This window comes from Pecten maximus, chromosome 5, assembly GCF_902652985.1.
Source record: "Pecten maximus chromosome 5, xPecMax1.1, whole genome shotgun sequence".
In the NCBI taxonomy this organism is placed as follows: Eukaryota; Metazoa; Mollusca; class Bivalvia; order Pectinida; family Pectinidae; genus Pecten; species Pecten maximus.
Window position 1 is genome coordinate 13,124,724 of NC_047019.1, and position 59,686 is coordinate 13,184,409.

Here is a 59,686-nt window from a genome sequence, read left to right on the forward strand (position 1 = left end):
AGAAGCATAAAATGTAAATCAAAGTCTGCACGAAATCGAACGCACCGAAACTCCTCGGTGTGCCTCTTGAGGATTCCTCGACGTAAGCTTTAGACATCTTTCTCTGGTTTGTTTCAAAAGAAATCCCCCGATACAGAACTTTCACTTGTGTTATTTTCCGCGCTTATGCGGAGCAATATTCTGTTCGTTTAAAGTGAAGAATATACACTGATAAGTCAAAATGTCTGGTTGTATTGTAGGCAAGGACTGGTTTTGGTGAAAGCCGTAAGTAAAGGCGATATGAATCCCATAAGACCAAAACCATAAACCGTTTTACATACAATCCAAATCAACAATGACCATTTTTGAGTGAAGGTGTGTTCGGATTAAAAACATTTTGTGATAGGATCTGTTAAGCGAAGTGTCCTATATTATATATTTCGATAATGGTAAATGAGTATGAATATATTTCTTTAATAGAGAAAACAAGATCAGCATTAAAATACTTTTCCTACCACCATTTAATGTAATACCAAATAATAGATATTATGTTATCCATATAGAACCAATATAAGTGTCAAGCCTTCCTTTGGTCGGTTCCAAGACGTGCCTTTCGTCGTTATGTTACTATTGACGCCAGGTTTTTAGCATTTTTAATTGTTTGATCTTGTGTTTCTCCTTCCAATAACAAAACTGCTATTTATTTTAGATATGTACCGTATGCATGTAGCTGGTTATTTTTGCGGGTGCAAATTTTTTTTATGAATTTGCCATTTTATTTTTTCCGGATAAGCTTTACTACATCGTATCAGTTTAACTTAAAAAATGACCACAAATGATTTGTTTGATATTGATTCTGCAAAAGTGTATAGGACCAATAAGTAAATTAACAACAGTAATGGACTAATTGCAGGGCGCGTGTTAATGAGTGATATAAAACAAGTAACAATGACAGTGACAAAGAATCATAATATCCAGGTAATAAGATCCTTTTCTCATGACACAAATAAGAAACATACAATTTTAACCAAAGAAATAAATCAGATTTATGATAGATTTCGGACATAATTATCGCGATGTTAATAAAAAAAAATGTGTCAGACATATGTAACACTACCAAAACACTAGAAATTTACATTTTCCTAATTATTTGGGGAGTGAAAGTTTATTTTCCAACTCGACGATAGTTCATCTGCCAGACAATGATCGTAGATAGATGAAATCCAGGCTGACTTCTTTGCGAAAGTTTTTTGTTTTGTCTTGTTTTTTTCTTTCTTTTTAATAATTTATATAATTAGGAATTCATTATTGAAAACTGTTTCTAAACACACCAAACTATCTATTAGTTTTAGCTTAACATTTGCTTAGATTGCTTTGTTGAGAAATCCTTCAACAAATTCTGACGTCCGTCAGTTCGTTCGTCCGGCCGTTCGTCAATTAACAATTATTGTTACATATATTTCCTAGAAATCACTATATCGCGTCCGTTGTCTGTGGTCCGTACGTTAACAATCCTTTTTATCATTATTACATGAACAATTTGGGAGAGATAATCATCAAAGAGGTATTGCGCATATTGGCCTGTTTCGACATAACGGTGACCGTTTTCAAAATAAAAAAAAAATGTTTAAAACTTAGTTTTTGAATACAAACCTTAAAACTATAACATATACAAATTATTATTTGCGAAAAACTTATTTGTTTATTGCAATGGATATTTCATTAAATGACGGTAAAGTTACATTATCGGGCTATTTGGAACTTTCGAGGGGGGTTTTCCCGCATTCATATCATTTTTTGACATAGAGCGCATCGGAAGACCAACTTTTACAATGTCTTATTTTATTCTATGTACCAAAAGACAACTAAAATCCTATTCTTAAAAAGTTCTTAAAGATGCGCTGGTATCGAAAAATTGAAAAACCGTAGTTGATAAAATATTTTAATTTTAGCATTAACTAGACTGACTATAACTGTTAACATAAACTTCACATTGCCGTAAGTCCGCATAGCTCATATGTTAGAACCATTGCTTAGCAACACGAAGGTTCTGAGTTTGAATCACCAAAATGTATCATATTCATATTTTATTATGTTTCTAAAAATAATACCTTTTTTTTATCGTATTTGAAAGATATTTTCAGCAAAAAATGCATATTTGAAAAAGAACATTTAGTATAAAGATGATAGAAACGTTGAAATAAAAAAAAAATCACTTGAATAAAAAAAGCCTGAGTGAAATCATAGTCGATTTACTCGGTATCATTCAAAGTAAAATGTAAATGAACTGCAGCATCGACAACAGGCATTATGACATTGATGAGTAGTGTAAAATTCATATTTAACATGTCAATTTAACTTTATTTCATATGGTATTGATTGACTACATACATGTTGAATCCGTTCACAACACACAGCGCGCCAATGGACCATGGCGATCTATTTTGGAACTATGGGAATCACTTGGGTCACGTGATATTTTTACCTGTATTTTTAGCCCAGAATATCGCTGTACGTGGCCTAGGTCAGGATAGGCGGAAAACGACCATATCTCTTTCATGTGTAGCTTCCCCTTGATCCAACGTTGTGCAAATTTAATTTAGATTTTTGGTCAGAAAAACAAAATGGCCCACAGGTGGTCATTTTGGATTTTAAAAATTGAAGTTTGTACTCTCAAAACTGTTCGACAAATGTACTAAGACAGTTCTTAAACGCTAAATGGTCATTCTTGACCTGAAGAACTGTTTTTCACAGGAGATGCCTTCAATTGTTTATACTCACATCATAGCAGTCAAGCATGAAATTCTACACTTGATTAGATTTCAGTAATCATAAGAGAAGGATAAGGTCAAATGCCACACCAGACTAATATAAAAAAAAAAACTGGTACATTGCAGTTGTACATAATCGATATCTCATGAATCCCTGGGCAAAACTATTTTGTTGGATTGATAGTATACCCGTATGAGCCCATTCCTGAAAGGATTGGTGGTATACCGCATCTGTGAGAGCCCATTGTGAAGAGGTTTCGCGTAAATGTAAGCCCATTGCTGAAGAGGTTTGGGTATATGTGTGTGAGGTCATTGGTAAAGAGGTTAGTGGTATATCTGTGTAAGCCCATTGCTGAGGAGGTTGGGGTTATATATGTGTGAACCCATTAGTAAAGGGGTTGGTAGTATATCTGTGTAAGAAATTTGTTGAAGAGGCAAAGGGTATATCTGTGTGAGCCAACTGGTATATCTGTGAGCCCATTGTGACAGTGTTGGTGGTATATCTGTATGAGCTCAATGCAAAAGGGGTTGGTGGTATATCTTTGAGCCCGCTGATAAAGGGGATGGTGGTATATCTGTGTGAGCCCATTGACAAATGGGTTGGGGTATACTGTGATACCTTTGATAGAGTTTGGTTATATATAACTGTGAGCCCATTGTGAATGAATTTAAAGTAAATATAAGCCCATTAGATTGGGGAATACCTGTGTCAGATCTATGGCAATTGGTTTGGTGGAATATCTTTGTGAGCGAAATTTCTCGTCTATACGTCACTCAACAGGTAATCATGAATAAACATCTTTGCCTTACACGTAATGTGATTTTGGTGAGCTTGTCAATTAAGCAGGGTTAACAATAAGGCAACAGAAAAGTACTTTATTCTGCAGGTTTTATTTTATCATTCATTTAACTGTCTCTACTAACATTTGTTAGCACGAGTCCTAAACATTAAATTCATGTTATTGTGAATTATACACTAGACCAATATATTGATGACCTAAATCTTGATCGAATTATGAAATAGGCGTAATTTGTAAAATCAAAAGCGAAAATAGATATCCAGGGTATTTCCTATGAGTCATCAAGTAACGTCCTTCTCAAGACACTCTGTGCAGCATTTATTACTACTTGAATGAGCCAATCAATGCACAAAATACACAGTGTGAGAGGTTGCTTGTGAGCGGTATACCGCTATGGGTATACGGGTGTGTATACTGTGTTGATTGTAGTCTGTATTGTGGTACATGCTAATTTATTAGATCTATATTATTCTTAATTAGAATTGTGCTGTGTACATTTGTATACGTATCTACATCAGAAAAAAAGTCGTCCTGTTAGACAACGCCCTATTGGGTTTCTTATGAATATATAAATGTATGCATAGTCAGCTAATATTAGATCCGAGTAACGCTGACGTCAAGCCTAGCAATGGGTGGAGTCATGTGTAGGCAGTACACCAATGATATACTTAACTTATTAGATCCGAGCAGGATTTCACATTAGAGTTTGTAAATATTCACAGGGTCTTGGTTCGATTGCTCTTCAGCAAAAGATTTGAGTAACATATGACATTAGTTTACAACCAGGACAGCACTATAAATTCAGTATCCATATGCATTTTGAAACCTTTTATAAATTGGGGCTATCGATGCTAAACAAACACTGATTTTTATAAGGTTTCAAAATATAAATAAATACTGAATTTTTAGTGTTGTGGTTGTTAACTGATGTCGTTTGTTACTCAAAATTTCTGCTAAATAGCCCCTACCCTTCAGTCTTCCTCTGGATATTCCGTACCCTTCTATCACCCTTCCACCTCGTTATTTTATATCCTTCTGTCATCCTCTTCCCCTTGATAGCTACTATGCTGTCACCCCTCCCCCTGGATAGCGCCCTACCCTTCAGTTACCTCTTCCCGTTCGATAGCCACTGTCTCTTTACCCCCTACCTCTCGATAGCCCCTACAAGTTTGCCATCCCTCCCCACTCAATAGTCACTATCCATTTGTCACCTCTCTCCTCAGTAGCCCCTACCCCTCTGCCACACCCTCCTTTTCCAAAGCCTCTTTTCCATGTCACCCTTCTCAATAAATAGTCATATCTCTATCACCGCTCCAATCTATAGCCCCTATCCCTCTGTCTACCCTCCATTTCATAACCCTTATACCTCTGTCAACACTCCACTCCATATCCCCTACACCATTGTTATGCACTCTTATTTCATAACCACTTTTTATTCCGGGGTCCCTTCTCCGTATGTGTGTAATCGACGGATTTCACAAAGACCAACTTAAATGCTATGTCATTTGAATTATGTATACCAAACTATCCAATTGTGTAACTTTGAATGACAATACAACTTGTATCAAGGAAACTCTGTGTGATTACTAGTTAGCTGTCTGTTGAGCTCTATTGCGTTATTGTAGTATTATGTTACATGGTACGGTGGTTTGGGTTGTAAAATACAAAAGACGATATATATAACCACAATATTTTAGTGACGTGTCAGAAAGGTATGTCAGGTGACTTATTAGCAAAAAACTATTGGTTGTTGTAGGAGGGTACGTCACTGGAAAGTCCACCATGTCTCAATAACACCAGTGATTACAGCACTAACACTAGGACGTGTTGGATGATATACCTATACGTACCTGTGTATACAGACATCGCCATGGGACTTTTGTCTTAAATATAAATAATGACTTGATTTAACTGTGCGTGCATATTGACATTTTGGAGTTATGCCTTAAAGTGTCAGCAACTAGACTTCAATGAACTATGTAAAAAGAATCCAGCTGCAAAGTTAACCTGTTTTGGGTAGGTATAACACAGTTTATCAGTTTAATTATTAAAGTGAAAACATGTTTGTGGCCGGAATATTCAAAACAAAAATCATGGATAACACTGATATAGTATGTATCATCACTGCACTCCGGTCAAAGTTAAATGTCAAAGGTCACACTTGACAACCCATTGTGAAGGTGTTTGGAGTAAATGTAAGCCCATTGCTGAAGAGGTTGGTGGAATATCTGTGTAAGCCCATTGCTGAAGAGGTAGGGGTATATCTGTGAGTCCATTGGTTATGAGGCTGGCGGTATATCTGTTTGAGCAAATTGTGACGGGGGTTAAAGTTAAATATAAGCCCATTGGTGAATATGATTAGGGTATATCTGTGTGTATTCACTGGTAAAGAGGTTGGTGGTATATCTGTGTGAAGGGGTAACATTTTGGTGGTATATCTGTTGGAGCCTCCGCTCACTTTGCTTTCATGTGTTATCGAAAGAGTTAACTAAATAAATAAACAAACACATATCCCTTTCCGACAGTTATTGTTATTGTGAATTCTACACTAGAGCAATATATTGATGACCTAAATCTTGATCGAATTATAAAATAGGCGTAATTTGTAAAATCAAAAGCGAAAATAGATATCCAGGGTATTTCCTATGAGTCATCAAGTAACGTCCTTCTCAAGACACTCTGTGTGGCATTTATTATTTCTTGAGTGAGCAGATCAATGCGCAAAATACACAGTGGGAGAGGTTGCTTGTGAGAGATATACCGTTATGAGTATACGGGTGTGTATACTGTGTGGATTGTAGTCTGTATTGTGGTATATTTATGCCAATTTATTAGATCTATATTATTCTTAATTAGAATTGTGCTGTGTACATTCGTATACGTATCAACATCAGAAAAAAAGTCGTCCTGTTAGACAACGCCCTATTGGGTTTCTTAGGAATATATAAATGTATGCATAGTCAGCTAATATTAGATCCGAGTAACGCTGACGTCAAGCCTAGAAATGGGCGGAGTCGTGTGTAGGCAGTAAACCAATGATATACTTAACTAACTAGATCCGAGCAGGATTTCACATTAGAGTTTGTAAATATTCACAGGGGCTTGGTTCGATTGCTATTAAGCAAAAGTTTAGAGTAACATATGACATCAGTTAACAACCAGGACATCACTATAAATTCAGTATCCATATGTATTTTGAAACCTTTTATAAATTGGGGCTATCGATGCTAAAAAAACACTGATTTTATAAGGTTTTAAGATATAAATAAATACTGATTTTTTTAGTGTTGTGGTTTTTAACTGATGTCATATGTTACTCAAAACTTCTGCTAAATAGCCCCTACCCTTCAGTCTTCCTCTGAATATTCTGTACCCTTCTATCACCCTTCCACCTCGATATTTTATATCCTTCTGTCATCTTCTTCCCCTGGATAGCTACTATTCTGTCACCCCTCCCCCTGGATAGCGCCCTACCCTTCAGTTACGTCTTCCCGTTCGATAGCCACTGTTTCTTTACCCCTACCTCTCGATAACCCCTACACGTTTGCCATCCCTCCCCACTCAATAGTCACTATCCATTTGTCAGCTCTCTCCTCAGTAGCCCCTACCCCTCTGTCACACACTCCTTCTCCAAAGCCTCTTTTCCATGTCACCCTTCTCAATAAATAGTCCCTATCTCTATCACCGCTCCAATCTATAGCCCTTATCCCTGTCTACCCTCCATTTCATAACCCTTGTCCTTCTGTCACCTCTCCATTCCATAGCCCCTACCCCATTGTTATGCCCTCTTATTTCATAACCATTTTTTATTCAGGGCTCCCTTCTCCGTATTTGTGTTGTCGACGGATTTCACAAAGACCAATTTAAATGCTATGTCATTTGAATTATGTATATCGAAATATCCAATTGTGTAACTTTGAATGACAATACAACTTGTATAAAGAAAACTCTGTGTGATTACTAGTTAGCTGTCTGTTGAGCTCTATTGCGTTATTGCAGTATTATGTTACATGTTACGGTGGTTTGGGTTCTAAAATACAAAAGACGAGATATATAACCTCAATATTTTAGTGACGTGTCAGAAAGGTATGTCAGGTGACTTATTAGCAATAACTATTGGTTGTTGTAGGAGGGTAAGTCACTGGAAAGTCCACCGTGGCTCCATAACACCAGTGTTTACAGCACTAACACTAGGACGTGTTGGATGATATACCTATACGTACCTGTGTATAAAGACATCGCCAAGGGACTTTTGTCTGGAATATAAATGATGACTTGATTTAACTGTTTGTGCATATTGACATTTTGGAGTTCTGCCTTAAAGTGTCAGCAACTAGACTTCAATGAACTGTGTAAAAAGAATCCATCTGCAAAGTTAACCTGTTTTGGGTAGGTATAACACAGTCTATCAGTTTAATTATTAAAGTGAAAACATGTTTGTGGCCGGAATATTCAAATAAAAAATCATGGGTAACACTGATAAAGAGGTTGGTAGTATATCCCGTGTAGCGCATTGCTGAAGAGGTTGTTGGAATATTTGCGTAAGGCCATTAGTAAAGAGGTTGCTGGTATATCCAGTGTAAGCCCATTGCTGAAGAGGTTGGGGGTATATCTGTGAGCCAACTGGTAAAAAGGCGGGTGGTATATCTGTGTGAAGGGGTAATATTTTTGTGGTAAAGCTGTGGGAGTCCCTGCTCACTTTGCTTTCATGTGGTATCAAAAGAGTTAACTAAAGAAATAAACAAACACATGTCCCTTTCCGACAGTAGCCATTCTCTATCAACTCCTCCCCCACGATGGCCACCTCATCCATATTGATAACCCCTACTCTTCTGTCCCCTCACTCTAGATAGCCAATACCCTTCGGTCACAACTTCCCTTGAATAGCCCTACCCTTAAGTCTCCGTCTCGATAGTCCGTACTATTCTGTCATATTCAAAACCAAACTCATGGGTAACACTGATATATTATGTATTATCACTGCACGCCGGTCAAAGGTCACACTTGACTACTTTAAATTGAACTTGTGTGTAAGGATATCTCAAACTCCTAGGAAAATTAAGCTCGTATTCACAACATCGAGTTCTACATTTGTATAGATTTTGGTGGTCATTATAACCCTAGAAGCAAAGTTGTGGAGGAGGGGTACACTGTAATAAATCTAAATCTATGAACTGATTTGAATGAAACTAAGCAGACTATTTAGGGAACATGTGTGGATATGTATTTAACTTTTTTTTCAGATATTGTGGTTGCCATCGTAACCAGGTAACTATAAACAGGTTTTGTGTAATGGCCAATAGTTCAGCAGTCCTTAGATCATTATTAATCAAGGTGTAACTAATAAATGCCTATAATATGACCTATCAAATGCTTTCGATGCCTCTACCATGGTAACATAATAGAGACTATTAATGGCTAAAATGGAGATAAGAAAATTGGTACGCAAGTTTGATTGTATTCAACAATCTTACAAAACAATATATGTCGTAGCGTTGCTGTGGTTACAGATGTTGGGTAGTAGGGATACAAATTAGGCATTAGCTCACAGTCCTAATTGGTCAAAGATAAAAGTCAAATATCAATTCAGAACTCTTTTGAAATTAAACATCATTTTGGTCAAGAACTGTTAGACAAATGTATTAAAACAGTTCTTAAACGCAAAATGGCCATTCTTGATCTGAAGAACTGTATTTCGCAGGAGATGCCTTGAACACTGCTTATACCCACATCATAGCAGTCAAGCATGATTTCAACACTTGATTAGATCTCAGTAATCATAAGAGAAGCCTAAGGTCAAATGCCACACCTGACTAATAAAAAACTGATACATAACAGTTGTACATAATCGATAGCCTGGGCAAAAATGTATTGTTGGAATGATGGTATACCTGTATGAGCCCATTCCTGAAAGGATTGGTGGTGAACCGCATCTGTGAGAGCCCATTGTGAAGAGGTTTCGTGTAAATGTAAGCCCATTGCTGAAGAGGTTCGGATATATGTGTGTGAGCCCATTGGTTAAGAGGTTAGAGGTATTTATGTGTAAGCCCATTGCTGAGGAGGTTGGGGGTATATATGTGAGCCAATTGTGAAAGTGTTGGTGGTATATCTTTGAGCCCGTGAGTAAACGGGATGCTGGTATATCTGTGTGAGCCGTTTGTGAAGGGATTTGAAGTAATTATAAGCCCATTGGTGAAGAGGATTGGGGGAATACCTGTATAAGATCTATGGCAATTGGTTTGGTTGAATATCTGTGTGAACGAAATTTCTCGTCTATACGTCAGACTCAACAGGTAATCATGAATTAACATCCTTGCCTTACAAGTAATGTGATTTTTGTGAGCTTGTCATTTAAGCAGGGTTAACAATAAGGCGACAGAAAAAGTTCATATTTTTTAAATTTTATCATTCATTTAAGTGTGTCTGCCAACATTTGTTAGCACGAGTCTTAGACACTAAATTCATGTTATTGTGAATTCTACATTAGAACAATATATCGATGACATAGATCTTGATCAATTTATGAAAAAGGAGTAATTTGTAACATCAGAAGCGAAAATAGACATCCAGGGTATTTCCTATGAGTCATCAAGTAACGTCTTCTCAAGATACTCTGTGTACCATTTATTATTACTTTAGTGAGCTAATCAATGTACAAAATACACAAAGGGAGAGATTGCTTGTGAGCGATATACGGTTATGGGTATAAGGGTGTGTATACTGTGTTGATAGTAATCTGTTTTGTGGTACATGCTAATTTATTAGATCTATATTATTCTTGATTAGAATTGTGCTGTGTACATTTGTATACGTAGCTACATCAGAAAAAAAGTCGTCCTGTTAGACAACGCCCTATTGGGTTTCTTATGAATATATAAATATATGCAAGCAGCTAATATTAGATCCGAGTAACGCTGACGTCAAGCCTAGCAATGGGTGGAGTCATGTGTAGGCAGTAAACCAATGATATACTTAACTAAGTAGATCTGAGCAGGATTTCACATTAGAGTTTATAAATATTCACAGGGGCATGGTTCGATTGCTAGTCAGCAAAAGTTTTGAGTAGCATATGACATCAGTTAACAACCAGGATAGCACTATAAATTCAGTATTCATATGCATTTTGAAACCTTATATAAATTGGGGCTATCGATGCTAAAAAAAACCCACTGATTTTGATAATGTTTCAGAATGTAAATAAATGTATTGAATTTTTAGTGCTTGTGGTTTTTAACTGATGTCATATGTTACTCAAAACTTCTGCTGAATAGGCCCCTACTCTTCAGTCTCCCTCTGGATATTTCGTACCTTCTATCACCCTTCCCCCTCGATATCTTACATCCTTCTGTCATCCTCTCCCCCTGGATAGCTACTATTCTGTCACCCCTTCCCCTGGATAGCCCCCCTACCCTTCAGTTACCTCTTCAACTGTCTTTGTACCCCCTCCCTCTCGATAGCCTTAAAGGACTGTCATCCCTCCACACTCAATAATCACAATCACTTTGTCACCTCTCTCCTCAGTAGCCCCTATCCCTCTGTCACGGCCTCCTTCTCAAAAGCCTCTTCCCCATGTCACACTTCTCAATTAATGGTCCCTACCTCTATCACCGCTCCAATCTATAGCCCCTATCCCTCTGTCTACCCTCCATTTCATAACCCTTATCCCTCTGTCACCTCTCCATTCCATAGCCCCTAACTCATTGTCATGCCCTCTTATTTCATAACCCCTTTTTATTCAGGGCTACCTTCTCCGTATGTGTGTAATCGGTGGAGTTCACAAAAACCAATTCAAAAACTTTGTCATTTGAATTATGTATATCCCGCTATCCAATTGTTAACTTTAAATGACAACTTGTATAAAGAAAAGCCTGTGTGATTACTACTTTTCGGTCAGTTGAGCTTTATTGCCTTAGTGTTGTATTATTTCACATGTTACGGTGGTTTGGGTTCCGAAATACAGAAGACAATATATAATCTCAATGTTTAAATGACTTGTCAAAAAGGTATAACAGGTGACTAATTAGCGATAACTATTATTGTTTTAGGACGGTACGTCACTGGAAAGTCCACTATGTCTCCATAACACCAGTGTTTACAGCCAGGACGTGTTGTTGGAAGAGAAACCTATGACTACCTGTGAATAAAGACAATGCCATTGAACGTATGTCTTAAATATTTTCCAGAAGTCTGGCTGCCATCGCAACCAGGTAACTATAAATTTGATTTATGTAATGGTCAATAGCTCAGCAGTCCTTAGATCATTATCATTAAGACTTTGTCAATAAGTGTAACTTATCAATGCCTGTAATTTGACATATCAAAGTCATTACATGCGGAAACATAATGTATATATGGGATTAAGTTGAAAATTGATATGTAAAAGTTAAATGTAAAAGATAACAATACAATGCTACTATGTTTCAAAACAATAGATGTCATATGGTTGATGTGATCACAAATGATGGTTAGTTGGAAAAAAACTAGTAATTAGCTCACAGTTCTAATTGGTCAAATATCCCTTCTGACAAAATCCCTTTTGTGATCAAGAAATGTTCGAGAAGTGTACTTAAACAGTTATTAAACGTTAAAAAATCATTCTTGATCTCAAGAACTGTATTTCAAAGAAGATGCCACTGAACTGTTGGATGAATTTAGTTTATACTCACATCAAAGCAGTCAAGCATGAAATTCTACATAAGATGTAGTGGTAAATCTGATTTAACCAATTATGAAGGGGTTTGTTGCATATCTGTGTGAGCCCATCGGTGAATTGGTTGGGGGTATGTCTGTGAGCCCACTGATATAGGGTTTGATGGTTATATCAGTGTGAACCGATTGTGAAGGGGTTTGAAGTGAAATATAAGCCCATAGAAGAATAGGATTGGGGTATATCTGAGTAAGCCCGTTGGTAAAGGGTAATATTTTGGTGGTATATATGTAGGAGTCTCCGCTCACTTTGCTTTCATTTGTTGTCAACCCTTAAATTTCATAGCTTTCTAACTTGTTTTTTCCCTCTCATATCTTCCTTACCCTCTGTTATCATTTCATTACTCCTACCCTCTATCAACCCTTTACCTCCATTTCCCTACTCATCTGTTACCCGTTCCATCTCAGTAACCCCTTCCCCTCTGTCACCCTTCTTCCATAGTCCTTATCTCTCTGTCACAATCCCTTCCATAAAACCTTCCTCTATCACATATTCCCCTCCATAGCCCACATCCCAATTTCACACCTTCCTCTTCATAGCCCCTACCCATAAGTCACACCCGTCTACCATGACCCATTTCTATTCAGGACTGACTTCCCAATATGTGGTGTGTAATCAGTGGATTTCATCAAAGACCAATTCAATGAATTGTATCTGGTGCTTTCCAGTTGTGTAACTCTGAATGCCAATTAAGCTTGTATAAATAAACCCCTGTAATATTACTAGTTAGCTGCCAGTTGATCTTTTGTGATTGTAGTATTACGTGACTTGTTATGGTGGTTTAGGTTTTAAAATACATACAGGCATTATTTATAACTTGGTATTCCTCAGGGTATGTTAAGGCGTCTAATTCACCAATAAGTTTATTTAGGAACATTATAGAACAAGGTCACATCTTGACTATTGTGTATAGAGATATCGCCATAGGACTTATTCCTAACTTTAAAATCGTTGACTTATTTCAAATATTTGCTGTGTATTATGACTTCGGAATTGTATTGTATACATCTTAACTACCTGTGCATGATGTCATTGTGGAGTTCTGTTTTGTAGAATATACAATTAGACCTCAAATACCTTTGTAAAAAGAATTTGTCTTCAAGGTCATAGTTTATTGTCCACCACTCCCCTTCCATAGCCCTTCCCCTTTCTCAAACTCTCTCCCTCCGTAGCCCTTAGCTATTCATCTCTCAACCCTTTCCTTTCTATAGTCCCTACCCTTCTCTTAACCCCTTCCCTTTCATACCCCTAGCTACTCCTATGTCAATCCCTGCCCCTCTATACCCAATACCCTTCTTTTAAACCCTCCCCCTCTTCTTGATAATATATTTTTCAATCCCAGTCTAGCTACAGTATCTTACTCTCTCAGTCCCTTCCTCTACATAGTTCCTTCCTCTCCCAAACCTCATCTTCACCGGAGGTATTGGAACAAAAAATTAATAATTATGAGGATAGGCCGTACTCCTCCATGGTTTTTTCGCTCGATAGCTCTTACTCCTCCATGGTTTTCTCCCTTGATATCCTTTAATACTCCATGGGTTTCTCCCTCGAAAGCCTATACTCCTCCATGGTTTTCTCCCTTGGTAGCCTTTACTCCTCCATGGTTTTCTCCCTTGGTAGCATTTACTCCTCCATGGTTTTCTCCCTTGGTAGCCCTTACTCCTCCGTGTTTTTTTCGCTCAATAGCTCTTACTCCTCCATGGTTTTCTCCTTTGATAGCCCTTACTCCTCCATGGTTTTCTCCTTTGATAGCCCTTACTCCTCCATGGTTTTCTCCTTTGATAGCCCTTACTCCTCCATGGTTTTCTCCCTTGGTAACCTTTACTCCTCCATGGTTTTCTCCCTCGATAGCCTTTACTCCTCCATGGGTTTCTCCCTCGATAGCCTTTACTCCTCCATGGGTTTCTCCCTCGATAGCCTTTACTTCTCCATGGTTTTCTCCCTTGATAGCCTTTACTCCTCCATGGTTTTCTCCCTTGGTAGCCTTTACTCCTCCATGGTTTTCTCCCTTGATAGCCTTTACTCCTCCATGGGTTTCTCCCTCGATAGCCTTTACTCCTCCATGGGTTTCTCCCTCGATAGCCTTTACTCCTCCATGGCTTTCTCCCTTGGTAGCCTTTACTCCTCCATGGTTTTCTCCCTCGATAGCCTTTACTCCTCCATGGCTTTCTCCCTCAATAGCCCCTACTCATTCTCGGTTTTCTCCCTCATTAGCCTTTCACTTTTCCTAGTTTTCTCCTTTGATAGCCGTTACTTATTCTGGGTTTCCTCCCTCGATAACGCCTGTCTTTAAAATGCTCACTTTTGCAATAGCGATAGCTCTTTATCGTCCTGGCTCATTTCCTCAATAACCCTTACCCTTCCTGGATTTCCTTTCGCAATTGCCCATTTTCATCCAGGGTTCCCTCCCTCGATAGACCTAAGAGCCCTCCCTGCTCCCTCCCTCTTTGCATAGCCCTTACTCCTCTAGGGTTCCCTCTCCATAGCCATTACGGCGTATCTTGTAACCATGAATAACTGAACAGTGAAATACATAATTCATGAATTCTTAATTTGAATCTGAATTTGTAAAGACACAAACTGTGGCAACAAGTGAACCACCCCCCCCCCCCCCCCCCAAAAAAAAAAACCCACCAAAAAACAACAACAACAAAACAAACAAACACACGATTAAATCCTAGTATATTCTAATGAAATGAGGGACAGCAATACGACTAAATGTTAAGCTCTGTGTGAAAACCTTTCTATGCATGTTTTCTGAATAGCCTGTTTTCAACTAATGGTGCCGGCCGTTGCACTCAGCAATATCCCATAATCAGGGTAAAAATAAGGCGACAGTAAAAGATCATAATTCTGGTTTCTATTTTATCATAGATTTAACTGTGTCTGCTAGAATTTGTTAGCACGAGTCCTGGGCATGTTTATCATGTTAATCTGAATTCTACATTATAACAATGTATCGATGGCATAAATTTTGATCGATTTATGACATCAGTGTCATTTTTCCGAAATCAGAAGCGAAAGTAGACAGAAATGGTATTTCCGATGAGTCATTACTTCCTTCCCAACACACCCTGCGCAACATTTATAATTACTTGAATGAGCCAATTACTGCACATAATACACTCAGGGAGAGATTGCGTGTGAGCGATATATCTATGTATACATAAGATCATTATCAGAAATTGCCCTTATTTTGAACTGATTACTAATTGGTTGTAAAATGTTTTTCAAAGATATAGTTAAAAACTTTACTTAGACTTTACTAAAAATTAACAAAATTATTAATGTTTAAAAATATGTTTCTTATCATTCATAAATGAAGTTGTCATTTATAGATAGATTTATAGATATACTCTTCATTTTTACCCTTGTCATTTATAAACGTGTTATTAATAGACTTGTCATTGATAAATATTATGTAAGTTAAAAATAGACATGAATTTATAGATAGACATGTCATTTATAAAATTTATAGACAGACTTGTAGATACATTTGTCATTTATAGATAGACATGTGCGAGAGATATTGATGAACAAAGCAAATGCAACCATCAACGATATATAGCGTGTAAAAATTGGACAAGATTGTGTTATACTGGAATCGAACCAACGAACCTTTCTATCACGCAATGTATTCCAATACACTTTCATAATTTAAATTTGTTATCATTTATTATACATTATTTTAAATAAGGACTTATATCTCGAGCTGGCTTATCTACATGCATCCACAAGAAATATGTCACCTTGCTAAATGCTCTATTAAACTTAAATCACTGGGAACCATTAAATAAAAAAAGAGACAGACCATGTGTTCAGGAATGATAAGCGTCATCTGCTAGTGATCACATTTATTTTAAAGATCAGTGGTCAAATTGTGTTATTACTAATTAAAACATACAAAGGGTTGTTTATACAGTATGTTTTGTATAGCTTAACGTCACATCAACAGCTTTGGTCATATAAGATATGTTATTATACGAGGATTAACTGTATATTAAATGTTAATGTATGTAATTTTAAGAATACTCTTTATGATGGAAATATTGTATTCATAATACGTACAAAACTGTATACAACTCGCTTGTTTACATTTCAACGACCAGATCTGTTATTATATATATAGTTTTCCCCCCATTTTATCTATTTGCATAGGCGTTTTGACTGGGACTATGCTTAGTAAACTAAATATTATTGTATAATACAACAGTCATATATTGCGATTTTTTAAAGTCCAAATCGTTTGTATGTAACACAACAGCCAGTTACACAACAAAGTGTACATGTATACGTTATGTACTTGATGCACCGAAGCATATATATATCTACGTAAAACCGGGATCGCCTACATTGAGTATCCGACTAAAAAGTTAACGCGACAGGTTGGTAGAGGCGGAACACGATAACATGTTTTCGTGATGCAATTTATTATTTTTCCCACGTTAAATTAAAAATATACTATTAGAAACTCAAACTTAAGAGGGTGTAATAGCTTCCAGGGTTTAACTTTGGATATTGTACTAAAGTATACAATTACCTATTACAATTACAAACTTAAGCACATTTAATTCAATAAATAAGTATTTCTTATTTCATTTTCCTTAAAAAAACATTAGTGTTCCGATTTTTGAATGAATTTAATGAGATGTAGTTGCACATAGTAAGCCCATATTGACAAGTGATATCATTACTAATACTACACCTATGTACCAGGAATACCCTTTCACGAAGTAGGCCCAAGTACCGCTTTTGGTCGTCAATATAAATTGGTGGTTTATTTTAACATATCCATTCCGTGTTATCGTGTAATTAGAGCTACCTGGCTATATATCAATGAGGCACCTATCACCCGATCTAAACAGTCCGACCACTGCTGTCGTCTGGAACACGCCGTCCTTTATACCTTGGTCTCCATGTGTCACGAGTTTTGGGTTAAATAAAGATTACAAAGTCGATTGAATTGTATCTCCACACCATGTATGTGTGTTATTATAGAGCGACATGTTCTTTTTTTTTACACATGTTTCTTGTGTCTGGCGCAATCGATCGGCTCTTTAAATTGACAGTAAAACTTATGCCCCATATTTACATATTCAATTTGTCATTCATTACTATTGATAACGTGGTAATATGATTTGATTGTCAAGAGCTTCGTTTGTTAATTTGGAGACTTTTTAAAGCTTATATATTAGAATCTTTTGTGAAATGCTTCCTGTTTTGGCATGACGGCGGAGAGCACAAGCTTTTAAATGTCTCATTGATACACCAGTAGGTAATTATGGAACGATATCGAACTGGTTCTCAAACTAAAACTGGCTTCCTCTTGAGGAATAAATTTAAAATAGTTTTATTAAAGAAACAATGTAGGAATTCACAGTATTCAAAATTACATTGTATTTAAAACATATTTTCTCAGTTTATAAAGATTAAGATTTTGGGAAAAGTTCCAGGATAAATAAAGACATTTTTGCTGCTCTGGCTGGCATTTTATCAAAGGATAAAGGAGAAACATATACAAATACAATGTAAATGAATAAATAACATCAAATATAAATTAATAAATAATAAATAGGTATATACCATTGTGCACATTATGATTAAATCAGTCTACTGGATGAGCATATCTTGTCAAGATATCATATTTAATGAGAACCTCAATCCATCTTCCGCTATCTTGTTCTTGGAACGAAAACACCCAATCAACATCATGGGATGGTTTGATTGGTTTACAAACGAGTTTTCAAGCAGCAAATTGAAAGTGCTTCAGGATCAGATGATAGGCTTTTCAAATTTGTTTTCGGTACTGGTCTGCGTCTCGTCAGAAAACAATCATTGTTATCACTTTTTCTTGTGAAGTACTGTAACGTAAAATTTCAAGATAGGTTACATTTGGTCACTAAAAGAGGTGCCGATTCATTGTTTGTGTCAGATCGGGAAGTCAGAATGGTTTTGACAATTGAAGGCGGCCTTCGTTGATTATGAAAATTGAAGTTTATTGTCGCCATTTCTTGGAAATGAGATAAAGTACGGTAATATGACTCAAATTTTGTGTAGAGGTTCCCCTTGGTCTTTAGTTGTGCCAATTAATTTTGGGACAGATTAGAGATTCAAAATGGCCGATAGATAGCCATCTTAGGTTTTTTGGCATATAAAGACTGTAATTGCTATTTCTTTCTAGAGAGGACATTTTTCAAATTTCTTTTGTACGCTTCCCTTAGTTGTCCCTTGTTGTGCCTTTTCAATTTTGAGTCAGAGATGGAAATCGGAAAGGCCAGCAAGTGGTCAAATTTGATTTTGACATTTGAAATTTAGTATCGAAATTTCGAACGCTTTTCTATAGCGTCAAATATAGGTTTTCCTTATAATCCAATGATAAAGAAGAAGAGGAGAAAAGAGAGAAGGTATAGACAAAGTCTTTTCTGACGACAAATAAAGATTGGTTGATGGTTTGTGACAATATCCTTTTGGGAGTTTGCTTTAATTGAAATGTTTTAAGTGAACATGTGGAGTACTTTTAATGAGGATGGAATAAAGGGAGATTGGCATCATTACTTGGACATTATTAAGCAAGCAATATTTACGTTAGGTATTTATGCTGTTTTCTGGTTAAGATATCGACAACACATATCGCAAAATTTGTTGGATGAAGGATACCAGTAAATAATGCTATTACTGTTTTGATGATTAGGTTTTGGCTGTAGCGAGATCGACTGACAGGTCCTATGATATCCTGTATGCTGATTCCTATGTACACAAGCAATATTCCTTCACGTGAAATCCGCGTGATTTTTTTTCAAGTGAAATTAACGTGAAATTCAAATGAAATAAATATGAATTTCAAGTGATTTTTTTCATGTGAAATTCACGTGATTTTTTTCATGTGAAATTCAGATGATTTTCTACACATGATTAGATTTCAGTAATCATAAGAGAAGCCTAAGGTCAAATGCCACACCTGACTAATAAAAAACTGATACATTACAGTTGTACATAATCGATATCTCATGAACCCCTGGGCAAAAATATATTGTTGGAATGATGGTATACATGTATGAGCCCATTCCTGAAAGGATTGGTGGTGAACCGCATCTGTGAGAGCCCATTGGGAGAGGTTTCGCGTAAATGTAAGCCCATTGCTGAAGAGGTTCGGATATATGTGTGTGAGCTCATTGGTTAAGAGGTTAGTGGTATATCTGTGTAAGCCCATTGCTGAGGAGGTTGGGAATATATCTGTGTGAACCCATTAGTAAAGGGGTTGGTAGTATATCTGTGTAAGCAATTGGTTGAAGAGGCAAGGGGTATATCTGTGTGGGCCCACTGGTATATCTGTGAGCCCATTATGACAGTGTTGGTGGTATATCTGTATGAGCTCAATGCAAAAGGGGTTGGTGGTATATCTGTGTGAGCCCATTGACAAATGGGTAGGGGTATACTGTGAGCCCTTTGATAGAGTTTGGTGATATATCACTGTGAGAGCCCATTGTGAAGGGATTTAAAGTAAATATAAGCCCATTGGTGAAGAGGATTGGGGAATACCTGTGTAAGATCTATGGCAATTGGTTTGGTTGAATATCTGTGTGAACGAAATTTCTCGTCTATACGTCAGACTCAACAGGTAATAATAAATTAACATCCTTGCCTCACAAGTAATGTGATTTTGGTGATATGCTCTCGACAGAGACATACTTCCATATCAATAGGGGGGCCGCAGTGACCGAGTTGTTAAGGTGTCCCGACACTTTATCACTAGCCCTCCACCTCTGGGTTGCGAGTTCGAAACCTACATTGGGCAGTTGCCAGGTACTGACCGTAGGCCGGTGGTTTTTCTCCGGGTACTCCGGCTTTCCTCCACCTCCAAAACCTGGCACGTCCTTAAATGACCCTGGCTGTTAATAGGACGTTAAAAAAACCCAAACTATGGCAATTGGTTTGGTGAAATATCTGTGTGAACGAAATTTCTCGTCTATACGTCAGACTCAACAGGTAATAATAAATTAACATCCTTGCCTTACACGTAATGTGATTTTGGTGAGCTTGTCAATTAGGCAGGGTATACAACAAGGCGACAGAAAAAGTACATAATTCTGCAGGTTTTATTTTATCATTCATTTAACTGTGTCTACTAACATTTGTTAGCACGAGCCCTAAACATTAAATTCATGTTATTGTGAATTATACACTAGACCAATATATTGATGACCTAAATCTTGATCGATTTATGAAATAGGCGTAATTTGTAAAATCAAAAGCGAAAATAGATATCCAGGGTATTTCCTATGAGTCATCAAGTAACGTCCTTCTCAAGACACTCTGTGTGTCATTTATTATTACTTGAGTGAGCAGATCAATGCGCAAAATACACAGTGGAAGAGGTTGCTTGTGAGAGATATACCGCTACGAGTATACGGGTGTGTATACTGTGTTGATTGTAGTCTGTATTGTGGTATATTGATGCTAATTTATTAGATCTATATTATTCTTAATTAAAATTGTGCTGTGTACATTTGTATACGTATCTACATCAGAAAAAAGTCGTCCTGTTAGACAACGACCTATTGGGTTTCTTATGAATATATAAATGTATGCATAGTCAGCTAATATTAGATCCGAGTAACGCTGACGTCAAGCAAAAGTTTTGAGTAACATATGACATCAGCAACCAGGACAGCACTATAAATTCAGTATCCATATGCATTCTGAAACCTTATATAAATTGGGGCTATCGATGCTAAAAAACACTGATTTTATAAGGTTTCAAAATATAAATAAATACTGATTTTTTTAGTGTTGTGGTTTTCAACTGATGTCACATGTTACTCAAAACTTCTGCTAAATAGCCCCTACCCTTCAGTCTTCCTCTGGATATTCTGTACCCTTCTAATACTCTTCCACCTCGATATTTTATATCCTTCTGTCATCCTCTTCCCCGTGATAGCTACTATTCTGTCACTCCTCCCCCTTGATAGCGCCCTACCCTTCAGTTACCTCTTCCCGTTCGATAGCCACTGTCTTTTTACCCCCTCCCTCTCGATAGCCCCTACACGTTTGCCATCCCTTCCCACTCAATAGTCACTATCCATTTGTTACCTCTCTCCTCAGTAGCCCCTACCCCCTGTCACACCCTCCTTCTCGAAAGCCTCTTTTCCATGTCACCCTTCTCAATAAATAGTCCCTATCTCTATCACCGCTCCAATCTATAGCCCCTATCCCTCTGTCTACCCTCCATTTCATAACCCTTATCCTTCTGTCACCTCTCCATTCCATAGCCCCTACCCCATTGTTATGCCCTCTTATTTCATAACCATTTTTTATTCAGGGCTCCCTTCTCCGTATGTGTGTAATCGACGGTTTTCACAAAGACTAATTTAAATGCTATGTAATTTAAATTATGTATATCAAACTATCCAATTGTTTAACTTTGAATGACAATACAACTTGTTTAAAGAATACTCTGTGTGATTACTAGTTAGCTGTCTGTTGAGCTCTATTGCGTTATTGTAGTATTATGTTACATGTTACGGTGGTTTGGGTTCTAAAATACAAAAGACGATATATATATAACCTCAATATTTTAGTGACGTGTCAGAAAGGTATGTCAGATGACTTATTAGCAATAACTAATGGTTGTTGTAAGAGGGTACGTCACTGGAAAGTCCATTATGTCTCCATAACACCAGTGTTTACAGCCAGGACGTGTTGTTGGATGAAATACCTATGCCTACCTGTGAATAAAGACATCGCCATTACATTTATGTCTTAGATAGAAATGTTGACTTAATTCAACTGTGCGTGCATATCAACATTGTGGAGTTCTGTCTTAAAGTGTCAGCGACTAGACTTCAACGTCCTGTGTTAAAACGAATTCATCTGCAAAGTAAACATGTTTTAGGTAGGTATTACATAGTTTGTCAGTTTAATGATTGAAATGAACATGCTTGTGGCCGAGATATTCAAAACAAAACTCATGGGTAACACTAGTATAGTATGTATCATCACTGCACGCCGGTTGAAGTTAAAGGCCAAAGGTTACACTTGACCACATTAAAATGAAAGTTTGTGTGGAAGGATATTTCATAAATTCCTCGGCAAATTTAGCCCAAATTCACAACATCGAGTTCCACATTTGTATAGATTTTGGTGTCATTATAACCTTCGAAGCAAAGTTGTTGACGAGGGGTACACTGTAATAAATATAAATCTATAAACTGATTTCAATGAAACTACACAAAAATATTAGGGATCATGTGTGGATATGTATTTTCTCTCCAAGAAATTTTGGTTGCTATGGTAACGAGGTCACTATAAACATGTTTTATGTTATAATCAATAGTTTCTGTCTTTCAATCAATATTATTAAAACTTTGTCGATTGATAGTATGAAGTTAAAGTAAGTGGTTGAGGGATATAGCAAGTTTCTGGTGTCCTGAGACCATGTCTATTTCCCAAGGCGAAGACTGACAACTGTAATCTCCCTTGCCTCAAAATAATGCACGAACACTGCCACAACGGCCTTCACTGTTTTCATAGTGCTTTTAGAATCTTTTTCTTGAAGTAGGGACTTCTCATCACTTTCATCTAGATCCGAAAATCTTGACAGCGCCATTTAAGTTGACCGGTTGTCTGCAAGTAGGCGACCCATTCAGTAGCAAGCTCCGCCCACTTGGCTACGCTAGTTACTAACGTCATCTTCGGAAACAAGTTCCGCTAACCTCACGTCTGATTGGCTCGGCGGAAATACCTGAAGATGCAGGTGTGTGTTAGCACAGGGATGCGCTAGTTCTCAAGACAAACGCACTTGACTAGCGCACAGAAAGCGAGGTTAAACAAAAAGGAGGGAAGTAGTCTATTCAACAAGTTAACTTTTATATAAATTAAATAAAGTAGTGGTATGATACAATTAAGAAATGCCTATAACATGACCTATTCCGTGCTTTCTAGAGCCATTACTACTAAAAAATATATCAGAGACTTTAACTGGCTACTAGGGGTGGGACGGTTCCGGATTGGTTTGGTCGGTTCAGTTCGGTTTTTTCTGTTTCGGTTTTGGGTTTTTCCGGTTCGTTTCCATATACACAATGTATTGTTTGTTCACAAGTAATTTTACACTATTTGTTTGTTTAGAATCTAGTTTAATGTACAACAGGTTTAGTAAAGCTTTTTAGTAAGTAGAAATATATTTTTTTGCAATACCATATCATTACACAGTACTACTTGTAAGGCAGAGATAATAATAAACCAACATAATACTTTCAAAAATATTTATTGAAGAATAACACATCTATTCTTGAGGTATCAGTAAATTAACAACAAAAAATGTGACCATAAAATCAATTCAAAGCACTGTACCTCGCTAACATCACTGAAGTACGATTTAAATGTCTGTCAGTCTTTCGCCTATCAAATAAAAGCTACAGCTTAAATTTTCATTGTTTGTTAGAGTAAAATGTTCTTTTTTTATTTTTTTTGTTGAAGTAAATGCCTCTGTGTTCAAGCAGCTGGCCAACCTGACTTAGATCTTTTTTCTTTATAACATCGACGTTGGGTTTGGACGTATCTCCTGGCTACATGTACTCGCATATTTCCGCTTATACACTGTCGATTTCTCAGTTTTGCCATCGGGTTCTGGTTTTAATTGGAAATAATCCAAAACCTTTTCATACGTGGGCAGACAGCAAGCATCTCGTTGACCGAGAATATAATTTTGCAATAATTAGCATTGAGTAATTTTAGAAGCGAGCCGAACTGAAACAAATGTAGCATTGACATAATCACTGGCCCCTGACCCCAAAAAGCTAAATGTAATCCTTCACGAAAAGAGCTCGGAAAGAGATTAAATAAATCTGGAAAAGGCGCTACACAAGGCTGAGGAGATCTACATACCTAAATACAGGAAGTGCATCACTATAAGAAAGGTAAGGAAAGCAATCATCAATGAGGACATAGCCAAAGCCATAAACGAATACAAAATACCACACGCAAAACGAAGAATATTTAAACACGGGGTGGAAGCCTTGGCGTTTCGTCAAAAAGCCGAGGCGCTAAAAAGAAGAGTAAGAGCACTTCAACGGAAAGCCGATGCATCACAACGTGACCAACACCATCGTAACATCATGAAATCCTCACAGAGGGCATCAAGCTTTTTTTACAAACTGGTTAGCAATCAGAGATCGTCAAGCTCCACAAACACTAAATAAATCAACGTCAGCAACATTATCTACCCTTTGGAAATCCTGGAACAATGACACAAATATTTTCAATAATAAGCTACACCGCCGGGGGTTATTAGCTACGACTTGAAAAGAAAACATTTATAAAATATACAACATGGGGCAATTATGGTAATTGAACTGTAGAGGCACTACGATCAAGTCTATATCGGCAAAAAAGAAGTGGAGATAGACATAAATAGTCTCAACTACGGAAAGCCATGAGCGCAAATCGCTAATCCTGAATCTCAGGCAAAATCGACTATAGAGAGTTAAGAGACACAACCACTGAGGCTGCCCAGATGGTGTCCGAGGCAATTATAAATGCAAAAAGAAATTTTAAAAAATATGATTCTGGTAACAGTGGATGCACATAAAGACATTGTGAACCATGAAATACTCTTCAACAAAACTTGATAACCATGCAGGAGTCACAAAAATCCTTTAAAAAATGGCGATGGGAAATAATGCTGAAATCGGTAACAAATGAACACTGGAAAGAAACATGCAAAGGCAATCAAGAAAGACAATCCTCACTGCGCTATCTTTAGATACAAGACCAACCTCTATACCAAGCTCGTAATATATGGGCTAGTGTAGGGTCATGTGTTAGAGATGTCAATACAGCAGAAATCAAAGTACGTCTAGCTACCAGCATCTATAATCTCAAATCTAGAGAGGTCAAATTCAGCAAAAACAACCACGATCAGACGTGCCTGTTATGTAATGAAGAGGATGGATATATTTTACACTTCCTAACCCAATGTACTAGTCTCGAAACAACGAGAGAGAAAAATAGAAAACCTACTCACAAAAATCGGGGGTATAAACGCTGTAAAATGACATATAAAGTAAAAATCTTTGTGCAGCTTCTTCTGGACCCAAATTCAAAAGCCAAAAAGGAGCCCAAACGGACATGTTTGTGATTTTACTCCATTTTGCAATTATGGGAATACTGATTTACCAAAATGGCTTGTAAGTAAACTAAAGATTATTTAGGGATTCACCTGGACGGCTTCGGAATGGAATGGGGAGAAAAACAAGACAAGAACCGAAATCCGGAATTTGCTTCCCGAAAACCGAACCGACAATGTTGAACCGCTGTTCATTGATTTTTAACAGAACAGTTGCACCCCTAATGACTACAAACAGGAACAGTTTGATGGATAACTACGGTGCTATCTTTCAAAACAATAGATGGCATATGGTCACAAAAGATAGGTGGTAGGGATAAAAAATTTTGTAGCCTTATGTGTGTGGGCAAACATCACACGGACAACTTGTATAGTTTCAGGTTTAATTAGAAGGCCAGGGACGGATGACTGGTACATTGTAACATGTTGTCATGCTGAGTGCCGTGTCTGGAATGATGTAAAAGTGTGCTGGTGCAGGGTATTGACAGGTGTTTAGCATGCGCACACACTCACCTGCTCACTACAATGACCAATCAGGACAACTTCCACACATACCTTACATTCCAATGCATGACGCAGTATGAGGCGCGGGAACTTACCTGTTGGTCAGTCAACCCTGACCTTTGTTATTATATAACACTTATCTTATATATATATATCCAACTGGCTACATACTCTCCCTCCCTGATTAGATGGCTCCTGGCATCTCAATTAATACCACGTACGATCAGACATAAAGTTGTCCTGAAACGGATACATGGCATGCTGAGCTAGCAATTGCTCTAGAAACAACCGCAATTAAAACTAGGGTCCACAATTTACTGTTATATTGGGATTTACCCACTAGCCTTAATATAACCAGGGCTGGTAACACCATGGTGCTACATATACTACAGTAAAACAAACCGGTATAACACTGTAGAATTTAATTGGTTAAGAACAAATGTCAAACATTACACCTCAACTGCTAAATAAAACAAGTTTTTGTACAAGATATCTCCAGGACTATAGGACGAAAATGAAAAAAATATTCACACTTTATCATTCAAGCATGAAATTTTACACTTGGTAGTCATAAGTATAGGTTAATGTGAAATGTCAAACCTAACTTATCTAAAAAAAAAAAAAAAAAAAAATGCTACTGCATATCTGATACCTCATGAACCGCTGGGCATATTGATTTATAGGTAAATGGGTTGGGGTATACAATGTATCTATGTGAGCCCATTGGTGAAAGTGTTTTAGTATATCGATCTATATTAGCCCTTTGGTGAAAAGGAATGAGGGTACATCTGTGTGAGCTGATTGCTGAAGGGGTGTTCGGTATATCTATGCGAACCAATGCTGAAAGGCTCGGGGGTATGAGCCCATTCTTGAAGTGTTAGAGTATTATCTATGTGAGCCAATTAATGCAGGGATTTGTTGGGGGTACAGCTGTGTGACCCCATTGGTGAAGAGTTTAGGGGTATGTATCGATATGAACATATCAGTGAAGGGTTTTGAATCTATCTATGTGAGGCTGTTAGTGAAGGAGTTTGGGGTTTGGCTCGTGAACTCATTTGGAGGGAGTTGTTGGTATATGTGTGTGCGAGGCCCACTGACTTTGTTTTCATTTGTTGTCTTCTCTCTATATATTCAAACCAATCTGTCATCTCTCCACTCCATAACTCTTACCTCTTTGTCGCCACTCCCCATTTAAAGCCCCTGTCCGTCCTTTCCATAGCTCCTACATGTGTATCTCTCTTTCTTCTCATAAACCTCCATAAGTACCTCTTTTCTACCAATTTTCTTCCTTAACCTTATTTCCTTTATCAGCACTTCCTATCCATATCCCTACACCTCTAGATCTGCCGTCCCTCCATTCAATATATCCTCAATAGCTCACCAATTCCCCTCAAAAAAACCGTTCCCTCTGTCATGCTTTCCCCCTCCAATCCAAAGCCACTACAAATCTATCCCCTTCCCCTTCTTTGTGGTGTGTTTCTTGCAAACACCAAATTAAATGATCTGTCAATTGAATTATGTGTATTATGAGTGCTATTCAATTGTGTAACTCTGAATGACAATACAACTTGTATAAAGCAAACCCTGTCTTATCAGTAGATAGCAGTCAGTCGAACTTGCGTTATTGTAATATTACGCTATATGTTATGGTGGACTGCGTTCTAAAATATAGATAAAAATATTCATAAGTTGAGATTCTTCAGTGTCATATAATAGCGCGTGGCTATTTAACAAATAAGTTCTTATTTTATTTAGGAATATAATAGAACATGGACACCTTTGATCTCGACTATTTGCGTATAGACAGATCGCCATTGGAGATATTCCTAAAATTGTATCGTTCACTGTTTTCAAATACCTGCTTTGAATGACTTCGAAGTTGCATTGTATACATCTTAACTACCTTTATTTGATGTCATTATGAAGTTCTGCCTTATGAAATATACAATTAGACCTCAAATACCTGTGTAAACAAGAATTTGTCAAGATCAACACATAAATTTGGTTAGTTTTATGTAATTCGTGATTTATTACGGTACTGACTGCAATGAAGCGGATGTCGGTGACAAAAATATAGAACAATATAGAAATCCCAAAAGACATGATAAAAAGGTTACATCACTTCATGCTCTCATGGAAAAAATAACTCTCAATCCTCTCAACACCTTCACATACATAGACCCTGCCCTTCTTTCAACCCTCCCTACTCAATAGCTCTTAGCCTCCTCTTAACACCCATCCTCTACAGTTAGCTGTTTCTATCAAAATCCTTTCCCTTCCATAGCTCCCATCCTTACGTAGTGCCTTGTTACTCATCTCTCAGACACTAACCCTCCTTTACTTCTCCAGGTTTTTTTATTCCTCATGTTGCCCATCTTGTAATCATGAACGACTGAACAGTGAATAGAATATAAACTCATGAATTCTTTTTTATAGCAATGAAACGAGGCATGGCAATCCGACTTAATGTCGATTCATGCTATGTTGGAATACTTTAATGAAGAAATAGTGTAAATACTGAGTACGACATTCAGATTAGTAGTGGAGATATAAATGTGTGCTTAAATTTAAGCAGTTGAAATACCTTCGAGCTTCATTATCTGTAGGTAAGGAAATAAAAGATCGTCTTAGCTCTATACGATGACGTTTCGAAGAATGATGATTTTGCTATATGGGAGGCTCATGGGCCTTAACACTTATTTGAGTTCTGACACATTTCAGTCAATTTGACCGTTTCGGCCTTGCCATCAGAACAGACAAAAATGTGCTTACCATCAATTGGCCATCCAAGTTGAAATTGATTCCAATATAAATTAAACAAATGACAGTAAAAATGTGATTTCTCTATATGAAATATGGGGCAAACGTAAGACCCCACGGTCGCAAAATTCACAATTTCGATAAAGTACTTTAATCCCCTTCCATCTATGAAGAGTATTTGATTCTAGATTATTTGGGTCTGCAGAAGTATATGTTTTGGTCGGCCAGTGAGCCAAGTCTCAAATGACCTATTCTAATTGCACTTTGTCTGTTGTCGTCCGTCGTCCGTCGTCCGTCGTGTGTCGTCCGTTCGTAAACAACATTTTCAACATTTTTTTCTCAATAACCATGAGGCCTATGTAGCTAGATAACTAATTATGAATCTTTAGCATGTTGGGATGAACACGATTTTTCAAATGAATGACTATGACCTACATTCAAGCTCACAGGGAACAAATATGATAAAACATTTGCACTCAGCAAGAGGCCCACAGACTGATATTAGGCCTTTAGCATGTTTTGGAATGAACTATTAAGATTGTTCAAATGAATGATCTGAAACGTCATTGAAGGTCACAGGGGTCAAATATGCTAAAACCTTAACAAAATATTTGTTCAATAACTATGAGGCTCAGATACCAAATATTGGGATTTTAGCATGCTGTTGTGAAGAACTACGAAGTTTGTTCAAATGAAGGACATTTACCCTCATTTAATACCACCAGATTCAAATATGCTAAAACCTTACGCACTTAGAAACCTGATATTTTGCCTGTAGCATTCTAAGGTGAACGTCTTTGACCTCAAATTCATGGCCACAGAAATAAAATCTGCCAAAATATATCAAAACTCAGGTGACCTTTATGGCCCATGGGCCTCTTGTTTGTATTTAACACGCATTACTCTGTAAGTAACACAAGTATCCTCACTTTTTAATGTAGCACTATCCTCTGTAAGTAACACAAATATCAAAACCTTTTTTGTATGTAATACATGTCCTCTATACGTAACACAAGTGTCCGCATTTTTTTGTATGTAACACATGTCCTATGTAAGTACCACAGATATTCTCAATTTTTAATGTAACACATATCCTCTGTAAGTAACACAAATATCCTCACAGCAAGCCCTGGTAGATTATCTAATGGGGGTGCCATAATCCTAGGACGTTGGGTTGGCCCCAACGGGCATGAGGGGGACTGGCTTCCCATAGGGGAAATATAAAAAAAATGATACAGGCCAGTTGGGTCAATTGTTCTCTATATTTTACGTCTTTCGTTATGTGTCTTTTCAGATTTGAAAGTAGTAGTTCAAAATGGCGGCAAAACAAGACTTCAAGGAAAATGAAGAGGAAGCCATTGGCGCCCATAATGAGTTGGCCTTGTATCTGGACGATAGTCTTAAGGAGGAAGAGTTCATTAAGTTGAAGAATCTGTTTAAGCGTTGTCCTCTTACTTCAAGACAACATGAGAATATTAAAACTATGGCAGATCTATTTCAACAACTTGAGAACGATAAAAAAATTAGTGTTGGAGACTACAAGTTTTTTAAAGAAAAATTGAAAAAAATTCATCCTAGCCTTGCTACTGAAATGCAAGAAAAGGAGAAACGGATTCAAGATATCCTGAACGGAGGTGAGAATTTTTCACGTGCATATTAGTAAAGCATCAGAGTTAAAATTGACAATAAATATCTAGTGTTGATGTAGGTCTCACTTTAGTGATGGCCAACTTCTGAGTTACATCATCAACTGAAAATTTAAAGGTAATATTCATATCTCACTGGGTATTGAATATAGTTATCATCCCTTAGACGTGTCTACGTAGAAGCAAAAGTTTATTATTCATCAAATTTTTATATGAAATATTTGTATTGAAAGTCTCTATAGCATGAATGGATCTGCACTTGTACATGTGGCATGAGGCACAACAGACACCTGTAAACAGAGCGGAGCATTGCAAGCAATGTAGTGTTTTGTTCTTGTTGTGATGATAAACTCCAAAGATAACTCGTTTTTCCTCAAGTCCTTTCTGATAATATTCAAAGCTAGTAATTGAATTAAGCTTAGAATATAAAAATATGACACACAAACAATCTTACACACACTTGCGCATTGGCCGCACGGGGCACAAACACATGTGCCATGTAAACAAAACATGCGACATACATGTAAATAAAGGAAACAACTATAGATTTGGTACCAAGATAAAACAAATTCACAAGATATCGTAATATCGGGTTTTTTTTTGGTTCAATTAGGTCATTTTCAGTTTTAATATCGGCATGGTAACAGGTTTATAGTCGAGCATAACAACAGTACGGGCACGCTGATAAGTATTAAGGCGATCGAGAGTCACAATCGGCAATTATTTTGTGTACTTTAAGTCGAAGAGACATGTTCAAATAATATAATTTTTAAGAATTTTGGGTTGTATTTGTACATTGAGTTTCGTAATAAGGTAAAGTTCGTAAATGTTACTAATCTAGAAAACACAAGATTTCCGTTTACTTTTATAGTTACAGCATCAAATTAATATAATATATCGTAATGCCCCTTTAAAGTGTACTGGTATCGATATATAGTCCTGATCCGAAATCTGTTTAAGATTCATGACTGACTGAATTCAACGTATTTCGTAAATTCTCCTAACACTATTTACAAATTACCCAGGTAGGCTTAGGTCAAAAAAACCTTTACAAAAGATTTGTCATTACTGGTATCAATATACTCGTAGTATCCAGAAACATTTTCCACGAAATTCATCACTTACTAGTATCAGAGATTACTATCTTATTGAGACCAGCCAGTGATGAATCTTGTGTAAAGTATCTATAGTCATACTTTCTTGAAACCTATATAGTATTTTGTAGACTCATCAGTACCTGGTACATTTCTACCTCTCAGATTATAGTATGATGGTCTTGTACTTGTTGATTGGTTAGACATAATTTGATTGCCTCCCTTTTGAACTGTACTAAAATCAACATAAGGATTTTACCTGTTATTTTCTTAAAGGTCCATCACCAGCTAAAGCACAGAAGACGGGAGACGAAAACCAAAAGCAATCTCCAGGTTTGTAATGTTAGCAGTTGGACTGTAAATATGAATCGTAATCAGGTACCATGGCTTTGTAAGTAGTACGTCTGTAGCGGGATCTACACACGAGTATAAGTTGGTTGTGTGTGTAGTATATGTGTAGTGGGATGTACACACCAGTACAGGTTGGTTGTGTGTGTAGTATATGTGTAGTGGGATGTACACACCAGTACAGGTTGGTTATGTGTGTAGTATATGTGTAGTGGGCTATACACAGGAGTACAGATTGGTTTTGTCAGTAGTATATGTGTAGTGGGATGTATACACAAGTATGTAGTGGACTGGATATATACGTTTGTTGCATATGTAAGTACAATCCCAGAAATTCTGTTATTTTTGCCTAAAGTCTTTTACTGTGGCTTTCCTGTGTCAGGAGGGGTGGTGCCTATAGAGGTAATAAAGGTTAACATTTCAAATCATCACTAGTCCTGAACTACTGAATGAATCTTAATCATATTTGGTCAGGAGAATACTTGGGTCAATAGTCATGTGACAGTAATGTGATAGGATGGTGTTGTACTGATAATTTTACTGGATAGCCTTGTACTGGTAATGTTACTGAAAGGTCCTGTACCAGCATTGTGACTAGATAGTTGATGACTTAGGGAAAATGATGATTATTCTAATTCCCTTTTGTCCGCGTCGTGCGTCGTCCGTTTGTAAACAATTTACATTTTCGACAAAAATCTCAATTAGGCCTACCTCATGCTGGGTTGAAGGGCTATCAAGATTATTCAAGTGAATGACTTTGACCTTCATTCAAGGTCACAGGGGTCAGACATGCTAAAATCTTAAAAGGACTTTTGCTCAATAACCAAAAGGCCCATATGCCAGATTTTGGTTCGTTAGCATGCTGGGGCGAGGGGCTTACCAGTTTGTTCTAATGAATGACCTTGACCTTCATTCAAGGCCGCCAGACTCAAATATGTTAAAATCTTTTAAATGTCTTCTTCTCAAGAACGAAAAAACTTATACCTGATATTTAGCCTGGTGCATACTGTGTTGATCACGGGAAATAGATCTGCAAAAATATATCAAAGTTCATGTGACTTTTAAAAACCATGTGCCTCTTGTTACTTAACGCAGTATCATGTCTGTGATGTTACAAGTATTTTAGTGGATCTTTGTATTAAATGGTATCTAAGTACAAGGTTTTAGTTTGTCAGAAAACCAGTTATTTGTATAGGTAACACTTTTAATAGAAAGTGCATATTAACATATGATATGTTAAACATACTTAGTTTGGCCTATTATACTATTGGTTAGGCCTTTCCTACTTACAAATTACAGAAAAAAATATCATGAATCGGTAAGCTTGTAATTCAAAGATCAAATTTTCATAACCGTTAATCTATTTAAAAAAGAGTGTTTTGTCATGATCACTGAAATGTTAAAGCGAGTGATATACAAAATTGTGTATATATTCTGGTGTTGGACTTGGGATACAAGAACACTTTGCTAAGTTTGAAATACTGCTATGGATTCATGTAGTATATCAATCACATAAGATCGACTTCATGAACTTTACTTATTGATTTATCCTAAAGCTGAACAGAAATCCATGGCAATGGATATCAGGGAACTCACTGTCCGACAAGAAACCTTAGCAGTCAATCAAGAAACCATGGTAGCCAGTCAGGAAACTATGGCAAAAGAAAAACATGAGATACAAGGTAAAACTAGTAAAATAACCATTTGAATCTTTTGACCAAATTGGGTCTGAAGCATCTTTCAAGGAAATTTAAGTAATGTTGTATAAATGGAGGGACTGTGTCCCCTAAGAGACCGGGGAGTGGAGCAAAATAGGGAAGTATTCTTATTCTTTAGGAATTAAAGAATCTCAAAGGTCCGACGCATCCTGGGGTGAAGACAGGCAAATCTTATGAAAACGTGAAATCATGACTTTCAAAATGTTTCTTTTCCTGTATTAATTGCTGGATTTAAATCTAGTTTGGATGTAACCAACATTAAGTATAGGGCAATGAATTTTCTATAAATGATTGATAAATTGGTTATGTTAGTATTACATTTGAAGTGAGGATGGCCTTGTACTGATAATTTGACTGGATGGTCTTAAACTGGTAATGTGACTGGATAGTCCTATATAAGTAATGTGACTGGATATTCCTGTATAAGTAATGTGACTGGATATTCCTGTATAAGTAATGTGACTGGATATTCCTGTACCAGTAATGTGACTGGATAGTCCTGCACCAGTAATGTGATTGGATGGTCATATACTTGTAATATGAATGGTTATTCCTGTACCAGTAATATTATTGAATAGTTGAAATGGATAGTATTCTAATTGCCTTTTGTCCGCCGTCGTGCGTCGACCGTTCATAAACAATTTACCTTTTCTCACTTAGGCCTGCAGCATGCTGGGTTGAAGGGCTATCAAGATTGTTCAAATGAATTACTTTAACCTTCATTCAAGGTCACAGGGGTCAGACATGTTAAAATCTTAAAAGGACATTTACTCAATAACCAAAAGGCCCAGACATGTATGCCAGATTTTGGGTCGGTAGCATGCTGGGGCGAGTAGCTAACATGTTTGTTCGAATGAAGGACATTGACCTTCATTCAAGGCCGCCGTACTATGATAAAATCTTTTAAACGTCTTCTTCTCCAGAACAAAAAACTTAGAAACCTGATATTTAGTCTGTAGCATACTGGGATGATTGATCTCAATTTCAAGGTCACGGGAATTAGATTTACAAAAATATATCAAAGTTCAGATGACTTTTAAAAACCATGTGCCTCTTGTTACTTAACGCAGTATCATGTCTGTGATGTAACAAGTATTTTAGTGGATCTTTGTATTGAATGGTATCTAAATACAAGGTTTTAGTTTGTCAGAAAACCAGTTATTTATATACGTACAACTTTTATTATAGAAAATGATATTAACATGATATGTTTAACATACTTAGTTTGGCCTATTATACTATTGGCTTGGGCTTTCCTACTTAGTGTGATTTATCATACTAATGGTCTGGTCTATCATACTAATGGTTTGGCCTATCATACTAATGGTTTGGTCTATCATACTAATGGTTTGGCCTATCATACTAATGGTCTGGCCTATCATACTAATGGTTTGGTCTATCATACTAATGGCCTGGCCTATCATACTAATGGTTTGGCCTACCATACTAATGGTTTGGCCTATCATACTAATTGTTTGGCCTATCATACTAATGGTTCGGCCTATCATACTAATGGTTTGGCCTTTGATGCTAATAGTATGGCCAATCATACTTAGTTTGGTCTATTATACTTATGGTATGGCCTATCATACTAACGGTATAGCCTATCATTTTAATTGTTTGGCATATTCTACTTAATTTGGTCTATCATAATAATGGCTTGGCCTATCATAGTAATGGTTTTGCCTATCCTACTTAATTTGACCTATCATAGTATGTGTTGTCGTGCTAATGGTTTGGCTACAAGCATGTCTGGTCAAGATCCATCCATTAGAATTAAACCATTAGTTGTTGATAGTATATGGAATAAATCATGTTTTGAATTCTGATATTGTTTTGTACATAGTATTCCGTGTTGTAAGTATTTAAAATGAATCTCTTCTAATTATTTCACAGATATCCATGCTGATCTAAAACCATTGATAGGTGAGTTGTCAACTGGATTTGACTAGTTGTTAGAGAATGCAGCATATTCCTAACATATATAGCTGTAGGAAAATCGTTTTTGATGAACACAAATCTTTGATATTCATCAGAAGATACATCGCAGTTACACGAATCCCTCTCCCTGTTCCTCTATGATACAATAAACAGTGTAGGACCTGACAACAATCACATTTAGTCTCAGTCTGCTGAAATTGTTTTATTGTATCAAATTACCATTCTCAGAAGAGTGCACCCCAAGTAGAGATGGGATGGTAGTATTGAGGCATTGGTTGTCAATCCATGATCAATTATTTATAACCTGACATGCTGATGTAATAAATTCATTAGACCATCAAATGACCCCGTATTTAATATAACCCTATCAAATGAATACATTCTCAGTTGCTGTTATATTATTTGTTTGAAAATAAAACTTATGAAGGATTGATTTATGAATGAAAAGTATAAACAACTGACACCTTCATTGCTACATTGTATTTAACTTTGTTTGATCTAAAACACAGGAAAATATTAATCTGCTGATGATGCATAAGGCGAGTTATTGAAAACGTCAATCAACTATCGGATCAATTGTTGATAACATAGATAACATCCGACAACCGTCCCATTATTAGTACAAAGTACAGCATATACCTAGTTAGAATGTGTAATTATAGATAAAGGTATGATTGAACATTACCAGAACATCTAAACTGTAAGTGGTCAAGTACAACGGAGGGAAATTGATTTAAAAAGACATTTGTTGTATATATAAACATATATATTGATTGTTATATCTACATGTATGCACTAAACTTTCAATCCGTCTCTTTGAAACTTCATATGCTTTGTCATCATCATAAATTTAATTTCTTGAATTTTGTCGGTTACTGTCGACCGGCCTCGCCCTCCCGGGCTTTATCGGGACCTTTTCTATATATAGTATACAGGTTATAAAGACGTCATTATTGTAACCGCGATAACTCCAAATTACATATATTCAGACAGTAATTAAAACAGTAATTACTTTTGCTTTATATGGTACCAGTTCATATGTAGCCTGCTATTACTACTCATGTAGATATTCTAACCCAATTCAAAGTTCTTGAGAGTACGGGATGCTCTCCCTCTGATGTTTAGGGTGGCAGCTTAAACTGTTAATATAGAAACGTGTATGTCGGTTTATACTATAACTTGCTTCCCAGACTGACGTGAGGTAGCATGTAGATAGCAGTGTCCATAAATTTTACTTTTGTGTCTCTTTTTGCATCAAATGTGAACGGCATTAGATGCAAAAATGGCGCCTTATTACGCGATAGTTTTAATCGATTTCATGGAGAGACGATTTCCGCCTACACAAATATTAGTACCTTTTTGTATGGTAGAGATATATGGATGATATATTCTTTATATGGCTGCATGGTAGAGAGAGTCTCCTTCCGCGAAGCCATTAACCACCACCATCCCACTATCAAGTTTACTTTTAATGTCAGTGACACTAATGTAGAGTTTATGGATACTGATATCTACATGCTACCTCACATAACACATCCATGATTCCTCTAGGTATCAGTATATTTATAAGTTTCGCACCACTAAATTTTTTCTTTCTTATTTTTCATAAAGTCTCAGCAATATATAGGATCAAAAAAGAAAAAGAGGAGAAAAAATTCCTTCAGACCAACGCTTTCCGTGATTCTCAAGACAAGCTCCGAAAGAACAGGGTTTTAGTCATCAAGGGAAACACAGGAGATGGCAAAACTTCTACTGCCATTCAACTCCTACACTGGCTGATAAATGAGCAGCCATCCAGACAACCCCTTCAGCTTCATGACATTAAGGATTTAAAATTAATCACTCCAAATTCGAATCTTGTTACTTTCATCGATGATGCTTTTGGTGAGAAAGATGTTGGTAAAATTGATGTTCAAGACTGGAGCAAAAGGCTCGAACATGTAAAAACACTTTTTGTTGATACACAAATCCATGCTAATTTTCTGCTAATTACAATTCGTAATGAAATATTTAATTCTTTGACAAAGTCTTCATTGGGAGCTGTTTTCAGCGAAGATAACATCATTGATCTGAGCTCACACAGGTACATAAATGCAGTGGAAAAAAGAAAACTTTTACAGATGTATACGCCAGAAAAATTTGCATGGACAGCGGAAGAAATGAAGAAAGTAATAAGTTATTCACCAAATATTGGTTTCCCACAATGTTGTCAGCTTTTCTGCAAATCTGTGAAATTGCAAGAAAGACGAGTTAAGTTTTTTGAGAAACCTTTCCATTTTTTTATGGATGTATTATTGAAGCTACCAGAATGTTCTGCCATTTTGTTTCTCTTCTTGAATGATGGAAAAATAAAGAAAAAAGATCTAGACCCAAATGGTAATAAAGTAAACAAAGCTTTGTTGGAGGAAGCATTTGATATCAGTTTATTTGGTGGTGAGGATGACAGAACTACTATGACATTTAAAAAAAAAATACGATTTGTGCAAGATAGTTTAGACAAATTACTAGGATTTTTGGTGAGGAAGGGGAAAGATTGGTTGGGTGATGAAGTGTACAGATTTGATCATGATTCCATATACGTCACAGTAGCTCTTTTGTATGGAAAAAACACAACGTTTGGTTACATACAAAATTGTCCTGTACAATCCCTCTGTTATCTCACAATCTCAAAAACATCTTCAAACATGGTTGCCATATCATCCGATCATTATCTATATATGTGTGAACGTTTCCTTCGAGAGTTTGAGAGTGAGAAATGGCACTTTAACGCCACGATTATGTCTCTAGATGTATGGAAAGATCATGTATTTGTTAAAAGATTTGTGTTGTTTTTGAATGAGAAAAAAATTGACAAACTTGGTTTGTTTAATAATTCATGTCATTCTGCTTCAGTAGATTGTGCTTTATACCTTCTGTCTGAGGGAGTCAAACCTGACGAGGGTACACAATGGTGGCCATTGATTACAAGAGGTGTATGGGCTGATAAGGGTGATGTGGATATCCTTAAGAAAGTTGTTACATACTTGAATGATGAAACGAAACTTCTCCTGTTAAATAACGCATGTTATTCTGGTTCAGAAGAATGTGCTTTATATCTTCTGTGTGAGGGAATCAAACCTGACAAGGCTACACCATGGTGGCCATTGATTACAAGAGGTGTATGGGCTGGTAAGGGTGATGTGGATATCCTTAAGAAAGTTGTTATATACTTGAATGATGAAACGAAACTTCTCCTGTTAAATAACGCATGTTATTCTGGTTCAGAAGAATGTGCTTTATATCTTCTGTGTGAGGGGGTCAAACCTGACGAGGCTACACCATTATGGGCATTGATTACTAGAGGTGTAAGGGCTGGTAAGGGTGATGTGGATATCCTTAAGAAAGTTGTTACATACTTAAATGATGAAACGAAACTTCTCCTGTTAAATAACGCATGTCGTTCTGGTTCAGAAGAATGTGCTTTATATCTTCTGCGTGAGGGAGTCAAACCTGACGAGGACACACCATGGTGGTCATTGATTACAAAAGGTGTATGGGCTGGTAAGGGTGATGTGGATATCCTTAAGAAAGTTGTTATATACTTGAATGATGAAACAAAACTTCTCCTGTTAAATAACGCATGTCGTTCTGGTTCAGAAGAATGTGCTTTATATCTTCTGTGTGAGGGGGTCAAACCTGACGAGGAAACATCATGGTGGCCATTGATTACAAGAGGTGTATGGGAAGGTAAGGGTGATGTGGATATCCTTAAGAAAGTTGTTACATACTTGAATGATGAAACGAAACTTCTCCTGTTAAATAACGCATGTCGTTCTGGTTCAGAAGAATGTGCTTTATATCTTCTGCGTGAGGGGGTCAAACCTGACAAGGACACACCATGGTGGCCATTGATTACAAGAGGTGTATGGGCTGGTAAGGGTGATGTGGATATCCTTAAGAAAGTTGTTATATACTTAAATGATGAAACGAAACTTCTCCTGTTAAATAACGCATGTCGTTCTGGTTCAGAAGAATGTGCTTTATATCTTCTGTGTGAGGGAGTCAAACCTGACGAGGAAACACCATGGTGGCCATTGATTAAAAGAGGTATGTTGGATCACAAGGGAGATGTGAATATCCTTAAGAAAGTGTTTATACACTTGGATGAAGAGATGAAACTGACCTTGTTAAATAAAGCATGTGATTCTGGTTCAGAGGAATGTGCTTTATATCTTCTGTGTGAGGGGGTCAAACCTGACGAGGCTACACCATTATGGGCATTGATTACTAGAGGTGTATGGGCTGGTAAGGGTGATGTGGATATCCTTAAGAAATTTGTTACATACTTAAATGATGAAACGAAACTTCTCCTGTTAAATAACGCATGTCGTTCTGGTTCAGAAGAATGTGCTTTATATCTTCTGCGTGAGGGAGTCAAACCTGACGAGGACACACCATGGTGGTCATTGATTACAAAAGGTGTATGGGCTGATAAGGGTGATGTGGATATCCTTAAGAAAGTTGTTATATACTTGAATGATGAAACAAAACTTCTCCTGTTAAATAACGCATGTCGTTCTGGTTCAGAAGAATGTGCTTTATATCTTCTGTGTGAGGGGGTCAAACCTGACGAGGAAACATCATGGTGGCCATTGATTACAAGAGGTGTATGGGAAGGTAAGGGTGATGTGGATATCCTTAAGAAAGTTGTTACATACTTGAATGATGAAACGAAACTTCTCCTGTTAAATTGCGCATGTTGGTCTTGTTCAGAGGAATATGCTTTTTATCTTCTGTGTGGGGGAGTCAAACCTGACAAGTCTACACCATTGTGGTCATTGATTGCAAGAGGTGTATGGAAAGGTAAGGGAGATGTGGATATCCTTAAGAAAGTTGTTACATACTTAAATGATGAAACGAAATTTCTCCTGTTAAATGACGCATGTTGTTCTGGTTCAGAAGAATGTGCTTCATATCTTCTGTGTGAGGGGGTCAAACCTGCGAGGAAACACCATAGTGGCCATTGATTACAAGAGGTGTATGGGCCGGTAAGGGAGATGTGGATATCCTTAAGAAAGTTGTTATATACTTGAATGATGAAACGAAACTTCTCCTGTTAAATAACGCATGTTATTCTGGTTCAGAAGAATGTGCTTTATATCTTCTGTGTGAGGGGGTCAAACCTGACAAGGACACACAATGGTGGCCATTGATTACAAGAGGTGTATGGGCTGGTAAGGGTGATGTGGATATCCTTAAGAAAGTTGTTATATACTTGAATGATGAAACGAAACTTCTCCTGTTAAATAACGCATGCTGTTCTGGTTCAGAAAAATGTGCTTTATATCTTCTGTGTGAGGGAGTCAAACCTGACGAGGAAACACCATGGTGGCCATTGATTACAAGAGGTGTAAGGGCTGGTAAGGGTGATGTGGATATCCTTAAGAAAGTTGTTATATACTTGAATAATGAAACGAAACTCCTCCTGTTAAATAACGCATGTTATTCTGGTTCAGAAGAATGTGCTTTATATATTCTGTGTGAGGGGGTCAAAGCTGACAAGGACACACAATGGTGGCCATTGATTACAAGAGGTGTAAGGGCTGGTAAGGGTGATGTGGATATACTTAAGAAAGTTGTTATATACTTGAATGATGAAACGAAACTTCTGTTAAATAACGCATGTCGTTCTGGTTCAGAAGAATGTGCTTTATATCTTCTGCTTGAGGGGGTCAAACCTGACAAGGACACACCATGGTGGCCATTGATTACAAGAGGTGTATGGGCTGGTAAGGGTGATGTGGATATCCTTAAGAAAGTTGTTATATACTTAAATGATGAAACGAAACTTCTCCTGTTAAATAACGCATGTCGTTCTGGTTCAGAAGAATGTGCTTTATATCTTCTGTGTGAGGGAGTCAAACCTGACGAGGAAACACCATGGTGGCCATTGATTAAAAGAGGTATGTTGGATCACAAGGGAGATGTGAATATCCTTAAGAAAGTGTTTATACACTTGGATGAAGAGATGAAACTGACCTTGTTAAATAAAGCATGTGATTCTGGTTCAGAGGAATGTGCTTTATATCTTCTGTTTGAGGGAGTCAAACCTGACGAGTACACACCATGGTGGCCTTTGATTAAGAGAGGTATGTTGGGTCACAAGGGAGATGTGGATATTCTTAAGAAAGTTTTTATACACTTGGATGAAGAGATGAAACTGACCTTGTTGAAAAAAGCATGTTGGTCTGGTTCACAAAAATGTGTTTTATATCTGCTTTTGAAAGGAGTCAAACCTGACGAGGACACACATTTCTGGTTCCTGATTACGTCAAGTAATATGAGCCATTGTTACCTAAATAATGATATCGCAGAGATATTTGTTAAATACTTGAAAGATGGGATAAAACTTTTCTTGTTAGATAAAGCTTGTGGGTCTGGTTCAGAGAAATGTGCTTCATATCTTTTGTGTAAGGGAGTCAAACCTGACGAGAACACAGATTAGGGGTCTCTGTTTACAAGACGTGTACGGACACGTTGTGGTGATTGGGGTTTGAAGGGAAATGTGAATATCCTGAAGATTTTTTTTTAATTCTTGAATGATGGGATTAAACTTACCTTGTTAAATAACGCGTGTTTGTCTGGTTCAGAAGAATGTGCTTTATATCTTCTGAGTGAGGGAATCAAACCTGGCGAGGACACACTGTTACACGTGGCAAAGGGGGGGAATATGAATGTTTTTCTTAAACTACTACAGTATGACGTCTATCCAAAAGGAAAAGATAAGAACAAAAACAATGTCCTACATGTGGCGTGTGAGCGGGAGAGACTAAATATAGTGGGGATGTTATGTGACACTTATCCAAACTTGGTACATGACACGAATGAGTGGGGAGAAACACCTCTCCATTTAGCCGCGGTGACAGGAAACTGTTCTTTGTTCCAGGAAGTGGAGAGAACTGTTCTTGAGTCGTTGTGTAGAGTTGAGAGTAAACAGCACAAATGTGAGATATTAGATAGTCGTGTGGTACATAAAAGTTGTGTGTGTAGTCAATATATGTCTCAGTTAGTGGACAGGAAAGGGCAGACAGTGTTACATATGAGCTGTATGAAGGGACACATGGAGAATAGTGTTTATTTGTGCAAGTCGTACCCAGTTCTAACCACAGCTGTAGATAATGACGGATGGACAGCGTTACATTCGAGTTGTATGAGTGAAAACAGAAAACTTTGTGTGTGTATATTTGAGTCATTCCCAGCACTTACATCTGTTGTAGATAATGAGGGTCGACATTGTCTACATCACATAGCTAGGTGGACATCGGATGTAGACTTGTTCACTGGATGAAAAACTCGTGTGAAACAGTACATTGAATCATTAGAACTGAAGTATGACATTAAAACCATACTGGACAGGGAGGGGAAATCTGTTTTAGATTTGGCAAAGGAAAGGATAAACAAGGAGGAGGAAGAGAAGGAGGAAGAGGAAAAGAAGGAGGAGGAGGACATATTCGTGGAACACTGCCCTTGGTATGAAGCTATGTTCATGGAAAGCTACCCTTGGTATGAAGAGATGTTCATGGAAGACTACCCTCCATTTTATGAAGAAGGAGATGAGGAAGAGGAGGAGGAAGAGGGTATGTGCCCGTTGTATGATCATCTTATTAAAGTGTTTAGGAAATAAAATGGCTATGCCTTAGTAAACATGATAATCAACACAAACCGTTTTTAAACAATCATGTACAAAGTGAGAATGAATTGTTTTACTGAGGATAATCTATCAACTGTTGTGAGTGTACAGTCCTGAATTTACCGATCTACTTTTAGGTTCAATTGAACGGATTTATTTCACTCAATTATGGTAATACATGAATGCACAGATCGTCCTAGTGTTTTGTATAATGATGATCTATACTATAATCAGACGATGTATTTCACTGGAAAAATATACGGAGCTAGTAACAAGAATGGTTGGACAAAGTTTGGGATATAAAGGTGTTATTATTTTTTTGTAATGTAAACTTTATTTATTTTAACTTATATTAATCACTCCTTTTGGAAGTACATGAGGGATCTTACTTTTTGTAGGAAACTGGAGTATCATTTTGAATGTACTGGCAAAACATTGTGTATCATACAATAACACTATAATGTTGAAGTTAAAATTTACAGTCAATTTCATAACAATTATGAATTGTGTTTTTTCACAGATGCTTCTTGTGAAATGTAGTTACTTGTAACCATTTGATCTGATGTTATTATAAAATGAAATTATTGTGTGGAAAACATTTTCGGACTCTGTGTGGTTTCTCTGTTTTGGAAATTACTGTTTTCTTTCAAAAAGATCAATTGATCAATGCAATGTACTAACAGTACCTACATTGTACTATAAAGAAAAGGATAACATATTTGTCAGGGTCTAGATCTTTTAAACTCTGAGGATGTTTTATTCAGATATATATATATATATGACATTGTATACATTATTAATGTGAACATGATAATTGGCATTATATAACTGGTGTATTCTTTCTTACACACAGGGATTAGGTCAATTAGTTGTTGGAGATTTGCTGTTTCTATGTATATATCTATGCATGTCACTGAGACTAGGTCCAGATGTTGGATATTTGATATCCCTACGTATATATCTACATTTTACACTGGGACTAGACCCATTATGTTGGAGACTTGTTGATTCTATGTATATGTCTATATATAACACTGGGACTACGTCCATGATATGTTGGAGATTTGTTGATTCGATCACATATATATTACACTGTGACTAGGCTCATCAGATGTTGGGGATTTGTTGATCCTATGACCTATACATTACACTGTGACTAGGTCCATTAGATGTTTGAGATTTGTTGATCCTATAACCTATATATTACCCTGTGACTAGGCCCATTATATGTTAGAGATTTGTTGATTCGATGTATATGTCCATATATTACACTGTGACTAGGTCCATTAGATGTTGTAGATCTGTTGATCCTATGTATATGTCTATATATTACACTGTGACTTGGTCCATTAGATGTTGGAGATTTGTTGATTCTATGTATATGTCCATATATTACACTGTGACTAGGCCCATTAAATGCTGGGGATTTGTTGATGCTATATGTATATGTCTACATGTATATATTTCACAGGGACTAGGTCCATTAGATGTTGGAGTTTTGTTGATCCTATGACCTATATATTACATTGTGACTAGGTCCATTAGATGTTGGAGATTTGTTGATCCTATGTATATGTCTATATATTACACTGTGACTTGGCCCATTAGATGTTGGAGACTTGTTGATTCTATGTATATGTCTATATATAACACAGACTAGGCCAATTAGATGTTTGAGATTTGTTGATCTTATGTATATGTCTATATATTACGCTGGGACTACGTCCATGATATGTTGGAGATTTGTTGATTCGATGACCTATATATTACACTGTGACTAGGCTCATCAGATGTTGGGGATTTGTTGATCCTATGACCTATACATTACACTGTGACTAGGTCCATCAGATGTTGTAGATCTGTTGATCCTATGTATATGTCTATATATTACACTGTGACATGGTCCATTAGATGTTGGAGATTTGTTGATTCTATGTATATGTCCATATATTACACTGTGACTAGGCCCATTAAATGCTGGAGATTTGTTGATGCTATATGTATATGTCTACATGTATATATTTCACAGGGACTAGGTCCATAGATGTTGGAGTTTTGTTGATCCTATGACCTATATATTACATTGTGACTAGGTCCATTAGATGTTGGAGATTTGTTGATCCTATGTATATGTCTATATATTACACTGTGACTTGGCCCATTAGATGTTGAAGACTTGTTGATTCTATGTATATGTCTATATATAACACAGACTAGGCCAATTAGATGTTTGAGATTTGTTGATCTTATGTATATGTCTATATATTACGCTGGGACTACGTCCATGATATGTTGGAGATTTGTTGATTCGATGACCTATATATTACACTGTGACTAGGCTCATCAGATGTTGGGGATTTGTTGATCCTATGACCTATATATTACACTGTGACTAGGTCCATTAGATGTTGGAGATTTGTTGATCCTATGTGTATGACCTATACATTACACTGTGACTAGGTCCATTAGATGTTAGAGATTTATTGATCCTATGACCTATATATTACATTGTGACTAGGCCCATTAGATGTTGGCGACTTGCTGATTCTATGTATATGTCTATATATTACACTGTGACTAGGTCCATTAGATGTCGGAGATTTGTTGATCCTATGACCTATATATAACACTGACTAGGTCCATTAGATGTTGGAGATTTGTTGATCCTTTGTATGTCTATATGTGACACTGACTAGGTCCATAAGATGTCGGAGATTTGTTGATCCTATGTATATGTCTATATATTACACTGTGACTTGGCCCATTAGATGTTGGAGACTTGTTGATTCTATGTATATGTCTATATATAACACGGTCTAGGCCAATTAGATGTTTGAGATTTGTTGATCCTATGTATTTGTCTATATATAACGCTGGGACTACGTCCATGATATGTTGGAGATTTGTTGATTCGATCACATATATATTACACTGTGACTAGGCTCATCAGATGTTGGGGATTTGTTGATCCTATGACCTATACATTACCCTGTGACTAGGCCATTAGATGTTAGAGATTGGATGATCCTATGACCTATATATTACACTGTGACTAGGTCAATTAGATGTTGGAGATTTGTTGATCCTATAACCTATATATTACCCTGTGACTAGGCCATTAGATGTTAGAGATTTGTTGATCCTATGACCTATATATTACACTGTGACTTGGTCCATTAGATGTTGGAGATTTGTTGATTCTATGTATATGTCCATATATTACACTGTGACTAGGCCCATTAAATGCTGGAAATTTGTTGATGCTATATGTATATGTCTACATGTATATATTACACTGTGACTTGGTCCATTAGATGTTGGAGATTTGTTGATTCTAAGACCTATATATTACACTGTGACTAGGCCCATTAGATGTTGGAGATTTGTTGATCCTATGACCTATATATTACATTGTGACTAGGTCCATTAGATGTTGGAGATTTGTTGATCCTATGTATATGTCTATATATTACACTGTGACTAGGCTCATCAGATGTTGGGGATTTGTTGATCCTATGACCTATACATTACACTGTGACTAGGTCCATTAGATGTTGGAGATTTGTTGATCCTATAACCTATATATTACGCTGTGACTCGGCCCATTAGATGTTGTAGATTTGTTGATTCTATGTATATGTCTATATATAACACTGACTAGGCCAATTAGATGTTGGAGATTTGTTGTTCTATGTATATGTCTATATATTACGCTGGGACTGCGTCCATGATATGTTGGAGATATGTTGATCCTATGTATATGTCCATGATTGAAATTGTGCTATATTTAAAGACATGGCAATTATCTGATACTTACAAATTAGAAGAGTCTTCTTATAGAGATATTTTAATTATACAGTGTACAGTTGAGTGAAGATTAACCTTAGTGAGACTCGGTCTCTTAAAAGCAAGGTATACAGCTCTAGGATCAAGATATGTTGAGAAATAATTGCTTAAACATTACAATGTACATTGATCTTCTTGTTTTAGTGTTTAGTTTGATGTAAATGGGGAAAACACATTTAAATGCTGAGGATGCAAGTGTACAATTAAGCACGCTTTAAACAGAAACTATTCTTATTTTATTGAAACTGAGAATTCATAAATAATTGTTTTTCTCAGATATGTTGGTAAATAATTGAATAAGCAAAGTACAATGATCTTGTAAACAATTTTTAATGATTAAATGCCAAATTTTATTTGAAATTGATTACCAATTACATAATTGACAAAATATTTTCAAAGGTATCATTCTTAAATGTTTTCGAATAAAATATATTAATATTTTGTTACATTTTCGGCAACATCAGCTTCAGTTTTTAATCATTTACATTAGATTTAAGTGGGGTTTTTTTTAAATCCAACACAAAAATGATAATAAAGGTCGATTTGGAAAAAGTATGTAAAGATGTTTTTCCTCCATAAACATACATAGTTTGATGTAAATGGGAAAAAACTGTCTTAATTTTTGTGATTTTTATGTTTTGTTATTTTCGCTCTGGATATAGATAATTTGTTGACCCTATTGATAATTGTATTATATTTCTTTATATGTGTAACGATTTATTGTACCCTGATAATACTAGTCATATTGATCTGAAATGAGACGGTTATCACTTTGGTATCGATTTGAAATTTGACAAATTTAGTATGTAATAAGATTTGGTGTCAAGTGCAGTTATAATTACCTGTAGGTGATATCCTTTGTTCTAGTGCTGACCTTTGACATTTTCCTACTCATAGAATAATCCACCTGGGTGAAAACAAAATTCAAACGAGTAATATTTCATGCATGAAATCCCCATTTCCCAATAAAACATTCATACTCGCTCCCCCCTAAATTTTACCAAATAATTAATGATTTTTCATTTACAAAATTTAAATTATTATTGCATCATACAACCTTTACAACATGTTGTTCTCTTGAGCCATGCTTGGACATAAGTGTCAACCTAGTGTGGGAACCCTAAAGGCTAATTAGTTTCCTAACGGCAAAACCGGGGAGGACTTTAGTTGTCCTCTCCATCCGTATTGTACTATGAATACTTCATTGAGAATTTCACAGTTGGTGTGTCAAGGACAATGTCACCACAACCTTTTTTTAGAAAAACCTTTATCAGTTCTGTAGCATCGTCTTAATTGAGGAATTTTGATCAATATTCACGCAATGACAAAGGACCGTAATATCTCGGTAACGCTGGTTGGCTTTCATGGTTGTTGAGTCAAGAGCAAGGTCAACAATACTAGTCTTCGAACTGCTCTAGATTCATATATCATTTTAAGAAAAGACACTTATGAAAAACACTAACAGGTGGGGCGGGTAGGGGGATGTATTGCTTAAGGGACGTTAGGTATTCTTGTTAACAGAGTAGGTCAGACTAGAGCAGGTGAAAGGTGACCAGCATTTAGTAGGTTATATTGGTGTACGCCAATAGGATGGTACTGTTTAATATACTACAGATAATACATTATTTAGGTGGATTGATACAATTGTACGGTGCTTACGTAATTTATGTCTTTCCAGTACTAGCAGTATCTAATATAATACATATATATTTATATATTTGGAGACGGATGATTGTTTAAAAGAGTTGGATAAAACATGATCATCTTTAACTTATAATAATGCTTTAAATCAAACAGACAAAGATAGCTATTTGCCAAATCACGACCGAATCAGATCCTCAATAACAGTGCCTGGATAGTATTTTTCAAATAATCAATTTTTGAATAAGGTTTATTGAACTTTTATGTTACAACTAGGTTTTCTTTATGAAAAAAGTACCAATAACTTTTCTCTCGAAAGGCCAAGTGAGTCATTATTGATTCCTTTAAAAAGAAAATGATCTTGACTAATTTTCAAGATGATACGGGTCAAATTTGTTGGAACATTCAAACAGCTATATCTTACTCTTAAATTTTGGAGAAAAGATATTACCCTGATCCATATTCAAAGTCACAAACCGAAAGCCTGCCTTCACGATATATGGTGGGTTGGTTACTTGATTGGAGCCCAATAAAGTTTGCGAAAAGGGATGACCTTGCGAATATTCAAGGTCACAAGGGTCAAATTTGTTGAAACATTCAAACGACTAATTTTTACAACCAAGAAGGTCTAAAACACTATATGATGCTAAGATTGGATGATGGAGTCATTTATAGTTTGTGAACAGAAGTGAATACGGTTATTTTTAAGGACACATGCTCTAATTTGTTAAAGCATGCAAACGCCTAGTATAATGATATATATATTTGGCTGGTATGTCATTTGGGATGCAGCCCGACACAGTTTGGGAAAAGAAATGACCTTGACACATAAAGGATTCCACAGGGGTTATTTACACACTAAATCCGTCTTATTAACTAAAATACAAGAATCAAAAGGTTTGGCTGATAGGTATTTGGAATGGTACCCGATTTAGTTTACATAAGGAAATGACCTTGAACAGTATTAATGGTTACAGATGTAAAAATTTGTTGAATCATTTAAAGGATTTCGTAATTAACTGAATGGTATCTAATCTGGTTATTTTGCTTAAATTATATTCAGAAAATATCAAAGAATTGATTATTAGATGAGCGATGCCGGCCTATTTGGCCTCATGTTTATAAAGACTTGTATTAAAAAATGTGTATTCGCCCATTAATTAATGCATTTGTCTGATGATATCCAATAAACATGTATACTTGTCTTAGTGTGATTAACAATCAATAGTTGTCTTTGATTGCTCTAACATGAACTTTATTTACCGAAATTATATACTTCAGTAAAAACAAAATCAATTTTCCTGTTCATATAAGTAAACATAATTTAATTGGGGAGTTAACAGAACATTGAATGTTTGTATTTGTACTATTAATTCTATCAAATTAGCCCGAAACGTGAGAATGGTTACAGAATCGATCTTTGACGCTAATATCATATTGCTGTATGTGATCAACATATGATAAACTTCGCTATGCTCGTAGTCTACCGTACTGAGTATTAGACCATTCGTGACAAACCAGCATCTGCCTGTGTATCGAATGTATCAATAAGCTATATACAGGGGCATTGACACCCTTCCCTGAGGAAGCCCCAACGGAGACCTAGCTCAACCTTAACAAGGTTATTATATTTGTCCCTCTATACGCTGTGTGATATCCCCATGTGTCGGTTTCGACACCTTCGATATTTAGTGTTCTATGTGATGTATTGGGAAGTAAATTGCTATCTCACATCGTAGTGAATGAGACGAACATGAACGTTAAAGCCATGATTGTGATCTGGACCCAAACGTCGTTTTCAGGTCAAAATGAATGGAGAATTTCCTGAAAATTCCGTTCAAGATTTGTCAATAATTCCCAAAAGTAATTTTATTTCAAAATAGTTCTTAAGAAATCGTATTTCAGAGATGTCATTTCAGAATAAGGATTTGTAAGAACATCAACAGCTCAGATCCCACTGCTGGTGTTAGACTGTACAATATCCGGTGAGAGTGGACGTGGTGAGAGAGGAATGTGCATTGAGGTCGTTGTATTTAGGCCATCAACTGAAATGGAAACGTATAAAATCTCAAAGACGCCAAACTGTTTCTATTACGTTCTCAGTAGCAGTGGCGTTATATAAATGATGATATCAAGACAAATACATCAGAAAAACGAAAAATTGTATTCAAATTTTATCTTCTGTAATTTCTATCGTTTTTGGTTTTCTATAAAAGCAATTCCCGTATTGTAGAAATACATGCTATTCAATTTATAAGACTGTTCGTAATACGTCTTGCGCACACATATATACATGTATATATACATACTATTACAATTTCATAAGAATTGATTTTTATTGATTTTGGTCATTCTTTATCTTCCTGCTTGCTGGAATCTAGTAGGCTTTTATTTCTGGACGGATTCAATTTCATTTTTAGTGTGTCGTTTGTGTTTCACATGTTTGTCTTGTTGTTTATTGTGATCATGTCTCCCAGACGTTTTGATATATAAGTAACAAAAGATTTCCCGTGTTTACATGTACATATGTGCATGGCAGTGTATTCATTGATACTTGTTACTATATATAATTAATTACTACTTGTTGATATATATTTTCTACACACTTTGCATATACTTAAGCATTGATTTTTTGTATGATATTTATGATCTATTGAACGCCAGAGTTGTGCATGATGCATGCTATTCAAACGTTTATTAACGGCAAAGCTCTCAAACAGACTATTTAGTGTCTATACTTATATTATATATGCACATGTTTTTACAAAATGATATGCTTCTTCAAGATTGCAAAACAGATTATCTTATCATTTATAGATAAATTTGTCATTTATAGATAGACTTGTCATTTATAGACTTGTCATTTATATACTTGTCATCTATAGACTTGTCATCTATAGATAGACTTGTCATTTATAGATAGACTTGTCATTTATAGACTTGTCATTTTATAGACTTGTCATTTATAGACTTGTCATTTATAGATAGACTTGTCATTTATAGACTTGTCATTTATAGACTTGTCATTTATAGATAGACCTGTCATTTATAGACTTGTCATCTATAGACTTGTCATCTATAGATAGACTTGTCAATTATAGACTTGTCATCTATAGATAGACTTGTCATTTATAGATAGACTTGTCATTTATAGACTTGTCATTTATAGATAGACTTGTCATTTATAGACTTGTCATTTATAGACTTGTCATTTATAGACTTGTCATTTATAGATAGACTTGTCATTTATAGACTTGTCATTTATAGACTTGTCATTTATAGATAGACCTGTCATTTATAGACTTGTCATCTATAGACTTGTCATCTATAGATAGACTTGTCAATTATAGACTTGTCATCTATAGATAGACTTGTCATTTATAGATAGACTTGTCATTTATAGACTTGTCATCTATAGACTTGTCATTTATAGATAGACTTGTCATTGATAGACTTGTCATTTATAGACTTGTCATCTATAGATAGACTTGTCATTTATAGACTTGTCATTTATAGATAGACTTGTCATTTATAGATAGACTTGTCATTTATAGACTCGTCATTTATAGATAGACCTGTCATTTATAGACTTGTCATTTATAGATAGACTTGTCAATTATAGACTTGTCATCTATAGATAGACTTGTCATTTATAGACTTGTCATTTATAGATAGACTTGTCATTTATAGATAGACTTGTCATTTATAGACTTGTCATTTATAGATAGACTTGTCATTTATAGACTTGTCATTTATAGACTTGTCATTTATAGACTCGTCATTTATAGATAGACCTGTCATTTATAGACTTGTCATCTATAGATAGACTTGTCAATTATAGACTTGTCATCTATAGATAGACTTGTCATTTATAGATAGACTTGTCATTTATAGACTTGTCATCTATAGACTTGTCATTTATAGACTTGTCATTTATAGACTTGTCATCTATAGATAGACTTGTCATCTATAGATAGACTTGTCAATTATAGACTTGTCATCTATAGATAGACTTGTCATTTATAGATAGACTTGTCATTGATAGACTTGTCATTTATAGACTTGTCATCTATAGATAGACTTGTCATTTATAGACTTGTCATTTATAGATAGACTTGTCATTTATAGATAGACTTGTCATTTATAGACTCGTCATTTATAGACTCGTCATTTATAGATAGACCTGTCATTTATAGACTTGTCATTTATAGATAGACTTGTCATTTATAGACTTGTCATTTATAGACTTGTCATCTATAGATAGACCTGTCATTTATAGACTTGTCATCTATAGATAGACTTGTCATTTATAGACTTGTCATTTATAGATAGACTTGTCATTTATAGACTCGTCATTTATAGATAGACTTGTCATTTATAGACTCGTCATTTATAGATAGACCTGTCATTTATAGACTTGTCATCTATAGATAGACTTGTCATTTATAGACTTGTCATTTATAGACTTGTCATTTATAGACTTGTCATCTATAGATAGACTTGTCATTTATAGACTTGTCATTTATAGATAGACTTGTCATTTATAGATAGACTTGTCATTTATAGACTCGTCATTTATAGATAGACCTGTCATTTATAGACTTGTCATTTATAGATAGACTTGTCATATATAGACTCGTCATTTATAGATAGACCTGTCATTTATAGACTTGTCATTTATAGATAGACTTGTCATTTATAGACTTGTCATTTATAGACTTGTCATCTATAGATAGACTTGTCATTTATAGATAGACTTGTCATTTATAGACCTGTCATTTATAGACTTGTCATTTATAGATAGACTTGTCATTTATAGATAGACTTGTCATTTATAGACCTGTCATTTATAGACTTGTCATTTATAGATAGACTTGTCATTTATAGATAGACTTGTCATTTATAGACCTGTCATTTATAGACTTGTCATTTATAGATAGACTTGTCATTTATAGATAGACTTGTCATTTATAGACCTGTCATTTATAGACTTGTCATTTATAGATAGACTTGTCATTTATAGATAGACTTGTCATTTATAGACTTGTCATTTATAGACTTGTCATCTATAGATAGACCTGTCATTTATTGAATTGTCATTTATAAACTTTTCATTTACAGACTTGTCATTTATAGACTTGTCATTTATAGACTTGTCATGTATAGATTTGTCATTTATAGACTTGTCATTTATAGACTTGTCATCTATAGACTTGTCAATTATAGATAGACTTGTCATTTATAGACTTGTCATTTATAGATAGACTTGTCATTTATAGACTTGTCATTTATAGACTTGTCATTTATATACTTGTCATTTATAGATAGACTTGTCATTTATAGATAGACTTGTCATTTATAGACTTGTCATTTATAGACTTGTCATTTATAGACTTGTCATTTATAGATAGACTTGTCATGTATAGATAGACTTGTCATTTATAGATAGACCTGTCATTTATTGACTTGTCATTTATAGACTTGTCATTTGTAGATAGACTTGTCATTTATAGACTTGTCATTTATATACTTGTCATGTATAGATAGACTTGTCATTTATAGATAGACTTGTCATTTATAGATAGACCTGTCATTTATTGACTTGTCATTTATAGACTTGTCATTTATAGACTTGTCATTTATAGACTTGTCATTTATAGATAGACTTGTCATTTATATACTTGTCATTTATAGATAGACTTGTCATTTATAGATAGACTTGTCATTTATAGATAGACTTGTCATTTATAGATAGACTTGTCATTTATAGATAGACTTGTCATTTATAGACTTGTCATTTATAGACTTGTCATTTATAGATAGACTTGTCATTTATAGACTTGTCATTTATATACTTGTCATTTATAGATAGACTTGTCATTTATAGATAGACTTGTCATTTATAGACTTGTCATTTATAGATAGACCTGTCATTTATAGATAGACTTGTCATTTATAGACTTGTCATTTATATACTTGTCATTTATAGATAGACTTGTCATCTATAGATAGACTTGTCATTTATAGATAGACTTGTCATTTATAGACTTGTCATTTATAGACTTGTCATCTATAGACTTGTCATTTATAGACTTGTCATTTATAGACTTGTCATCTATAGACTTGTCATTTATAGATAGACTTGTCATTTATAGACTTGTCATTTATAGACTTGTCATTTATAGACTTGTCATTTATAGATAGACTTGTCATTTATAGACTTGTCATTTATAAATAGACTTGTCATTTAAAGATAGACCTGTCATTTATAGACTTGTCATTTATAAATAGACTTGTCATTTAAAGACTTGTCATCTATAGATAGACTTGTCATTTATATACTTGTCATCTATAGATAGACTTGTCATTTATAGACTTGTCATTTATAGACGTGTCATTTATAGACTTGTCATTTATAGATAGACTTGTCATCTATAGATAGACTTGTCATTTATAGACTTGTCATTTATCGATAAACGTGTCATTTATAGATAGACATATATTTATAGTCATTTGTTACATAACTTTTATGCATAGACTTGTCATTTAAAGACAAATTTGTTATTTATAGAGACTTGTCATAGATAGATATTCTCTATCGATTTACTTGTCATTCAAAGACAGATTTGTTATTTATAGATCAATACTTATTTATAAATTGTTTTGTTATTGATGGACAGACACTCGTTTATAGACAGATTCATCTTTTATATATAGATTTGCCATTTATATATAGATTTGTCATTTATATATATCATACAACAATGGATGTTTATAGAGTATGTTTTGTATTGTTAAACTACACATCGACAGCTTTGGTCAAATAACGGTCAACGAGAATATTATCATATGAGGATCAACTGTATATCAAATGTTAATATGTGTAATTTTAAGAATACTCCTGATGATGGAGATATTTTATACGCAATATGAATATTACCAAATGATGTATTACAATGTATATCATTAAGATGTAAGAATATGGAAATGTTCTGTAATACGATACATCTGTTGATAAATAATAATAAAAAATATCACGGTAAACAAATGTCGTAGTCTTTATACATAATGTAGATGACGATGGATCATTCATGTAACATATATCTGTCACAAACAAATAACAACACAACAATAAGGAATTTGAGATAACATATTGTGATGTTTTATCTATGTCATGTTTGCTTTCGCTTCCAATTATGTGATCAGACCATTTCGTTTAGCACAAAATAATTTTAACATTGAAAACGTAGAATGCAAATGTAATTAGAATATTGTACATGTTTTGCTTTGAGTATCATATTGTAAAGATAGAACACAATCACTGGATCATTTCATATTTTTTGGAAAAAGAACATTTACCTATCTAATTGAACCATAATTGGAAGCGAAAGTCAACATGACGGTGTAAGTACAAATATACGTGGTTTATTGATTTCAACCCGATTCCCGAAGCCCAAACTTATCATAACAATATATCAGTAAGTTAGACTCTATTTTGTATTTTTATACATAGGAATACCTAGCCTTAATCACATTTAATTTTCCAAACACTATACCCATCTGGAACTCTCTACCGCAAGACACTGTTACTGCTGAATCCTTAGACAGCTTCAAGCGGAAGCTGCTCAGGACCTCCACTAATTCCCAATCCATGTAGCTACCAACAGTTTTTCCAACAGATTAATATTTTAAAATACACATTTCCCTTTTATTTTTTTATTTTATTATAACGTTGCTAATTTCTTAACTCTTTTGTAGCCTGTCCATGCCATCGAATAATCATCACTTTAGTGATGGACTCGATGTAAATATAGATAGATAGACATACCTACCTTCTCGAACTCGTAATATCATAACTTACACAACACTTGGTCAATTTTTAGAAAAATTAAGCATTTCTCTTTATACAGATATATGATCATGTGGAATTCATGACCCAGAAAATATACAAAATACTATTTTAAAAAAATCCTTGTCCGGGTTTCTCCATCGGAGAGCTACTACCTTAATTTATAATGTGATGAATACAGTATTGACAGTGGATAGGGAATTCTTGCCAAGTCTCCGTTCATTGTAGTACCTGTTTCTGGATTTAATGTTCTGATTGATCCCGGATTATCCCTAACAACTGAAGGGCTCACAGGGATACTGGTAAACCATGCTTGTTTTCAGAGTTTTGAACCATATTACACATATCGGATGGTTCTAAGCCATTGCAATTGCGTTTCAAACAATTTGTTCTAGCTATGAATAAATTCTTTTTAAAAGTGATCATTTGTATAGGCATTGCAGTATGTTTCCTTCAATTCGCAGTTATTTTTTTTTACATAACAATATCATTCTCCTGAAAGTTATCTATATGCAACCAAATAAACACCTATAACCAAAGAATTTATAGATATTATCTTTATAAATACCAATGCATGTGAGCTCCTCAAAAGATTCGGCGCCTGTACACTTAGAACTGCAGAATGTCTATAGTCATAAATGGTGTTACGATGTCTGAGCTAGCTAATTACTTTACTATAGAGGTACTATTTATCACCCCTAAGGGGGCATATCAAAATCTAGCACCGAGGAGTTGGCCGAATCGAGACAGAAAACAAAATGAATTTGTTAGAGACAGAGAAGCCATTGCACGAGGAACACAATTTCACTGAACCGTTGGAATGTCGTTTTCATTGGCTTCGTAGTTGGGACTGATTCAAGATATTCTTATTAAGTAAAGATTGTGCTGATAGATTTGGTCGAGCCGTTATAAATGGCATAAATCACATGTACAGACACGTGGCCTTTACATTTGTCACATGTAACTCTCATGCTGCTTTGCATACCGAGGCCAATCGGTTTGTTATTTGAAACTGCATGGCATGGCTGTTTCGTCCATCTAGAACTCGTGAGTGTTGTAAGAGACCTACAGCTGTTTCGTCCATATATAATTTTGCCACTACTGCTAAGGACATTGTGCAACTGTTTAATCCTTCTAGGACTTGTCAATGATGCTAACGGCCTACACCATTTTTTGTAGGTGTCGAAGGGTAGAAAAATTCTGAACGGAAATGTGGGAAAGATGGTAAAGATGAAATAGCCCTAGCAATTCGACCAATTTAATTCAAACATTTTTTAAATGTTTCATTTTCAAACGAACATCAATTCCATACATACGGCATTGGTAAATTGTTTCCTTGCTATTGACTACATGTATGTACATTTTATAAGTATATATCTATGGAGAGGGAGAGGTAGCAAATTCAACTTGATGTAATGAATTCTAATTCTATCAAAACAGGTACGTTGAAAGTAAATGTTGGTATTTGCTGTTTGTTTCGAATCCCTATGGATCATTTTGTATACTCTGACTCCACATGACTAGAACTATAAGGATTGTTTTCTGTGAAATGTGAAACACATCTTCGGAGACAAGGATATTGTCTTTTTTACGATCATTGATTTTGTTTGCTTTCAATGTAATACTGCCTTTTCCGGTAAGGGTACACAGAAACTGCAAATATACATCGATGACATTTCCTCGCAAAGATAATTAATCCATGTTAAATGTCAAAGAACGCATACTACATATGGCTATACATAACCTTATCAATGTTATTACTAAGAGTACATCTGCCCTAATCACTATGCTTTGTTTCTCTGTAAATGTGCTTCAATCGTCATGACGCTTGAAATGTTGTCAGTGGAACTCATAAGTCAATTCAAGTGGCCATGACGTTATTGTTTTATATTTGCAATGTTAACTGGTATCTGTGAATTGGTAAACGACCATTACCCAGAGTTCCTTCGTCGCCATTTGTCTTCAGGGACATTTCCTCATAACTTTCTCATTCCAAGTGAGCAAAGTGACGTAATAACGAACAAGTATTAACTCTTCAACTTTACTTTGCTTCTCCAGATACAACTCAGGTAAACACAGGTATTAAGACTATCAACAGCTTAAAGTTGAAAACGGGATGTTCTGTACGGGTATGATAAAAATCATTTCGATCATGCATGTGTTATTTTCGAGCATTTTTATCTTCATGGTATACAATGTATGCAGTATGGTCAAACATTATGATTATGAACAACTTTAACTAATAAAATTGCTTTAATTTCTGTAACGGAATTTTAAAAGTATACTATGAAATGTGTTGCTATACAATTGAAATACAGCTACGTTTTTTCATTTTCATGGCCATTAGCTTTATATATCTTTATACCAATTGAGGAATAACAGTGTTTCCATCCATTATGATATACATGTATATCCGACTATCGGACCTGTATCGAACAACTATTTCTATTTACCTGAGAAGTACGAGAAGTTGAAACGTTTCCTTGAATTGTGACTAATTTGACGATCCCAGATTTCGGACAACAAAATGAAAACTACCGTAATGACCATGAAATATCCCATGGGTCCCTTGACCCCATGTGGTCAAGATTTATTTCATTGATTAGATTATAGATTATTGAACCATTGATTATATAGTAATACTTTTGTGTATATTTGATTGGATACATGTTTTTGGTTTATGGAATGGTATAAAAACCGAAAATAAGTGTAGATGATAAGAATTTCCGCATATGTTATATGCTATTCAAATTGGTCTGTTTTTGTTTAACGTCCTATTAACAGCCAGGTTACTGCCCCACGTAGGTATATTATTACCGCTAGAATAGTATTACTGTTAAAATATTTTTACCGCTAAAATATTATTACTGCTAAAATATTTTTCCCGCTAAAATATTATTACTGCTAATATAATTACCACTAAAACATTATTACTGCTAAAATATTATTACCGTTAAAATATCATTCCCTCTAAAATATTATTACTGCTAAAATATTATTACCGCTAAAATGTTATTACTGCTAAAATATTATTACTGCTAAAATATTATTACCGCTAAAATAAAATTACCGCTAAAATATTACTACTGCTTAACTATTATTACCGCTAAAATATTATTACTATATGTACTTAATTATTATTACCGCTAAAATATTATTATTGCTTAACTATTATAACCGCTTAAATATTATTACTGCTAAATTGTTATTACCACTAAAATATGTACCTTTACAGTACAAGATATATGTAACTAGTGTGATTTCTTTCCAGTACGGACTGCGTATTTAAA

The 59,686-nt window shown here is 35.6% G+C and overlaps 2 protein-coding genes across 2 annotated transcripts; one reads left to right on the plus strand and one right to left on the minus strand.

Moving 5' to 3' along the window:
- The first annotated feature begins 11,595 nt into the window (after nt 1-11,595).
- LOC117327214 lies at nt 11,596-41,626 on the plus strand. The gene is made up of 6 exons (XM_033884079.1): nt 11,596-11,757; nt 29,939-30,278; nt 31,661-31,717; nt 33,289-33,414; nt 35,347-35,376; nt 37,003-41,626. Exons 2-6 carry the CDS (start codon nt 29,960-29,962, stop codon nt 40,395-40,397), a joined length of 3,927 nt encoding a protein of 1,308 aa, XP_033739970.1. The 5' UTR covers nt 11,596-11,757; nt 29,939-29,959; the 3' UTR covers nt 40,398-41,626.
- LOC117328312 (glycine-rich cell wall structural protein 1.8-like) lies at nt 13,813-14,646 on the minus strand. The gene is made up of 2 exons (XM_033885835.1): nt 14,616-14,646; nt 13,813-14,441 (listed from the first exon to the last, which is right to left on the minus strand). Exons 1-2 carry the CDS (start codon nt 14,644-14,646, stop codon nt 13,813-13,815), a joined length of 660 nt encoding a protein of 219 aa, XP_033741726.1.
- Nucleotides 41,627-59,686: the final 18,060 nt, after the last annotated feature.

Coding starts and splice junctions, on each gene's coding strand:
- LOC117328312 (XM_033885835.1), bottom strand. CDS start 14,646: ATGGGCAATTGCGAAAGGAAATCCAGGAAGG. Junction 14,442..14,615: donor CGAAAGGAAATCCAGGAAGG/GTAAGGGTTATT, acceptor GAGAATGAGTAG/GGGCTATTGAGGGAGAAAGC.
- LOC117327214 (XM_033884079.1), top strand. CDS start 29,960: ATGGCGGCAAAACAAGACTTCAAGGAAAATGAAGAGGAAGCCATTGGC. Junction 31,718..33,288: donor AAACCAAAAGCAATCTCCAG/GTTTGTAATGTT, acceptor TTTATCCTAAAG/CTGAACAGAAATCCATGGCA. Junction 33,415..35,346: donor AGAAAAACATGAGATACAAG/GTAAAACTAGTA, acceptor ATTATTTCACAG/ATATCCATGCTGATCTAAAA.